Source organism: Papaver somniferum, chromosome 4 (assembly GCF_003573695.1).
Source record: "Papaver somniferum cultivar HN1 chromosome 4, ASM357369v1, whole genome shotgun sequence".
Lineage (NCBI taxonomy): Eukaryota > Viridiplantae > Streptophyta > Magnoliopsida > Ranunculales > Papaveraceae > Papaver > Papaver somniferum.
In genome coordinates this window covers 27,410,208-27,482,296 of record NC_039361.1, presented here as the reverse complement: position 1 = coordinate 27,482,296, position 72,089 = coordinate 27,410,208, and the positions used below count along the sequence as shown (strand labels likewise).

The following is a 72,089-nucleotide window of genomic DNA, read 5'->3' as shown; positions in this document are numbered from 1 at the left end:
TAACATAACAGAATATGCACTCTGGTTAGGATGGACCATAACCGAACCGTGTATAATGACATGTTCATGTAGGTTTGCCGAAACTATCTAATTGAACTATATACTTAATCATTTTCATATAGCACTTTAAGACTTTACATGAATCACACATATGATCAAAAATATCTAGATAGTGTTTTCAAAGAGTTGTTCAAATGCTGATTATCTCATAGAAATAATTTTGATGCATCTGAAAATATTCGACAGGGTAAGTACGTGTACCTGGTACGTGTATTGTACCTATTCGTGAATGTCTTTGTCATGGTACGTGTACCATGGATACCCTTAAGACAAAAGCGCGTTCAGGAACTTACATATCTTTTATGGTTTGCATACCGGGTATGCATACCGTATTCAGTATTAAAACCAACAAATCTTTTTCGGTTTGCATGTTCGGTAAGCATATCGTTCCTGGCCACGAGTCACATACTTTTTGTGGTATGGATATCGGGTATGCGTACCACAAAGTTTCTGCCGAACTATAGCTCCGCCGGTACGCGTACTAGGTACATATGTTGCGGCTCCTGACTTATAACAGTTCTCCCAGTATGTGAACTGGTATGCATACTGTCTTGTATCCAGATTAACACTAGTTTTATATCTCTTTAATAATCAATTCGAAACATTCCCGAATAACATCAATGACACATATCACTGTTCCAGGTTATTTTCAAAATGACTAAATCTTGAATCATAACTTAAGTCATGAACACAATTGTTCTTAACCAAATTCATCAAGTATGAACAAATGATCTTAAGCATAAATAGTCATATTTCAAGAAAAATATTTAAGATAGTTGACTCGAAATTTCTGTTATGCATGTGATGTCTAATTTAGTCATGCGACGATGTCTCATAGATAGAAAGGTGAAAAATTGAGAAACATGTGGTTCAGTCTTTACTTACCTTTTGATGTTGAAGTTCTCCAAAGCTCTTGTTGATCTTCGCCTTCAAACACTAAAACGCAGTGATATCCGATTCTGAACTACACACTTCTATCCTAATCCGAGACCTGACTAAATGTAGACTAGAAATCAATATATAGTTTTGACAACTAAATTTGACAACGTGCTTGAGATAACAACACTTGTGAGTTCGATCGAGCAATGCTCTAACAAATTTGTTTCACAAAAGCTAAACGTTTTTACTTTTGAAATTGTGTTTCCAAAATAACTTTTATTTTTTCAAATTTAATTAAAAAGTATTTCATGAAAGCATATAAAGCTTTCTCAGCCCATACATGCAGATTTACACTAAAAAACTACTGCTTCTAGTTGACGAATTATGGTAGGTTGTTTTTTGACTGTTGGTTGGTGATGAACTAAGATTCTCAATGCGTATCATAATTGTTGGTTGGTGATCTGTACCCACCTGCTTAAGACTCTCAATGTGTATCATCAAAACTTTTGCAAAGTAAAAACACCACATGGCATCAATAATTGAGGTCTGTAGATACCTCAAGATGAGATGAAATGCAAGGAAGATAAGGAGTGCCAGAAGGTGCGCTAGGGGAGGCACAAAAAAAGGATGGGAAAATGTCATGGGAAACCCAAAGAAGAGACAAGATTAGGAACATCGTCCAAAGGGAAACGGGGGCCGACTTCCAGAAAAGGATGGAGAGTGATGGTCTTCCTTTAGTAAAATGGCGTTTGTAAAATAGTATATCCAACTGTAAAATACACAAAACAAATAATATTAGTAATCTTGTAAGAGAGGGTACCAGGAATTTACGTGGAAGCCATCTTGGAAATAGCTCTTCCTATAAAAGGGAGCTATTTATTCAAAGAAAGACGGAACATATTTATGGTAGTACTTTACAATGTAGTCAACCTCCGCAGAGACGGACGGGACTCGCCGGGAAATTCCGGTTTCTGCAATTAAGGTAGCGAAATGTTTGATTTCTCCAAGTTTGAAAGTTGTATGGATTTTGGGTTCTCTACTATTTTGAATGAAGAATTGTTTTTTTTCCCCTTAAAATTAGCGGTATTTCATTGTATCATTACTCAACTTAACAGGTGCAACATATGAAAATTATTTGATATACATGTTATAGGTATAAAATTCGAAACGAAGTTTCGATAGTTACTCCGAAAATCTTCCGGAGATAAAATTTCCCCAGTATCTCGGTCCCAACCGAAATGAACCGAAATTCAAAATCCACTATGCTGGTACTATGTATGTATTGGGATCAGAGTCTGTACCTCTTACCATTTCTGGGCATTACAAGGCCCACATCCTGATGGGCCGAAATTAACTCATGTCGGCATATATTTGCGAGTCCAAATTTTTTCACACTCCTATAAAAAGTGTATATTTAACATATTCTTCTGATTGGTTGATTATTTAATTGATGGCCCCATTACCTTTCATGTTTAGAATCTCGATCCTTGTTATATAACTTCCCAAATTAAATCAATGTCGGAGATTGAAATGTTACATGCACACTCGTTAAGGAGTGTGCACAAATTCGGACTCATATATTTGCAGTTATCAGATAGGAAATGAGTGATTTTGATTTGTGATCGCCGAAATCCTCCAAACCAAAGAATCATAGTAGTTTACCCATTTTTTATTGTATATAATAAATAACTATAGTCTTAATTTTAAAAAGGGGAAGGATCCGATGACAGGGTTAAAATGACATTTGGTTGTCATTGCGGAGTCATTTTGCTTATGAAACTCAAATAGCAAATTTTTCTTATGAAACTCAAATAGCAATGATTTTGAAGCTAATTTTCTTATCACATATTCCTCTTATAAAGACAAGTAAGGTGCACGTGCTTTGCACATCTGACACAGAGATGGAGTCGAGGAAGAAGAAAAACTCGACAAAGAAAGAGGTTAATAAAGCGTGGGATTAACATAAGGGGCATTCTTTTTAAATAACTTACGGAAATAGGAAAATCCAACGGTTGAAAATGCGAAAATCCAATTGTCTGTAACAATAGTACAGACATAATTTTGTGTGTGACCGAATTTTGTGTGTGACGGGAATCTTCTGGGGAATCTTTCGAGATCTGATGGCTAAGCTTTAAAGTTGGGAGATTTAACGGCCCACATCAGTTAACTTGTTGACTTTCCATTAATCTTGCTATCATTAAAGATGGAGAGATATGGCTTCCTACAAAAAAAAAAAAAAAGAATGAGCGCTTTCCGAGACGCATAGGGCAATTGTCCGCGACTTCTAGTTTGAACCATTGAAAATTAACGATTGAAATTAAAGTTTATAGATGGTGAGGTTTCGTATATCAGGATGTACTCATTTTTGGAAGGAAGATAAATCTTTATAAGAGAAATATGTCATAAGAAAATTAGCTTCAAATGCCAATGAGTTTGAAGCTAATTTTCGTATCATATATTCCTCTTATAAAAATATGCCTCCCTATCAACAATGAGTGCTTTCTGAGATGTATAAGGCCACCATCCACGACTTCTAATTTCAACCGTTGAAGATTGACGATTGAAATTAAAATTTACAGATGATAAGATTTCGTATATCAGAATACACTATTTTGAAAAGAAGGTATATCTTTATAAAACAAATATACCAATAAAAAATTAGTTTCAAATGCATTTTCATTTGAGTTTTATATGAAAAAATGGTACGATAATATCAACCAAATGGCATTCTAATCATATCACTGGATTCTCCCAACTAAAAAAACATAGCCTTAATTTTAAATAAGGATGCATCATTTTGCATAATTGAAAACTTTGGTACAAAATCTTCTAGGTAGTAGGACCAGTGGTGCTCTATCACACAATTCACAAGAATACCTCGTGTTGAGACCAAGTTCTATTCCAAGTGTCACACTTCTTTGTCTTTCCTCAAATGACTTGGCATATTTGCCATTCAAACGATGAGCAAGAAATAACAATCAAAATTTCCCTCCACACATTTCTTCATTACCTTATCTTTCAAAAACAAAGAATCCCTCTGCCGTAATTTTCCTTGCTCTTTCTTTCATGTCTACTACCTTAAACAATAAATTAACAACCTTCAATACAAGCCTCCGATAAAATTGGAACCTTACTAATAATCATCTGACCAACAAAAATGGTAACCCAATTGGGTTTTGCAATCAATTCTCCCCGTCTTTCATTTTCCCCTCCACTTCTTCACAAACCTTTCAACTCACTTTCTTCTTCTTCATCATCATCCAAGCTTCACTTCAACTCTTCAGCTAAGTTTATCGATCACAAATCACTTGCCCGGCGAAGAGTTTTCATTATTTCAGCTAAAGCTGCTGATCAACAACAAGGTTAGTTATTGTACTAGTATTGGTTTATTGCGTTCAACTTCACAAAAATCACTTAATTGTAAGGCCATTAAACGATTCTCCGAAATCAACTTAACGGCCACGACCGCCTTTTGGATGGCATATTTTGTGACTTGAATTCTTATTTTCAGGCCAGGCTTCCGAAGACGAGGTTATTGACAGTAATGTCTTGCAATATTGTAGCATAGACAAGAAGGAGAAGAAGACAGTAGGGGAACTTGAGCAAGATTTTCTCCAAGCACTCCAAGTACTTATTATACTTGATACTACTGCTCTTTCATTTTATACACTAGACTAGAATTAATGAACATGAGAGAATCCCAACACTGTTGTTACAATTCCTGACATATTGAATTCTGTATTGACATAACTGACACTTGTGAAATCTTGTCGATTGTTGATGCGTTTCGTTATTTTGATGCCTTTTAGTCGTTCTACTATGAGGGAAAGGCTACCATGTCAAATGAAGAATTTGATAATCTCAAGGAAGAACTGATGTGGGAAGGAAGCAGCGTTGTGATGCTAAGTAAGCATTTCTTCTCTTGTTTAATACTCGCAGTATAAAATTCGTTGTGCATTTTATACAAGCCGTATGACCAAAGTTTTATAAAGATGGCCTTCATATGACATTGTCACTTTCATCTTAATGCAGGTTCGAGTGAACAAAAGTTTCTGGAAGCTGCAATGGCCTATGTATCTGGCAAACCTATAATGACAGACAAAGAGTATGATGAATTGAAATTACAACTCAAGGTTGGTCTATAACCATAACATACGACTCGGTGGTCTAAGGAAAATTTGTATTGAGTTAATTTACTTAGTTTGTATCTTTCTTGTGTAATTTTTATAGATTGACGGAAGCGAAATCGTTGTAGAGGGTCCAAGATGCAGTCTTCGTAGTAAAAGGGTATGTAAAGGTTAACCACCTAACTGATAAATGCAACTCTACTCAAACTATGGTTAATACAACTGTTCTTGGATTACGAAAGTATTTTCTGCAATTTTGAGCTTTGGTGAACAATAAAATTTGTTACCAGAAGTACTTAGTAGTGTGTGCTTGTTATTCTCTTTACAGGTCTACAGCGATTTGACGGTTGACTATGTTAAGATGTTTCTACTGCAAGTCCCAGCAGCTGTCGTTGCACTTGGATTGTGAGTAGCAAGCTCTTGGGCTCTAATGATATGCACCTTTTTTCTTCATAATTTCAAATCTGTTTTGGTGATATCATGTGGTTGTTAATATATCTTCTTGTCAAATGCGTACGACTAAGCTTTGAAACAAATATGTATTGACCTTTGAGTTTATTTGTAATGTGTTGCTCTCACTTCAGTGAAAGCACGGTTTAATTGGTGTTTCAAAATGCGGTTAAACTTTTAGATTTATGTTCTTGCATTTGATATCAACAGGTTCTTCTTCCTGGATGACATTACTGGATTTGAAATCACATATCTTTTGGAGGTCTGTATGTTCCCCTTTTATGTGTAACAATTCGTTTCAGATATGAACAAGCTTCTTTACTCATTTATATCTCGTTCTATGTAAGTTTCAGTTCTGTGCTGAGTAACTTTTGTTTCAATGCAGCTTCCAGAGCCCTTCAGCTTCATTTTCACATGGTTTGCTGCTCTGCCCCTCATTTTCTATCTATCTCAAGCATTCACAAATGCTATCGTGAAAGATTTTCTGATCCTAAAGGTATCTTTTGAATCTTTATCCTCTTGGGCAATACAAGAAACTGTGATCAGCAAAGCATGTTCTTAGCAACATATGTTATATTCCAGGGCGCCTGTCCAAACTGTGGAACTGAAAATACATCCTTCTTCGGAACTATACTATCAATAGCTAGCGGTGGTGTTACAAATACAGTTAAATGCACAAAGTAAGCTCACAAACTGTATGATCATGCATTAGCCAGTATTTTTTGTTCGCTGATATGAAACGTGTTCTCTTGTTTTTGGTTACTTGAGAATGTTTCTAGCCTTGACTAAAATCGCATGATCTGTGTTTTCAGCTGTGGCACTCCATTAGTATATGATTCCAAAACTCGTTTGATTACATTGCCAGAACAAGCTTGATAAGAGGTAATGCCCTTATGCATTTTAAATTATAATATCAATGGCCGTTTGAAGATTGTTCTGACAATCAAGAGTCCGGTCTGGAGACTCTGCACCACCATTTTTCACATTTGTCATGCTTTAGAGAACTGTTTTCACAGTATGACGTCTGTGCTCTATTAGCTAACTATTTCATGATGGCTTCATACACGCAGGGATGACATCTATCTGAAAGACTCCCAACCTTCTCTACTGTTAACCTGTGGTGATAAGCTGGTTCCGAGTACATTAAGTAATTTTGGTACCGTCAGAAGAATGATGACCTGAGAGGAGACCCACCTTGTGCTATCTGTACCTTTTTAAGTCTTGTTAATATGTATATTGTTATACCTGGATACCAACAGAATGGAAAGAAGTATGTAATGATTGATTATATGCTGTTTGCAACTATTAAGGGAAGCGTCTTATAGGTAGAATCACTATGCTGAAACTTAATGCTAATGGAACTAAAATGGCCAATTTGCAGTGCTCATGTTTATGATTCAGTTGTTTGTTGGAAAATTGATTGATAAATAAAAACACACTTTAATACGGTGCCTGAATCTTTCTGAATTTGTACCCACGCAAAATATGTCCACGGAGAGGACTTGAAAGTACACAAGCTGCCATATAACCAGCTCAACAATTCTTACATCTGTCATCCGAGAATTCATAAATTTTCTTTTTAAAAATGCTGCCTGTCTTGTGTTGTGCATTCAAAACCATGTTATGTTTAGGGATATGGGTATATCCAAGCTAAGTAAAGTTGAGCACTTGCAACTACAGTTATACTAATGATATTATGTTAGTATTAACTTTCAGTAGCTCAGTCAATGACATAATGCAGGAAACTGAAACCTCCGTTTGGGCCTAAAGCCTGATATACAATTCAGTGCCTTTCCTTAAAAGCATACTCATAATATTTGTACAATGTGATGAGAGGAAGAAAACATTCATTATGACACATAATAAAACCTGAAAGCTAAAACCCATGAGAATACGATTCCAAATAAGCTTCCAGCATAGACAAAATCCCTACGGTTCACTTTTGCATCAGCAAGTTTCTTCTCTACAATATCGCCACGTCCAGGTAGTCTCCAATCTTCATAATTGAAAACCAAAAAAAATGAGTGAATAACTTAAGTATGTGGTGGAGGATCAGAAATGAAATACCAACTTGTTTCCTAAAGGTTTACCTGGAAGCTGAGGTCAGACAATGCCTTATGGTCGTCCTGTCTTCTCGCATTTCCCATCCCTTGTGAATGGGTTGTTCCAACCTTCAAACACAACAAAATATTAAACTTACAACTTTTCTATCATCGATTTCCTAGTGAACATCTTTACATCAGTAACATTTTGCTGACCAGGAGATGGAAAATTAGATCCCACGATGTGAAAGTTGGGGAATTGAGCAGTCAATTCCACAATCCTACCATCTTACTACGGAAACAATAAAAGTCCGCACTATCAAGAAAATTGCACTTATATATGTAATATGTAACTGACCCTTACACAACAAGAACCGCATCACTTACTGAACCTGCATACTACTAGTTAACATCTAAAATTCTTAAACTTGAAGGAAACCTGACATTCTTGAAAAAATTTATAAGCATTAGAGGTCCATTTGGACCTTGAAACAAATCTAAGTAAAGAATCAACAACACAAATTCTTCAATTCATGAGTCATTTGTGGTTAGGCGAAAGGCAACCAGGCAATGTACATGTCATTAGTTTTATCCCATTTCTCTGTTGCTGTTAAAATAAACGCTGACCAGATTGTAAAGTTTCAACATCAAAAGAAACGGTGAAGAACTGCTTACCTGTCTTACTATAAAACGACCATTCTTGTCGGGATATACAAATGCAAATGATAGTTTTGCATCTCTTCGTCTTGCCTCAGGAGCGACTTCTTTGACCTAGTGAAAAGATGAAACTTCGATTAGTAGACATACTGCAACAAATTTGAAAAAGAAGATGAGGGTAAGAAACCTTCACATACCAAATCAGTTAACTCCCGAAGAGTAGCATCCTTCCATGTATAAATTTGGACCTCCTTCTTGGGTTCCTTGCCTCTCGTTGCAAAGTCTTCCTTAGTATGATGGCCTCCAACCTGCGGAAAAAAAAGTTACTCATATGTGAATAATGGTAACACATGCTTACTACAGACAAACTGGCAACTAATAATACAATGTATCCAATTGTGCATCGAAACACCATATCTGAAAAGAAATAATGACAAGATGGCACTCGTTGGGTGAGGCTAGCATTCACATAAAGATCCCTTACTCTACAGTCTACAACATTCACATAAAGCAAAAGTACAGTTATGAGGCTGGAAAAGGAAAAATATGTTACATAGATATCTTTCTAATCATAAGAAAGTTAAACTTAAGCGCATAATATCCTGCCCAGTTTAAGCTAGCGTTAAGGTAGACCAAAGTCTTTATCAGGTCTGGCAAAGTTTGGAATCCCCGTAAAGTGATTGATTTATATACCAACACAGTATATAATGACAACAACTAGCAATCCCTCTCGCATATTTAAGTAATAAACTAGTATTATTTCATGATGCAACACGATTTCATTTCAACCAAACCCTGATAACCTTTCACTTGCATGCATAACGACAGAATTATCCTGCATCTGTTCTGAAACAGTGTTTCTTTACAAACCCATGAGCAAGATTTAAGCTTCATCAAAATAGAGCTATTAAAATAAAACATGAGCCAATCTACATATGAGCTAATCAGATTCCTACCATACAGCAAGGTTAACTAATTAACCTAACCTAACGAAAACCTCAAGAATGATGAAACTTTTGTTCATCAAATCGAAGATAAAGAAAGCCCTTTTCATCAAATTAACCTAATTATTCGACATTACAACACAATAATTAAAGTAAAAGGGGGATTAGTCACATACCTTAGTGAAAACTCGAAGTAGTAAAGGACAAGTCTGGCACCCCAAACAAACAGCAAAGAAGAAATTCTAAATCAGTATTTGAAATCACAAAAGATAATTTAACAACTGGAAGCATAAATAAAAGAGTTCGCTTTTATGAAAACCCTAAACCCTAGAAATTGACCTTTTCACGATCGATTAAAGCACGAGGAGGTGGTGGTGGTGGTGGTCCTCTAGCTTGAAGATGATGAGGTCTTCCTCCTCCTTGTCTGTTTTGTGGTTCTGCAACTCCCGCCATTCTCTTCTTCTCTCTCTCTCAAGACTCTCTCTGAATAGATAGTTTTCTGAAGGTTTTAGCGAAATAATGTTTTTCTTTGTTACCACTGTCTGTATGTACAACTTATACCCGAATATTTCAGTTTAATGATACGCGAACTATGCTTTATGGGACGAGGAGCGGTTGGAACCCGTGGGTAGGGGTGTGCAACGGACGGGGTTGCAGATTAGGGATCACCCGCGTCCAAACCGTTAAAATTGCGGATTTGGAAAATCCAACCGTGTCCGACCCAATCACCCGCAGATTTGACATCTACGGATCCGCGGATAATACGGATCGGATGCGGCTTAACCGCGGATTTAATCAAAAAAAAGAAAAAAACTTCTGAAGCCTAAAATCTTATGGGCCAGTTATCTTTAATTGATCAAAGTAACATGTTGCCTTGTACGTGCATAAATATTTATTTGCGTTAGCCTGTACGAATGATGTTTTGGCTCTTTGAATCATTAGTTGTTGTTTCGCCTAGGTTTTGCAGAGCTGACACGCGCAATTTTGGGACGTCGAAATCCAAAGCAAAATAGAAGAGTTATATACATGTACTTTCGTCCTTTTCCCATTATATTTAGCATGGTTTTGGTCACCTCATGCGAAAGTGTGACTGACTGAGATTTTGATGCACTCCCGTTTAGCTAAGGAGGAGTACTAAACTAAACTTTGTTGTCATATTACAAGAGTAATTTGTGCTTTAACGTTCTGATTATAGCGTGAGATCTATAAATTCCTTTATTGCCATGCGGTGCGGATTAATCCGCGGATTACAAAGTCCAACCGTAACCAAACCGTTAAAAGCGCGAATTTGAGAATTCCACCCGTGTCAGGCCCATAGATCTTGCGGATTGGGCTTCACCCGCAATTTTACGGACGGATACGGGTGAAATCCGCGGTTCCGGATTTTTTGCTCACCCCTACACATGGGATTTAGCTAATCCACATCCACATCCAATACAAGATGGGCTTTTAATTAGAAACCTATTATAAGGGCTTCAAGAAAAGGAACGATTTTTTGGGGACCATGGTTTTTTTTTGGGGGACCACGGTTTTATTTTGGGTAAAGACATTAGAAGTAAATCTAGATCACCCCTTATCTAGATATTTATATTAATACCTAAATTACCCTCCTGATTAATTTTGGGTGATGATTAGTTAGTGTTAATAATAGTTAGTGTAATGATTAGTGAGATGATTAAGTTAAAGATAATTAGTGAGATTAAATAATCAGATGGTTTTTTTTTAAAGAAGTAGAATTATTGAGAGAGTAAAGTTAAAGAAGATGAAGAAGGAAAACATGAAAAACGATGGATTTTACCAACCACAACCGGAGGAAGGGTATTTGGGTACCCAGGTATGCTTCAAACTTAGATAATGTTGGTTGAATTGCTCCAAACTTTCAAAAAAAATGAAATTTTTTATGTAGATTTGGGCCAGTTCGGATACCATATGTCAAGAACATGTAACCGAACACACCTGAAAATGTAGTTCGGTTACGTTTTCCAAACACGCAGGTTACCGAACTCGCTCGTTAATGGAGGTTTTGGTCGTACAGCGTAATGTTCGGCTACCTAGGATAAAATGGTAGGTTACCGAACTTTGAACTTAACAATTTATTTGGGTACATCCTGTGTTTTCGGTTAGTTCGCAAACTTCAACGCAACCAAGTTCCCAATCGAACTGCAGGTTAAAAGTAACCTAGTGTTAGAAGTTCGGTTGGTTCGCAAACTTCAACATATTTTGCGAATCAACCGAACTGGGCTTATATATGCATATATGCAATTAGGCAAACGTTCGATTACTACGAAATTTATTTCTTGGCGAATTAGGTAGAGTTCGGTTACGAAGTTTCGAAGGTAGAGTTCGGTTACAAAGAAAACTTAACATTTTTGCGAACGAACCGAACTTGTGGACTTCTCATTATTTTGCGAAGGAACCGAACTTATGGACTTGTGTTGTTCTAATACAACGAGTTCGGTTAAAAGTATTTTTTTGCGAATCAACCGAACTCTGAGTTCGGTTAAGAAAAAATTAATTCGTGATAATCGAACTTTTCTTTGAAAAAAAAAACATCCATTAAACCTCTCTGCAACTTCCATTTTCAACTCATTTTAATGATTACTTCTCATTTATTCAACCAAAAACGAATGACAAGTAATGGGTTTGTGAGAATATCTTTGTTAATGTTTTAAATTAAGCTATATATATATATATATATAGTGGTGGTGGTGGTTGGTGGTGGTGGTAATCGGTGGTTGGTGGTGGTGATAATCGGATGAGGTGGTGGTGGTAATCGGCAGTGGTGGGCGGTGGTGGTGGTGGTGATAATCGGAGGTGGTGGTGGTGGTAATCGGCGATGGTGGGAGGTGGTGGTGGTAATCGGTGGTTGCTAGTGGTGATAATCGGAGGTGGTGGTGATGGTAATCGGTGGTGGTGGGCGGTGGTGGTGGTGGTAATCGGTGGTGGTGGTGGTAACCGGTGGTGGTGGTGGTGGTAATCGGCGATGGTGGGAGGTGGTGGTGGGAGGAGGTGGTGGTTATATATATATATATATATGTGGTTATTGGGTTGGTTTTAAATTAAATTAGGTTAACGGTAGGTTAGTCATTTCAATGCTTTAGGACACCCCTTATAACTATACGGAAGGTGGCCTAATAAAACCATGGTCCCCTCAAAAAAACCATGGTCCCTAAAAAATCGTTCAAGAAAAGAGTCTTGAGGGCTCCTAAGGATTCAAATGAACCATTTTTTGGGGACTACTCAAAAATGGTGGGGGACTACTTTGTGATAGGAATGTCTACCCTATACTTATAAGGGGTGTCCTAAAGTGTGGAAATGACTAACCTACCCTTCACCTATATATATAATCACCTCCTCCCAACACTACCACCACCTATATATATAACCACCTCTACCCATCACCACCGCCGCTCACACCACCAACCACCACCGACCACCTCAAATCACCACCACCGCCACCTCTATATATAGCTTATTTTAAATCATTAACAAAACAAAATCAAAATTATAACAAACTCATTATTTTTCATTCATTTTCCTTTGAAAAAATGAGAAGTTATCATCAAAATGAGTTGAAAATGGAAGTTGCAGATAAAAGTTCGGCTAGGAATTATCTGAAAAACTTTGTCGAACTAGCCGAAATCAACTTTAATGGAGGTTTTTTCTTTCAGAGAAAAGTTCGGTTACGTCGCAATTTTTTTCTCCTATCCGAACTTTTCTCTGAAAACCTATATATTGAGTTCGGTTACGTCGCAAATTTTTTCATTTTATTTTCCCAGCCGAACTTTTAGTTCGGTTACGTCGCAATTTTTTTCTCCTAACCGAACTTTTCTCTGAAAGAAAAAACTCCATTAAAGCTGAGTTCGGCTACCTGTGTTTTTAGAAACATTAACCGAACTACACTTGCAGAATGAGTTCGGCTACCTGTTCTTCAAATGTTGTAGCCGAACTTTGTTAACGAAACCGAAATCAATTTGTAAATTGTTCATTTTTAGGAATGTTTTGGCCAATTCAAGCACCGTTAACTAAATTTGAAGTATCCGTGAGTACCCAAAACATCATACTCTTGTTGTTCCTCTTAAAGAAAAAGATCTAAATTTTTTTTCTTCCAAAACCCTCATCTTCATTATCATCTTCATCTTCTTCTTCTCCCTCTCTATAATTCTTTTTTTGAAAAAAATCAAATTATTAATTTAATCTCACTAATCATTAGTTAACTCACTAATCATTACACTAATTTAATTATCAAGAGAAAGTTTGGTATTAGAATAAAAGTTAGATAAGGGGTGACTCATTATTACTTCTAATATCCACCCAAAAAAATGGAGAGTAGTCCCCCACCATTTTTGAGTAGTCCCCAAAAAACGGTTCATTCAAATATCCTACAAGATAAGGGGATCTAATTCATACGGAAAATACTAAAATACCCTTAATCTATTAAATATTGAAACCTACAACTAAAATGTTTTCATTCCTCTCCTTTTAACTCTTCCATTATCTTCGTCCCCATCACCTCCATCGCCTATTTCTTCGATTAATTGTCAATTCTCAAAATAATTCATTATCTATTAACACCACTTAATCCACTCGCAATGACTTTAATAAGGTAAAAATCAAAAAACCCATCTTACTTCATTGGTTTTAATGCATGGACAAGCAGAATCGATCGAATTAGGTTTTTGAAAAAACAATTTCAGAATTGTCTATGGTTTGGAAGTATGAATTTTCCTAACCGTAGATAATGCTTACGGTTTGGTTTCCCAACTGAAGACAATGCATACGGTTTGGTTTCCCAACCGTAGACAATGCCTACGCTTTGGTTTCCCAACCGTAAGTCATCTACGGTTGGGAATATTCATACTTCCAAACCGTAGACAGTTCTGAAACTGTTTTTTGCTGGTTTTCAAAAGAAAAAATAAGTGATGGGTTTTCTTAGTTTTTTCTTTCTGTGATCGTCATCTTCATTGCGACGGAAAAGAAGAAGAGAAAAAGAAGAAGAATATGGTTTTTTTATGATCATCATCCTCATCATGATTTTTAAATGAAAAGAGAAGGAGAAGATAATAAATTTAGTTTTTTTTGTATATGATCATCATCTTCATCATGATTTATGAATGAAAAGAGAAAGAGAAGATGATAAATTTAATTTTATAATTAATAGAGGGTATTTTAGTTATTACAAAAATAGTTGGACGTGGGGTTTTGTCGATTACTATTTCATGACCGATTTTGTCATCTTGTGAGCCCTCGGAACCCAATGTTTGGATCCTATAATAGGTTTCTTAAATTAAGTGGAAATTGACATCTCCACTACCACAGTAATCTCAAAAATCGGAGGCAGGCAGGACTAACAGCGCGTTTGAATACAAAAAGCAGAAGTCATGAGCAGAAGTCATTTTACTATACAAAAATTTGATTTTTTTGCTTCTAGATGTCATTTTGAAATTGTGTAGACTTTTTTGCTTCCAGAAGTCAAAAAACAACTTTTATGTGTGTATCAAAAAACCTATAAGAAAAAACAGAAAAGTTCAAAATCATTTCTGCTTAATATTGTTGTTACTGTTTCACTGAACAAAAATCCTAATAAACCAAATTTTCTGTAAACGATCGTCCTTTTTGTTTTTTTGACAAATCAAACTTTTGAGGTGAGAGTTTAACTTCGGTCGGGAGATTTTTACCAACAGTTGAGGTTTTTTATTTCCTCATTTTTTCGGGTTTTTTCTTTCAATTTCAATTTTGCTGGCATTAGTTAAGGTGATTTTCAATTTCAAACACCGAATCTTGGTAATCTTCGATAATTGGCATTTAATTAAAGTAGGTGTCTTTTAAGCGTTAATTTCTTAAGAAAAAATAAAAAAAATGGTTGATCTGGTGTTTTGAAAAATGGTGTTTCAGACAAATCTAGGATTTCATTTATACAGATTATTTCAGGAAGATCAAATTCATTTACGTCAATTAGTTAATATATCGTTCATACATCTCAAACGACTAGTAAAATTATTCATCGGTGATACTTTCCTAATGATTTATTAATGATTGTTTGAATGAATGGAAGTTTGGTTTGATCGGTCGTCTTGATTTTTAGAAATTAAAATTCAGTGGTGCTAATAAATGCTAAGAGATCAATGGAAAAGATTACTCTATCAATAAGCTTGATAATGATGTTGATAAGGTTCATATATAGAAAAGTAAATCGTAGATAATGGGATTATAATTTGTCCGAATTCATGATTGATAAGCTAATTTCAAGCCTGAGAGCCTAAAAATTTCAACAACGGTAGTTTGGGCGAAGCTACCAGATTTGAGTATAGAATACTGGAGGAGAAAATTGTTCTCTCTCTTGGAAAGCTTTAGGAAAACCTGTTAGGGTTGGTGATACCACTTCAAACAAAGAATTTGGATCTATGCTAGTGTTTTACTAGTGATTGGTTATGCTAATGCTATTCCAGACAAGATACAATTGAAACAAAGTTTGGAGGGTTTTATCAGAGTCTGGAAAGTTCAAAGGGACCTAAAATTTGTAGTCATTGTAAAATTAGCAGACATGTAGTTTCTAAGTATCAATCTATAAGGAGAGAGATATATCAGAAAGAGATTGATGCTACAAACATCGACACTAAGAAAGAAAATAAGAGGATCAGAAATAATATAAGGCTAAGGAAGGTGTAGCTGTAAAATGTTTGATATTAGTTATTGTGGTATGGAGTTGAACAAGGGTTCTTTGAGTGCAAATTTGGTGGTGGATGATAAAGATGCTAGGATTTGTTGGATACTGAGTTCTTTTGTGCCTGGTAAAATTATGAAGGTAACTGATACTATGTTGTCTAAATTTGCTGGGAACAAATTTTAGTTTCTTCAAGAAATTTAAAATGATGTTGTTGTTTTAATATGAACTCTAATAGTTTGAATATTCTAGATACTAGTAAGTTGCTTAAGATAGTTAAATATAACTTATTTATTAGTAATTATGTTTTTGTAGTTCATGATAATGGTAATATTTTTCTAAGAAAATGGTGAGTTATGGAGAAAAAAAATGTTGGCAAAGTGAAAATGTCAACGGACAAAGATGTTATTGCTTTTCAGGAATTCTAATTTGTTTCACTAGAAAACAACTTTAGAAAAGATTATTAAAACCAAAGAAAAATTAAAATCCTTAGTCAATTAGAATAATATTGTTCTGGTTCAGATTGATGAGCATAAGATTCAAGTTAATTCTGGTTCAAGTAATAATAAAAATAGACGTTCAAGTATGAATCATATAGTTATTCATAATTCTTGTGATGATATAAGAGAAAATATATTGTTGCTTTGGCATTGATCAATAGATACTCCTTCGTTAATCTATAAGTACTAGTCAATGCACCACAGTTGATGTTGGTGAAGTGCTGGTGATTAGTGTCTCATGCAGAGATTTCAACTGCAAATAAAAAAACTTTAAGGGATGAGCAAATTTATATAAATACTCTGAATAAATCCTGGTTAGTTATTAGGGATATTAATACTTATTTGGCGATTAGAACACAAGATAAAATAATAGATATTGAGACCGAAACAGAAAAGGAAATGATCGTGGAAGAAAAACATAGATAATAAGGAAGGAGACCGCCACTCGATTTCAAGAGTATAAGTGGTTAGGGATTAATATTGAGGATAGGTAATTAAGCCATTTTTTTTTCTTTTGACTTGTTCAACGGATACTGGCAGCACAATTTTTTCCTAAGTGTCGGCCTATATTTTCAAAGTTCAAAAAATAAGGTTACTTTGAAATATGGGCCTCAATACTAGGGCATTTAGGATAACCCTGTATTAATAAAACAATATTGATGAGGTTATTTTAGCATAATCTTGTGTTAATAAATTTCCTTGGAGATTTTAAAATTCTAATGAGGAATGCGTCAAGTTTATCGTGGCTAAATTATAAAGATAAAAAGGAGAATTGGATTCAGTATTATATTAAAAAAGTCTCCAATATGTCCTACATTGAGACTGGGTAATGCATGATTTGGATGTTGATACTAGTTGGCTAGTGGTATATAACTCTTAATTATTTGTCTAGAATGGTATCCGGACTGAAGACCGTGCTCGTATAGATTCACTTGATTCTGATGATTTTGTTAGTTGTCATTTGGATAAGAGTAAATAATTTGAGTATAGACAACCAGTGACAGATTCCTTCTGAATTGCTAGGATCTTTATCTATTAGCGAGGATGAAATGATTTAGAGTAGTAACCATTTTGTTGTATTCGTTGTTTCTCATATTGTGAGCAGAACTAAACAAAACGCATACGCTGATCAAATGTATAGTCTAATTTGGAAAAAACTACATTCAGCCATTAACTGAATTTAGAGAATTATAAGGGGAGACACTATGAAAAGCTACAATTTAGGAATTTCAAGCTTGCTTCTAGATGTTATCTTTCCAAGAATAAGTTTAAGTGAGATAAACTTTATTGATGGGGGTACGGGGGACAAATGAGATTCTTTCCTATTAATTGATTCTAATAAATTATGTTTCCATAAATATAAAATAAGGAACAAATGTTGTGGTATTTTACTTATGGGAATTTATTTCTTGCAGTCCCTTAGAGGTTTATTATTGTTCATTGATCCTCAAACTTTGCCAAGAAGAAGAGTCGGATGGTACCTGGGATTTTGATAAAATATATTTGTTTGATAATCTCTTTATAAAGATACACTTTTTTTTTTCTTCATAATTACTAAAATACACCCAATTTCACTTTTCCATCCCATCTTTTTCAATAAAACGTTTACCAATCGTTACATATTCATTTGTCGTTAAATCACGTCGAGTTTACTGAGTTTACTTGGCTACAAATTGCATGCAAAACACCCTACTGGTTGAAATCAAGCCGAGTTGAACTGCGTGATCTACTTGGTTAAATCATTAAACCGTACAACAAAAAAATTGTAAATAATAAAAAAAGAATCAGAGAAAAAAGAGAATATGAATATACAAATTGAAATTGTTAAACATAATTGCAAAGCAACATAAATTTCCTATGTTGTATTGTTCTTCGTTATCTTTCCCACAAAACATAATAATCGAGTGAATATTAGTTCTTAGTTTTGAAGAAATTAAAAAAAAAGAATGAATGATAAGATTAATATGTTGTTGATTTTTGACCAACACTTCACTAAATCTTCCAACATTAATGATTCTTTCAGAGAGTCTTCCACCTGTTGCGTATTCTCATTATTATAGCGAGATAAGTTAGAGTTTATATAACCTATAGGGACATGAAAAATCAAAATCTGATTCGAATATACAAAATTTTCAAAATCGAAATAATCAAATGTTAAATTAAATTTACCTCCTTGAATATGATAGTGTTTAAATTCCGAAGAGATCTATGATTAACAGTATCTCTTGCTACATTTCATCAGTCTGAAATCCAGAAAACCTCAAATTCTATCTATAAAGGAAAAATACTCAAAATCCTTAACTTTCTTCAAAATTAGGGTTTACAAATCTTACCTCCATTTTATATTTCCTTTCATATTTTGCTTCTTTACTTTTGTCTTCATCGCGTCTTTATTTCGTCTTATTATCAGTAATAAATGCTAAAAATGTTTCCCTAAACGATTTTTAGAAAGACAGATAGAAAGAGAGGAAGAAAATAAACAAAACGAAACCATACTTTCTTCCAACACTTTTGTTTTCCACCTAAGGGTACATCGGTAATTCTAATTTTTAGGATGAACCTTAACCGTTCATTAAAAAAAACATAATATACAGTTAGATCGAGTGATGGTGGGCCTTAACGGCATGGTGGATAGGGGGCGTATTTTTGTGAATTATGAAAAAATAAACAAATGTTTATTTGTAAACATATTATCTGTATATTAGGTGTATTTTATCAAAACTCCCTTTGGGCAGTAACTATTTCTCGTACTATTTAGTGTATTTTGTTTATAATAATAAGGTTTGCTTTGAAAAGATCATTCCAAGGTTTGAAAAATCTAAGTTGAGAATTATGAATATGACTCGTGAGTGTGAGGTCAGACTGAAAGGTGATATGTTGAATAATTTTTTTTGATTTGAATATTTTAAAACATTTCAATACATCTAGTAGAATGGTGAAGTTTGTGAGAACGAATAAATGGTTTTTTAGTCTGCCTTGTAAAATATTTTGTTCTGTTTTTTTGTGATGGGGCCTCTAAAGGCAATTCTGATTCATTTGATTATGGGTTTGTTGCGAGAGATCATACTGGTAACTCATAGCTGAAGCTAGTTACTTGATGTCGGATCTTAAGTACATCATAGAATTGATTGCAGTTATTGTATACAAGGTGATTATTCAGTTAGACTCTAAATCACAAGCTTTTATGGCTAGTCGAATTCTTTGGATTCTCTGGGCTAGATGAATTATTGTTTGAAATAGGCTTCAACAAATTCATTTCAGATATTGTTATAGAGAAACTAACTTTTTCGGTGACAGATTACCTAAGAAGTGTTTGTCTTTAAGGAGTGGCCAAATTATTCTTTTTAATTCAGACCTAGTTTTATTACTCGTATGGAGATCCTCACTATTTTCACTTTCGATTCGTTTGAGCTTGTATAGTTTCTTGGCCGTTTTGGTTGTAAAGTGGAATAGTTTTGGTATTTAATAAGATTGTTTGCTTAAAAATAAATACATACTAATAAATGCATATCCTAGTATATTTATATACAAGTTGTTAACGATGTAAAGTGAAACAAATTTGACTTAAATCACGTTGTACTTCACCTATCATGATAAACAATTCGTCTCGTCGTGACTCATATCTTCCCAAATTCCCCATTTTAGGTATCCAATTAAATTTAATTCATCATCCGGATTAAATTCAAAATTTATTATACTTTAAACGGAAATTCCTAAGAAACAAAACAATCGTCAAATTTGTGATGGTCCATAAGATATGGACCAAAAAGTTCCACTATGGTGGTATAAGCCTCCACAGACCAATCAAGTCCATAGAAAACTCCTCAAATTTGAAGGGGCCTCGGGAAACTAACCCATATTATCGTTTGATGTCCGAATATGGATATAGATATGATATATAAATTTTATTTAAAAAGTCCATTTTCATTTTCAATTGCACGTAAGATGAATTCATATTTTAGTGCATAATAACAATGTTAAAAATGCATAAAAGGAATCTCTCTCGTCTTTATCGCTCTGCTAACATGAGAAAAAAACCTAACACCGACAAATCTTCCTGCTCAGATCTGGTCCGTTTAGGGCTGGATCTGAGCAGGCTCTTTCAATCTTTACTGCTTTTTTAGATTGATTTAGGTTTTGTGTTAGTTTTATTATGTTTTCTTATCTACACCATGTTGGTGGTTTTATCTTCTCTCTTATAGAGGTTTATCTTGGCTTTAATGGTTGTTCTTGGTTATTTTATTGGGTTTATAGATCACTAGCAAAGCTTTCCAACGACGAAATCATCATCTTTTTGTCTCCAGTGACAAAATCTTCACCGGAATCTTCATCCTTGAATTATCCGGCGACGAAAACTTCATCAACATTTTTTTTTTTGACGACGAAAGCTTCATGACTAGGCTTAAGAGATCTGAGCAAATCACTCCTACTTTGGGAGCACATCTTTCTACAATTTCGATGGTTGGAATTTAATTTCCGAGAAAAACCATCACTCCTTCGATTTATTCGGTTCTCATTCATACTTTTATTTGGTCTACACCGGTAATCCCTCTCTTTCTCTTGTCGGATTTCTCGGAATTGTACTTTTACGGTATGCTTTTTTGTATTTTCTTACTTTCGATCTTAAACCCATTGTATCCTTGAATTTCTATTAATGAAAAGGTACTTTGTTATCAAAAGAAAAAAAAAATGTTAAAAAGGAGTACAGTAGAAACTCTTTTAATTAATACTCGATTATTTAATAAACTCTCTTAAATAATATTTTTGGTCGGTCCTGAGTCGGGGATAACATGCCAAATTAATAACTCGCTAAAATTATAAGATAATATTTTTTTGATTACCTATATAGACCCCACATGAAATATAAATTAATAATGCATTATATATATATATTCAATACATTAATGATTTACGAACACTTTTTGAGAAATGATTTCATTGTCTTCTGTTTTTTGCTAAAATCAATATCACATTGAATTTCATCTTTAGTTTTTCTTATCATTGCAAGAATTTTTGGTGTTGTTGGATTATCCTTCTTGTGCTTGAATGATGCTCTACGAATTTCATTGGTCATTGTTGATTTTTTAACACCTTTAAGATGAGAAGCCATATTTGTGTGTATGATTTGTTTGTGTTATAATTAGTAGTATGATTTCATATTGTATTTCTATATGAAATATATTTTTTTTGATAAAAAATTATTTAGAAAATATGATTTGATATTGTGTTTATAAAAATATATGATTTGATATTGATATTGTGTTTATATAAGAAATTAAAAATATGATTGGATATTATGTTTATAAAAATATGATTTGATATTGATATTGTATTTATATAGGAAATATAAAAAATATGATATGATATCTTGTTTATATAGAAACTACTTATTTGACATGAAATTTATCTATAAATTAATAAGTATTAATTTGTTGGTTAATTAATATCTCACTTAATTAATAAATTTTGATGGTCCCAACAACATTAATTTATAGAGTTTCTACTGTATATGCAGGGTCTATCAATTTGGGATGTTAACTTGCGAACCCCATGATAGAAAAAGTGTTTCATAAAAAAAAAATTAATAATAGAAAAAAGTGTACAAACACCTACATATATGGGATTATCGGATGTTTAAACATCCAAAATGACTGTGCCATAGAAGTTGCCCTAAGATTGCACCCACACTCATCCCCTCGGGTTAGCCAAATTGAGTCAGCGGATTGGAAAACAAACGCTCAGTCCTAAAACAAAAACATTCTCGCTAGGAAAAATGTAAGGAAACAAATATCATTTCCACACATGGTCAAACACTTACTCGAACTTATTTGACGGAGAATCTAAAGAAAACCCAATCGGTTGAATAATTCTTAACAGTAATCAGTTACTTGGACAAATATTATCTTTCGGAAAAAGAAAAGAGGCAAAATGTCCCAAAATGAACTATCACCTTGTGAAAATGCGCCGGACGTTAGAAAATAAGTCAAAATGCCCCAATCTTTTGGTTTTTCTTTGTTATATACAGTTAAATGGTCAAACTCGCACACATGTGTACTCTCACGTGGGAAAAATTTACACTTCTATCCTTCAGAACTGGATTGAACCAATGTTTGCCACGTGTACTTTGATCCAATGGGTATCCTTCACTTTACACGCACGTGTTACAAGCAATTTTACTGACTCTAACATTGACTTCTTCGGAAATGACCACTGTGTCCTAAAAGGTTAGATAACAAGACGATTTAAAATGGACAGCCACAGATCATTTAGAAAATCCACTGATGTTTCTATATTACTCAGAAGGACATGAGTTCAAATTAATTTCTCCATTCAATAGCTCATTGAATTCACTAGTCATTATACCAATGATCAATCGTTTACACTAAACTATACTAATAAATATAGATTGAATATACTGTAGAAAACAGACTAACACAATTAAGAATAATTCAGTTGTATTCTCCATTACTTTATCACGAAGCCAAAAGCCTTTTGGCTGGGGCAAGTAAAGCAGCGACACTACGTTTAGGACTGGCGTATTTGTGGAACACCACCCTCGGCTTATCTTCAGCTACCCAGCATGGAAGCTCACCAATAACTTGCAAAATTACTGTGTAAAGTCAAATAAGAAAAAAAACGGATGAGTTTGTCTTTTTGGCAAAAAACGTCAAACATGTCTGTCCACAGCGCAGTTATGTTGATCTAGTAAGACTAGTATGGAAAATGTAAATACAGAGAAAAAGCTTACATTAACTGAGATCCAGTGACCCATATGAATCTAAAGAGTTTTGTCCCAGAGTGGGGTCTTGTTCAGTCTATATATGCATTGTGCTGCATAGACTGCAGAGACGGCCAACATCGATGGACGGAACATTACCACCGCGTACTGCGTCAAACCCCATTCTCCCAAGAAAAAAGCCATGTTCTCCATCTGAATTCAAAGAAAATTAAGAATCAGAAACTAAGATGCACAAAACTTCCAACAATCAAAAACGGTAAGAGACTGAGCGTACCCAATCTGAAAGAAAATGCAAGTCCCTAAACTAGCCACTCATATCACTTGCACAGAAATCTCTATTCTCAGTATCCATTCCGAAATATTTAACAAAAATAAACCAATTCAATAAGTAATAAATTATAGTTCTTTAGACAGAATTCATTCTATTGCAGCATTGGGTCACCATAAACAGAATGCAACAATCAATCATAACGGTATGTACTCTTTGCACAATTATCAAAAGTATGAGTGGCCATATTTTTGACAATTGAAAACTGGGCATAGCCCATTAGATTTAGCAGCTAATTTAAGGTCATATGCGTTCAATTTTAATCCTCAATGTCATCTCTCTCCATAATTCACTTGATAACATTTCAAAAAATATCCAGTCCACTGTAAGGTGCATGCCTCTAGAATCATTGTACTAGCTACTCACTCCAGAGTTGCAAATTTGTGTCTTACGAGTGATTTCAGTGGCTTATTAATGTCTCTAAGATGAAAAACAGGACCACATGTTGTATATACGAATGGACCGATCAACTAAGAAAAATAAGCTAACCAAAAAAATTCATTCTATTGCAGCAATGTGCCACCATAAACGTAATGCAATAATCAATTTATAACCTTCTTCACTTTTCAATAATCAATTTATGTTTCAAAATTATCATTTAAATTCACATTTAAATTATCAATAATCAATTTATGTTTCACATTTCAATAATCTGATAGTTTCATACTGCAAACCTAGAATCAAATTTCTAGAAACTTGACTCAAATCTCATAAAAACCATGAATTGTAAAACCAAAATGACAACATTAGTAGTGTAAAAAGATACACTTACACAAAAAATTTCAAATCAAATAAATAAGCACACAGACAAGAGAAAAATAGGGCAGAAAACAATTTCACAGCAGAAGCATGATACTTGATTGCAATTACAAATGATATAAATCGATTTCATCACCTAAAAATTGAAAAATCCCAAAATTATGAACCCTAATTCATCTATATAAACCCCAATACAATTTGCATGATATGATATTTTCTGAAACCCTAATTAAGTTTACCTGATTCGTTAAACGTTCAATTTAAACGACTATTGAATAACAAAAAATCATTCATTCGAAAATCACAAACACTGAAACAAAATCAGGTTTTCAAGAGCTACCTGTTCTTCCCTCTATTCACAACTCAACAGCAGTATCAATTTAAGAAAAGCCTCATCTTCAGTTATCAACTATCTTCTCTTCTCGATCTAACTCTCCCATCAGCTACTTCTCTTCTCGATCTAACTATTTCTCTCTGTCTCTCGATCTCTCTCACTCTCTCTGACTTTCTTTTTTTTTCTGAAAATTTTTGTGACTGAAACTCGATTACGGAGAAGATAAAGAGAAGATGAGATTTTCCCCGCACATGTTATTCACTTGTGTGGTAAATCGACACGCGGCGGTGACACTTCTCCAAGATTTTAACACGTGGCCAACATTACATCATTACCGTTCATTTCTATTGAAGGTATAATCGGAATTTCCGTACACCGTAGACCAGTCGACATGCCCCATCTTGACTAATTAACTCTAAACTAATAGATTGGGGTATTTTGACTTATTTCCTAACTTCCGGGACATTTCCACAAGGTGGCAGTCCATTTTGGGGCATTTTGTCTCTCTGCCCAAAAAGAAAACACGAAATCAATGATTCATTCAATATTCTTGGCCTTTAAGGTTGGTTGGTTAATCATGAATTCAGTGTTTCCCCTATATAAGCAGCGTGTCAATGCAAATGATTGTTGAACACTCTACAATAAAGCTCTGAGCCTTGGTTTCTATAAAGAAAAAGCAAAAAGATCTAAGAGGAGAAGAGCTTGCTAGTCATCTGCAATGGGGCATTTTGATATGACGTCAAAGCAGCCAAGGCCGCTTGGAATATTTCGAACACTTGCAATAATTTTTGGATTTACGACAGCTTACTGATTTTTTTGGTAAATAAAATTTTCTCATTTTTTTTTTATTTTTGGGAAATTTTCAGAAATACCGTAATGAGCAAGAGTTAAAAATGCTTAGAGCACTTTTAAGGCACCAGAAAGTACCAATGGAGTGGTATTGTGATGAGAAAGAGAAGAAAAAAGAAAGTGAAAAATACTAGAACCCCCTACTATATGGGTTCAATATATAGAAGCCCCATTAAATGGATCCTCCCTATCAACTCCATACTTTCACTTTTAATATTTCTAGGCTCAGAACTTTAGATTTCAGGGCTTGGTAATAAAGTTTAGGGTTTGGAGAAAATTCGTAATACCAAAAATGCCCTTTACTATATATACCTAATGAAATAGGCTATAGGTTTCATTTCCAGATTCATTTTCATTTTCACTTTCTCTCACTTCTCTCTCGTCTCTGCTCTGAAGAAAATTAGGGTTCTTTCATCAAACCGAAGAAAACGATTGCAGAGAGCAAGAAAACGATTCTCGCTCCATCGATCTCCGCTGATGACGTTTACTTATTACAGAAGAACGAAATCAATCAATCATTTTTGGTTTTAGATTGAATCTCAGATCAGAGCTGCAACGATTCTCTTAGGGTTTTCTTTCTTCCCTGTAAGTTACAATATATTATCTGTATTCTATAACTAGTTATCGTTTCATCCCATCAATTTCTTCTTTCATCTTCTTCACGGTTCTTTTAATTTCATTAGATTTCATTTTCATTCGGTTTCGTTTCTCCCTGCAGCTCTGCCGAAACGAAGAAGAAATATGAATCAAAGAAAAAACGAAGAAAATCAAATCAGAGAAGAAAATTGGAAGATTAATATCGAATCTCAACAATTTCAGATTAATTTCATCAACAAATCTAATAAATCAGATAAGTTTTCCTCATAAACTATATTTGTCTTTTGATTCAGTTTTAATTTTTTTTTGAAAAATCAATTTATGGTTTCAAAAATCTATAAGAACAATTGTTTCTGGTCAAGTTTTTAATTCGATTTGTAATTGGAATCTGGATTTGTAACCATCTCATCTTTATCTTCGATTTGAGATAAAAAAAATCACAAATAATTTGTAGAGTTCGTGATTCAGATTTGATTGATCTTTCAATTCGTTTTCCTGATTGTAAATCTAAATTCAAATTAGTAATCGGTGCATCTTATTCTTTATTACCCTTCTAAATTTTTCGAGTTTGAGTTACTTTCATGTTTCGCTCTAATCTGGAACTTCCATTATTCCAAAATGATTGTTATAGCTTTATTGGAATTATTGAATCTTGTTTGTTCTTGTAATTTCTATGAAGAAATAAGGTTTTAGCCTATGATTTTTGATAACTGATAAAGTAAAAACTTGCTTGGCTTTTTCAGAATGAGTCCTCAAATTTCCTGTACCAGAACTTCAATTGATGATTATGGAATGTTTCTGAAGCAAATGTTGTGACAAAGAATATCAATTGTAATTCTTTGTGTGTGATGAAGCTGCACAAATTTTGATGAAGATGATTGGGAACATTGACTTCCTGCAGGTGGAGAAGATGCTGCTCATTATTTTGTGTTTTTATGTACTGATTCGTTTAGAATAATTACTGAAGGGTATTCTGTTGGACTAGTCTTTTCTTCTTGACAAAACAAGTCTAACATTATCTTGAATTATTCGAATTGCAGAACCTAAAGTTACACCCAAGGAGCTTTCGGATGTCAGCAACAGGGGGAGCGTGAGAACAAATGATGGAGTATGTTTACAGATCGATTTGGAACTCTGAGCAATTTTTGAAACCTCTGCAGCTGCTTTTACAGACGTGGGCGTTCTAGAACTGGGAAGCGAGTCTTGCCATCATAGATGTTGATACATAATGCTCATTTCATAATGAAACTTATTAAGTCTTTGCTTAATATGGTGAAGGAGGAGCAGATGTTTCTGAAGCTAGGTTTCACAGTTACAAGTGAAAACAACTCTAATTTGGAGAAACAATTGAATTTCAATGATTTTAACTCTGCTACGGAGATAAAGGTAAGTGTACAACTTCCTAAATATGTTTGTGTTATGGTAATTGGATAATATATCATCTTTGTGGTTAGGCTAGTTCAACTTGACTTCAGAGCCTAATGTTGTTATTATGTGATACAGTGGACTTTTCTTCTTGGATCTGTAGCAAAATTAGGAGCTTCTGCGGTGACTTATCCTCTTCTAGTTTTGAAGATAATTATTCATACGAAGAGCTTGTTTTAAAGTGTGGTATACTGAACTTACAGTGTTTTCATAGTATACTGAACTTACAGTGTGGTAGTTAAGAGTCAGGATATTACAGGATATGAAACTTGTTATACAGTGTGAGAGTCAAGATATTACAGGTGTGGCTTCATAGTATACTGAAATATACATAGTTCAGGTTATATGGATGTGTAACTAGTAGTTACACAAGCTATATGGATCTGTAACCACTAGTTACACAAGCTATATGGATGTGTAACTGCTAGTTACACATGCTGGTAAAACCACAGATACTATCCAAGAAAACTTGCAAGATGGAGTAGAAGCCATGGAGAATTGTTACAGTTTGGTGGCTGCAGAGAAGAGAAGATTGAGATGTTTGTTGTTGACTATGCTGAATTCCATGCAGTGAAACATATAGTGGTTGCAATTGAAGCTGCAGAATGGACTTGGTGGTGAGCTTAGATATATGCTTAGGTTTCAGATTGCAGGAATTATGAGGTTAAGTTTAAGTGACTGAATTCTTTAAGTGACTGAATGCTTTCTAGCATGTGTATCTAATACTGAACTTACAATGTTTTCTTTCATTGATATAGGATTACCATTCTGCCAGAGTGCTCCCGATTATTTATTTTCATGTTCTAACAACTACTGCTATATTAGCATACTATGAAGCAAAATTGAACACAAGAAAACAAATTATATCTGCCTTTTTACTTCTCTTTATGAGTAACGCTGCAATTTTCATTGTAAGTTATCACCTCCTCCCTTATGTTATTGATTTATCAAGCGGTTTCATCGCTCATTTTACACATTCATGGAAATTTCAACTTTAGATTCATACCTTTCTTTGTTTTTCTGTTGGCGACATAGTTGGACCTAGCAACATCTGGAGGTGGGAGGTCTTGCAAGGTTCATTAAAAAATTTCTTGAATATCATTTTCTGAGTCAGTTGAGTCATAATCTTCATAATATTATCTTATTTTGGGTGATCGTCCAGTTAATGTAAGCTATGAGTTGTTATAATGAGCCTAATAAATAGTGATACCTATTAGTGGTCATCATGGAGAGATGATTTGCATAAGTTTGGAGATTTTCTGAATGGACAGTTTTTGCATGAATACCTTCGCGCTGTTCTATAATTGTAGATCTTTGGTGGATATGATTTGTTTACTTACAAACCACTGTTTGTCTATGTTTTAGGTACATGGCAGCAAGTCTTCTGAATGTTGCTAGTGAACATACTTCTGTAGTTGCTATTGTTGGGAAAGGGCACCTTCGAGGAGTTAGGAAGCACTGACAGCAACCAATTGAGGTGAACTTGATTGAAGTTGACATTTCAGTTTTTGTTCTAATTGAAACTCGTCTGCTGATCTACTGGTTTTGTGACTTGAACAAGTTCTACCTTCTGTTGGGGGTGACAAGTCCATACTAGACGTTTTACCTAGAAGTTGGGGACTTGCCGGAGTTTAATCAGGTTGGCTACTGATTTGTTGTAAGTTATTTGACCTTTTTTGGATGTGTAACTATTAGTTACACATGCTAATTAGATGGGTAACTTTTAGGTACACAAGCTAAATGGATGTGTAGCTACTAGTTACACATGCTAATTAGATGTGTAACTTATAAATACACATGCCAATTGTATTGAATAGGATACAAGCAAATTATTTTCTTGTACAATGATTAGAGTAATTTCTTTGGAAATGATTCTCAATTCAGATTATTAGTAGGTTTAATCCAATATTTGTGTTGCTTAAACTAGAACTTTATACTGTGTTATCGTGTTTATTAGCTAAGAATCTGACTGATTTTGTGGTTTGTGTGCCTGCTGTTTGATATAGATTACTAAGCTATATGTGAATAATATATTGAATTCCTTCCTTTGCTTAATGATTTGAGTCCTTCAATTCCAGTATTCTTATTTGTCTTGTAAGTTTTCTGCTTAGAAATATATGACTGGGTGTAATAGAAGTTAAGGGTAACTGTTCATGAATCATGACATCCTTGAAAGCGTGGTTTGAGGATATCTACTTTTCCAAATTGGAAAGTGATTGCAGGGTTTGTTGTAGTTGTTTCATTTCGATTTCTATAGCTAACATAATATACGTGCCAAGTATACAAGCCATAATACTGATGTGTAACTGCGGCTTACACATTTCATATGCATGTGTAACTGCCTATTACATATGCCTATGACATATGTAACTACGACTTACACATGATATATGCATGTGTAACTGCCGATTACATGTAGAACTGTTTGCTTGTGTATGAACCTTTTCTAGGTCTTTTTAGTTGTTTTTACTTCTTTTAACTGCTGTAGCATTCAAAATATTCTTTTACATTTATTTCATGAAAATATCCAACTGAGGAAAGTAACTAGATTTTTGATGAAGGATGTGGCATCTCGCTTGGCTGAGAGGGAAATTTGCACTAGTTATTCAAGATGGAGCTGAACTTACTTATCGAGTTGAAAAGAATGGTGGATTGGTGAATGCCATCACTGAAATTGCGCTTGGTACTACTGCAAGGTTAGTCCAGCATGCCTCAGTCTATATTTTGTTTTTTATTCTTCATTTTCCCGGAAATGTTGAACCTTTAACTCATAGCTTTACCGCAGAAATCAGTGGTTTGAACATTATACACTTGGTAATCATGCTTATGTTCTTGCCTTTATTGGTTCGTATGCTGAATTCCAATAAGGATGTATAACTCCTAGTTACACTAGTCAGTTGCATGGGTAACTGCGTTACACTAGTCAATTGCATGGGTAACTGCTAGTTTCACTACTCAGATGTATGTGAAATTGAATATACATTGTTTTTCATTTAATCTTATAAAAACTAATTGCTTGTCGTTATATTTTAGGTACCGCTGGAACTGGAGTTGACACTGAACACACAAGTCAGACACATGTGTAACTCTCAATTACACTAGATAGATGCATATGTAACTCTCAATTACATGCTAAGAAATTATTATAAATGAATATTAAAGTAATACGTGTATTTTTTATGCGTTCTTTTTTATGTCTATTTTTTTATATGTAACTTTGCATTACACATGTCATAAGGATGTGTAACTTCTGGATACACATGACATATACATGTGTAACTTCTGTTTACACATTCACACTATACTTTAATAATTTTGGGCCTAGATTTAATAATTTTGGGCTTAAATTTAAATTTTATTTAATTTGGGGCTTGACAATATATAAAAGGTTATGGATGTCTTTTAATAATTCGGGACCTAGATTTGAACTTCTTTTAATTAAGGGCCTCGTATTATGGGTTATCCATGGGTTGGGCCTTAGCCTAATTTTCCCTTAGGAAATACTCTGGCTTATAGTTTAAGCAAAGTCTGTGTATATATACCGTAAGGTTCACGGTTTCTCTGTACACAAAAACATTAATAAAAAAGGATAATTAGAGTTTAGTACTCAGATTTGGACCAACACTAGGATTTGGTCTAACATTTGTCCAACGTTAGTGTTGGTATCTGGACTGGACGTTTACCCGCATTGACTAGGTTAAGTCCTAACTTCTGTTTAGTAATTATTAATAAATTGATATAAAATGTAATTATTTATTGAAATTACAATTATACCCTTTCACTCTTCAAATATTTACAGAATAACCATTTAATATTAACCCTAATTCTCCCACCTTCTCATCTTTCTCCAAAGTCCAAACCGTCGCCGCCAAAACTATCAAATCGGTTCCTTCCCCTGTCACAAAATTCATATTCAATAGAACCCATATTTCTCAAATCTCTAGTGCAACATCAACACCGACGTAACTACATCACCACTCATTCATACCCATTACAACTCCATCAACCCTTAGCAAATCATTCAATTTCCATATCTAGCAGCAACATCATCTCAAACCACTCCACCATTCTGCCATTAACAACATTAGAACTTGTTTTTTTCAGTCTTAATATCTTCGATGAACTCAAATCCATCTAACCCATCATTCCTCCGTCTGCATCTGACTGGTACTCTTGACTGAAACCCATATCAAATCAGTTATCAAAAACCCATAACTCAGCTTCACTATGGCAACAACAGCAAACCCTTACTACATCAAAATTCATATCAGATAATTGAGTTCAACCTAATAGTCAAAATTCAAACCCATTCTTCTATCTCAGTCACAAAATCAGTTAAAGCCCTTACTTTTAGATTCAATTATCAACTGAATTTCTTGCTTGATTCCATTCTTAAAACACACTTCATTGTTGCAAGTCGTGTATGAATTTCGTACGGAATAAAAATAATTCGATAATTAGTATGCTGTTGTTGGGTTTTTAACTTGTTGTAAAGGGTTTTGATTTGATTCAAGTCATTTGCTTTGTGATTCTCGTACACATACAGGGGAAGAAGAAGATGGATTGGAAGAAGAAGATGTCACACTAGTGGAAAACGGGTTTTTAACCACTTCTTGGGCTTCACTGAAACGACTGTTGCTGGGCTGTAATAATTTTTGGTGCTGTGGCGAACAATTGTTTTATTTAAACTTGTTTCGTTCACAGTAGTTTTAGAGATAAGTTTTTTTCTAAAAACACGAGCTCCCTAATAGGTTTTTGTAGAGTTATAAAACCACTATGAGAGAAAGAACTTTCTATAACAAACCTTTTTAAAATTCTATTTGTCCTCCTTTCTCTTATCGTTTTAACCTGCTCAATTCCTAGATGCGCCCCTCTCTTCTCCATTATTCATATCCTCATTGAATCCAGAAACTAAAAAAGAATCAGAAGTAATCACTTCAATCTTTGCTACTAAACCCAAACCCCTTTCTCATCTTCTTAATCTTCTCCAAAAAGCCCAAATTTAAACTGAAAGATAACAACAACGATTTGTTTGTAATTAAACAAATCCCTTACATCGCGTATGATTCTTCTTCTACTTCTTCTTCTTCTTTTTCTCTTGTTTAATTTGGATTTGGTTAGATTTAATTCTCTTGTAAGATTCTAGGATTTTCACCAAAAAAAAATCTGTTTCGATTAGACTTTAGGGTTTTATGTGTAATTAGGGATTTTTCTTTGAATCTGGAATTTGTTAGGGTTTTTGATTTGTACATGTTTGTTAATGATGTTGTTTTACCTGTTTTATTAGGGATTGTTATTTGAATATGGAATTTGTTGGGGATATTGATTTTTTTCATGTTTGTTAAGGCAGCTTGTACCAAGAAATAAAACTGGTCGATCTAAATCGATTGGGTATGTCGAGGGTCTTACCAAGGTAAAATCTATTTTGGTTTCTATTTAAGTTACATATATCTTCGTATAGTTTGAAATCTTTAACAGTAACTGCTATTCATTTTTTTTATCTGGTCAAGGTTGATGAAAAACTGATCACATGGATAAACAGTCAAAGAAAAAACAGAAGGGGTATGATATTTATGGTTCTTGTATCTTTTTATTAAGTGTATAATATGTGGCTAATAGATTCTGTTTGTGATTGTAGGGTCTGGACTATATGGGTGATATTCAATTGGAACGACCTAAAGTCTGCAGGGGTGAATCAAGAGTTGGAATGGCTAAAGAAATTAAAATCAGGAGAAAAAGCTCCATCTGTACAATTAAAACCGGGTTCCTTACTTCTCTTAGCATTTCTAGAATCTTAAATGAGTACTTTATCGTTCAGAGTGAAGTCTGTGTTGTTTCTGTTGTATAGATAATTAGTGATGAGATACTTTTGCTATGTAGAAGAGGAAGCTAGCTGGCAGGTTAGGATCTTGGTGGAGCAAGGAAGAGCTTACATGCTTTTATGAAGACTATGGGAAAGACTAAAAAAAGGTTCGTTTAGTTTACAATATTGTATCCTAGGTAGCCTTTCTTTTTTGCTAACCATGGTTGACATAGAAACTCAAGGATGGTGTATTGTTAACTCGATTTGGTGTCCGAATATGAACTCACTTTACATTGTTGGGTATGTTTTGATTCATGTATAGCGTTCCTATTTGATAGATTAATGTTTTTGTCTTCCAGGCATAATTATCTCTTCCAAAAGTGACGGCATCAGTAAATGGGTTAACAACAAGGATGACAGACCATTACAATATTATGGTGAGACAAAAACTGGTTCCTGGTGCTGAGAAATTTTGATCCTAGATGCTTTTATCCTGCACCTCCATTAAATATGAACATCTTTTGTTTTGATTGCATGGGATGAACATCATCCAATAATACTGTGATTTTGTTATTGTCATGTTCAAACTCATGTGTTCTTGTTGGTGTTATAGGGAAAAGAGTCTAATATTATTGTCGAGTGATGAAATGCCTATGCATTACGGATGGAATAAGGATCATTCTTTATGTTTCTTTCTTTTATCGAGTTCTCTATTTTTCCCCTGTCCTAAGTATCGAATTGTTTAACTCAATGGTTGGGTTCCTTAATTGCTCTTCTGTAATGTCTCATCTCTGTCGATGTCAAATATTAATTCCTTACTTGGGATGCAGAACATGTGGAAAATTAGTTCATATGTCATTCTTTGAATTTCAGTTTGAGTGCATATTCGTGTATGTGTTGGTAGTGAAGGTGTCAAGTATATTCCTCATCCATTTTTCTTTTTGTGGTTGTTAGTTGATATAGTCTTGATTTTATTTGCATCTTAAGGATGGAATGATGGATCTGCGATTGGGTCAGGGTCGAAGGCCTAATGTTAGTGCTTATGAAGATCCATATGTGTTCACTGCATCTGCGAACCAAGCTCCACTAATTTCAAAATCTGTAGAAAACAACCAGTATTGGGATGGAGATCGGGTAATAGCTTTCAGCTGAATGCTTGAATTTTTCTTTTTTTTATCTTCTCTATGTAAAAGGAGAGCTGAACACATGGTCGCCTCTTCATGTTATCAGGAAATAAGCTAAAACCAAGGATTTCAGAACTGTCATCGAGGTATATATCTTCTTTACAACTTAACGAACACCACCGTTAACAGACTCTAACTGCATTACCTACAGAACTTTATTGACCTTGCTGGTAGGGGAAGAGCTACTCAGACACATGCATACTGGGCTAGGCTAAGGGAACGTTTCCACATTAACCATATTAATTATAATGACTCTGACTAATGTAATCATAAAGCTCAGGTTAGAATTTATACGCGAAGGCTACATCAACAACTGAATTGTGGCCTTCGATATTTTTAACAAGGAGATGGCTTGCTACTAATGCTAGTCTTTCTGCGAACATTTTACTTACTCAGTTTGGTAAAGTAGAAACAAATATTTTTTTAGGACATCCTCTGTTTGACAACTGTTACTTTTTCGTTTTGTTTTTTTCCCCTTCTAGATTCATTAAAATGGTTGATTAATTAATTTTCTTGTTGGACCATTTCTTATCAGTGCTGGAAAAAGAAGTGGCGATATTCCTTACAAGGATTCAAATGTCACACGCATATTACAACACTCACTTGTTGGGAATGCTCGTAGGGCCATCATATGTACGCCCAGTTCAGCAATGAGTCACTTTGAACAATCTCCCAACACTTTCTCTTTTTCCACCCGTGCAAAGGAAGTCACTGACAATGCCGAAGTGAATATGGTGTGCCTTCCGTATGTCGTATGTTTTTCGTAGATATTCATGTATTCTCTCTCTGTATTAGTTTCTCAGTGCTCATTCAAGTTTAGTTGCATTTTCAATTTGATTTTTGAGAACAAGTAAAAGGTTTTCTTTTGTCATCTTCCTAGTCCTCCGCAAAGTGATAAACTTATTTAGCTCCATATTTACATGCTTATTTACAGGTTGTATCAGAAAAACAATTAGTTAAACACTTGCAGAAAGAAGTAGCTAGACTTGAAGCGGAGATGAGAACTCCATATACATCTGCGCGTTCAGATACAAATGCTTTATCTAGGGAAAATGATTTTGATGATTTCTACTTGAATTATTATTAGCAAGTCAGATTTCTACTCCATTTTCCTACCCCTTATGACCAATTTTAGAGTTCTGTAGAAGTTTGTTTGCTTTGTCATTTTATACTTTGTTTTGGATAGAAGTACTTGATAGCATTTGTTAGGCCACTTACTAGAATAAAAACTTGAAGAAAAATTGTGCGCAATTTATGCTTTTATGAAAATATAAAAGGGTTGGTTACTGTTTTGTTCTTTGGATATGTTATATCTTAATTATCAGTAGGTGTAATTGCTCTTGTTCTCCTCCGACAACTATTTACCTTAAGAACTTGCAGAGATATGTAATGTTTGTGGTGTTAAAGAAAAATGTATATGGTCGATAATTGTATGATATCAATCTTTATGTTTTAACTGCAGGAGAGATCTTCCTGTAGACTTAGCAGAAGGGGCGCTCTATGTATTTCGCTTGCAAGCATTAGACCAGGTACTAAATTGCGCATCAAAGCTATTTGGTTATATATGCGCATGTGTTTGTTTATAATTTTGTGCCATCCTTTATGCTTGCGTATAAGATTTTCTTTAATCTCAATGGATAGGATATTCAGTTTGATATCAATAGTAAATGACTTATCTGTTTCTTTTAACGTAATACGTTAGTTAAATAGTGTTGCTGCGAAATTGTAGTTCCTTCAACAAACACTTGTCTATAAGAGTTCAAGAATTTTTTATTTAGATCAACAAGCACTTGGATGTTCCCGTTACCTTCAATTCTTAACAAATCTTGACCTCTTATGGACCAGTAAGAATTGGAGTACTTAGTGCTTGTATCTTCTAGCAACACAGATGTCGTGGTGTTGATATTGAAGGGGTCAAAAACTTTTTTAGGACATACTCTATTATTAGAACTTTATTTCCTTTTTTTAAAGCAGTTAGAACTTTATTATTAAACTTCTAACGACGAACTTATTTTTGCTGCAGTGTACTTTGCTGATCAGTTGGGCTACTCAGTTCAACCTTTTGCCATTTTTTTCTTTTTTTTTTGTGTGCCTTTAGGTCTAGTTACCACAGATTGCATAAGAAAATCTTTCAGAATGCTAATGATAATAGTCATAATTATAACTTAGAACGGTGGATTCACTATTCAGTACTCGTGTAGAGTTTGTTGGGAGTTTTTGACTGAAGTGTCATCTTGGTTCAAATGTAAATTGAGTTACTGTTGTAAACAAATTTCAAATTTGAATTGAATGATATCAAATGAGCTCCTATTAAAATTTTAGTTTAATGGATTTCAAATTTTATGTCATTCATAATAAGTCAGAAGAATCATACTTTTCTAAATTTAGGTGCAATCAGAAATACCAGTAAGACTGCCATTCAGACGAATCAGATTCTCTGAAAATATTCAACCCAGTTAAACGAGCGATTAGCTTTTATTCTTTCTAATTTAAAACTTATTAAACCACTGTGTTTGGCAGTGTTATTGATCCACTGCTAAAGGAAGTCGTTTCTCTAAAGATTTCAACGTGTGTGTGACACAGTCGTTTTGGGAAAAACCACTACGATATTACAACTAATGAAAACAGTCGTTTTTGGTGATATTACCTCTTTTCCTGGCAGTGGTTTAACTTTCATTTTCCACTAGTGTCAGCTGTGAAAATTGGGGTTTGATACTTTGATTTGATTCGGAAATTGGGGTTTTGATATGATGGCAGGGAAGGAGCAGCTGCAGATGATGTTGTTGGACGAGATGAGAAATTGAGATAGAAATTAGGGTTTCTGAACTTTTGTGGAAGAATTAAAGGGAGTGATTCATGATGAGATACAAGAAACTGATGGTGGAATTGAGATGAGTTTTAACTGAATTTGATGGGGATGACTTTGGTTGTTACACATGCATTTGAAGATTGAGTTGTTGGTATAGTGAAGATGGAGGAATTGGTCGGTGTTGTGCAGAAGAAGAAGATTGAGGTGATAATGGAGGCGGAGGAAAAAATGTTAGAATTAGGTTTAATTGGTCTATATATATCTGATCCGTAAAGTTTCTTTTTGTTTTCCAACGATTGGATCTTAGATCCAGGAATAAACCTGTAATCTCAGTATTTTTACAGTGTTTTATTTTACCAAATTAATTAAAATCAGGTCATACACGGTCAACAATAGTTAACATCCAATCCAGGTACCAAAACCTAATGTTGGACAAATGTTAGACCAAAACCTAGAATTGGTCTTAACCTGAGTATCAAACTCCAATTATCCCTAATAAAAATATAGTTCAGTTTATCTTGTTCTTCTTCTAAAGTTAACTTAAACCCCAAGCCCTAGTTAGTTCTATCTCTCTCCAAACGAAAACCCTCACTCTAAACCCTCAATTTACGATCTTCTTCTTCAATGGAGGAAGCGACGAGTCTAAATCACGATGAAAACGAAAGTGAAGGTATTAAAGAGCAACTAATGGAAGAAGAAGCCTACATTGATTATGATTGTCAAGGTATTGAAGAAGAAGTAATGGATGATGAAGATTACCAAGGTTTGTTTAATGTTCTCAGTTTACTACTTTCAATCAAATTGAGGATTCGCTGTTTTTTATCTTATAAACCCTAGACTGGTCATAGATTATTCTACTTTCCAGCTCTGGTATTCAGCAATTAGTAGTGTAATCAAAGGTTGTTTGTAGCTTATGTTAATATTGATTGTGCTTTAGCATTGGCCAACTAACAACTTGTGTGCCTTAATTTGTTTGCTTGATTTTACAGAGGCATATGCAGATGAGGGAATTAGAGCTCAAAGAGACGAAATTGTGCTAAATGTATCATATGAAGTAAAATTGAGAGAATTATTGTGTAAATTATCGTCGAACGAAGTTGTTATATATACGGAAGCTTCAGAAGAGTTTATTAAGATCTTAAGAGGAGAGTCAGGAGGTGAATTGCTCCGCCAATATGTCCAAGCTTCTCCCAAATTACTGGAGCTTATGAAAATTTGGAAAGTTGGAAAAGAGAAAACTAACAGCAACTTGTACATTTTATCGTTGGTTACATCAGTTTTGGATCAACCTGATGGAAAGTATGAATCCTGTGATACTGGGAGATTAACTTTGAGTAGGAGGCTTGACGAATTAGGTAAGTTGATTGTTTTAGATAAGCTGGAAGATGTTTATGACGAACTGAAAAGTGGAGAAACAAAGCGTAGAAATGCGGCTTTGCTGCTTATGGCTGCAATTGTTAGGCGTGGCGTAGGTCTGGCTTCTTTGGTTGTTGAGAAGTTTGATTTTAAAATTCTTGTTTCTCCTAAACAAGCACAAAATCAAAAGAAAAGAGTTGTTAACAAGGGAGATTATTCAGTGAGAAAATCTGAAATTGAGTTTGGCATGTCATTTTTGGAATGTGGGAATCCAAGATTATTGAGGTGGATACTACAGCAAAAGGAGTTGTATTATGGTATCTTACGTGACCTTGGAAATGAGGATGAAGAGACAATCATATATGTTTTATCTGTTCTTAGGGATAAAGTTCTGACCCCAGACTCCTTGGTGCCTCCAAGTCTTCGGAGTGTTCTTTTTGGAAGTGGTACACTGGAACAGTTAGCCCTTATTTCTGGTAATCCAATAGGTGGGTCTTCTGCTGATATTGCACATGAGGTTCTACTTATGGTTTGCACTGATCCTCTGAATGGGTTGATGCCGGATCTAAATGCTAAATATCCACTAAAGGGTAATCGTAAGCGACTCTTGGATTTCATGAAAAAGCTAAAGGCAAAAGATATTGACCATCACAGGGAACTTCTTTTGACTATTGTTAACGGCAGGCCCTCTTTAGGTTCCGCCTACATGGATGAATTCTCCTTCAGTTTAGAGCCTTGTTCATCTCCGAACTGGTAAGCTTTTTAAAACAAAATTTCCCTTTATTCTAGTGTAGTTACTAACTTCAGAAGCATGGGTGTGTGCTTTGTGGATATGCTTGTCAGTGATCCCTTGTTCTTTTATTTGTTTCTTTGACGTGGTTACTGAACTGCTTACAGGTTAGCTGCGGTTTCTTTGGTGACAGACTTGGTTTCCTCGACAAATACCAGTTTATATTTAAGTTATCCTGCTCCGTGGAAGCATGACCCACCTACTGTAGACAGTCCTGCGGTGCAGTGCATGTTGAACTGCATCGTTCCTCGTGCATTTAGTAGGATGGTCATCAATAGGGGATTACAACATGATAATATTTTTGTGAAGCATGGTTGCGCAAGATTTCTTTTGGAAGCATTAAAGTCTCTAGACAATTTTATTAGGGTAATTGAGTGTGCTTCTCACGATAATGGTTTAGTGGCTCAGAAATGGTTGTCTCTAAAGCAAGGCATTCAAGAATGCTGCTAGAGCCATGTTACCTGATCCTCAAGTCTTACTCAAGTTACTAACCGAGATGAGAAAAAGTGATTTAAAAAGTTGCGACAGAAAATTTAAGAGGGCAAGGAGTTCGGAAAATTCCTCTGAACTAAACTTTCGAGACAGTGTTAAGAAATCTAAGATTGATCTTGTTGACAATGAGATCGATATTGTTATAAGTGGGTTAAGCACTAACTCTGATGATAGAGGCAACAGCAGTGATAAGGATGTGCAGGAAAATGGAAAAGATCCTACCAAGATTATGGACAGAATCTGGGGTTCACAAGAATGCAATGTGATAAGAGATGAACCAAGGGATGCAGAAATCCATTTACACTCCAAGATTATGGAAATATTTACTATTTATCTTGTAAGTTTTCCTTCCTTAATCTGGTTTCTTTACTTTTAAAATTTGGCTGACACTATTGGAACTTGGGATTATGAGCTCCACTAAGTTGACCTATTTTTGTGTTGAATCACATGACAGTTGTTCCCCTTTCTGTTATGTATATCTGATCTGGGTATCCTCTTGCAGCGTACAGTGCCAAATTCTCTGGAGGGTTCATATGATTTCTTTAAAGAGCTTCCGAGCAACCCTTTTGTTTTGTCGATTACTCAGCAGCAATCCTTATTGCCTTTATTGGTAGAATACATTGGATGGTGTCCTGAGAGTAGGATCCCCTTCAGACCTTCTGAAACAATGTACAAGCATCTGCGCCCGTTGATCAACCTGTTGATATGTTCTCCCATCAAAGGCATATGAGATCAAGCATATACCTTAGCTCGAGCAGCTATGTTAAGTACTGGGGCCTTCGACTCAGACCCAAGGGAAATAGATGCGTGGTTCATGTTTTTACCTGGTTGCAGACGAGAAGATTCACCTGCAGAAGATCAAGGGCTTAAAGTTTCAGAGGATTTGTTTGAAGTTGTTGTTTTGTTCTTGTGTAATGCTGTTTCTTCTGTGGGAACGAATTTATACAAGTATCACAACATTGTAAGGTGTCAGCTGTCAAAGTTGAATGACTTTGGAGGTAAGTTCCAATTTCGCTTGCATTATGAGTTTCGGTTTCTACTTTAGTTTATTACCATGGATGTTGTTGCAGTTTTAGTTTATAGTTTGCTAACTTATGCTTTGCTGCCCAGTTCCTAGAGTATAGTAAGGATCAGGTCCCACAAGTACTGATTGACCAACTTTTATAGCATAATGTTTTAATGCATCTGAAAATAGATTTGCGCTTCGCCGCTTCCAGGTTTCTTAATTCAGTTGTAAGAAGTGTTCTGATTTTTGTCAAAAGAAAAGGTAGAGTTCCTTCTTCTGTTTTTCAGCTATGGGCTTTTAAATAAAAATAACAAACCTTTTTTTTAGTAACTCAACCTAAAAACTTGTCGTCAACGCCATTCTATCACTTTTCTCTTCTAAAAGTTGGTTCCCCATTTGTGTTCTCTAGTTGTTTCATCGTTTTTTGTTTTTCTTGGTTGTCTGTTAGAGTGACCATATTCAAGTCACACCTCTATTTTTTGTCTGTTAGAGTGACCATATATCATCTCTCTTCAAAACTATGTGAATTTTAGGAATGTAGGCTGATCTTTACCATTTTCTGCAGATGTTAAACCTGATTTCAGTCCTTTTGTCTCTTGTATCCTGGATAAGTGCATAAGGTTGCTGAGCTCCGACTCCAAGAAGAAGTTATGCGAAAAGTCAATGATTTCAATTTATGTGTGCAATACATTATGTTTTCTCTTGCAGACTCAGGTAAATATATTATGTATATACTAGATTATATCTTTCAACTCCTTGCACGTTTTCTCCTGTTTGTTAGTGTTATTATATCCCAAGTAAAAATTGGCAGGTACAAGGAGGATTACTACCTGGATTTATTGATACCATGTTGACTGCAAGACTCGACAATTTATCTTTGGTTGATGATGATTCAGGAGAGTTTGATTATGAATGGGGGCCGCTGAAGTATCTGTGTTTTTTTTCACAAAATCTGTCTAATAAACAACCTTGTACTAGCTTGAGTTCTATCTGGTCAGAAACCCAAACATCAAGAGATCATCCTTTTGTCAAAACTCTTGATAAAATAGAAGAGATGATGAATCACTGTGATGGTGCTTTAGATGAAGTAGATGCAATCTATTCCTCTTCAATAGTTTGCACAAGTCCTAGTAATATATTATCGAATTTTCCCAAGGTTATTACTGCTTCCCAGCTCCTTCTAAGAAGACCTTTCCCATTCTTATCAAATCTATTTTTCCTTCACTATGATTTTCTCCCCAGTGTTGCTAAAGTATGGCCTGATATATTCTTCTCTGCTCTGGAATTGGCAAACTCTGTGACCAGACCAGATGCCAGAACAGATTCATATTCTGACAAAGAATTTGCTTCTGTTGCACTTGGTTACTATCTGAAGGAGGCACCTTTCTTTGTGATATTTCCTTTGATTTTTAGACTTGCAAGTTCTGATTTATTGAATGCCCCCAAGCTAGTAGACATCCTGAAGGTCAAGTTATCACAGGGTTCATTTGATGATTCTGTTGTATCTCTCCGCCTCATTCTTTTCTGGGTCCATCAGATGCAATTACCATGTCAGGATAACCAGCCAGGTGAGCTGGAACTGCGGTTGGAAATTTGCTTCATTTGTATCAAGCATTTTTTGGTGCAAGTTTTACCTATCGTGGCTGATTTCGATAGTTCAGCTACCATTAAATCACCTATTTTAGTATCATACATTCAAGAAGTTGCAAAGATCATATTCCACCATCCTGTAGTAACTTTGTCCTTACAAAGTCCTTCGTGTTGTAGTACGGCACCTGCACATGGAAGCTTGGGTGATGATTTTGAGGATTTTATAAGTTCGTCGAAGTGGACCATTTGTCCAATGGAACGTAATATTTTAGATATGTTGAAAACAGTTGCAGACTACTTGTTAGCTTTGTGCAATGGTCAGCCCTTGCTGCCCAAGTTCCAGGCTGCTGCGAATAAACAGCTTTTGAAGGATTTCAATGGCATCGTTCAGCTAGTAGTTTCATCATTCAAGGAGAAGTTTGCTTTTTGCATTAGGAACAACGGTTTGATTTCCCTTCTTCCTAGTTATTACGTACTTAATACATTGATTCATTATGTGTCCCCATTCGAGTTACTGGAGCTTGTGCGTTGGATATTTGGGGAAGTAGACCAGACATACAAGGTAGGTGAGAAATCTTTAACGGTGAATGGTCTCTCAATTGGTTGCTATGTTGCTGATAATGCTTTGGATTTGATATCCAGCTATCTGCATCATGTGAATGGGAAAACATTAGCTTCTTCCGTGCTTTGGGATGTTAACTGGGCAAGTGGTGATGTTTCCCTTATAGAAGAAGTACTTTATAAGGTAATTGAGCTCTCAACTACTTTCAAGCTAGAGTGTGCTGATAAATGCTTGATAAAGGCTGTAAATACTATGCATGTGCAATCCCAATCTAATGTGCTCCCGCTGGTTGTGTCCATGTCAAGGGTAATAATGAGCATCCCTACTAAAATTCTTTCTCACTGCATCAATGCAACCAGCCCAGCCAAGGTGAAATTGTTGTTTTTACTTACAGAGCTTAGTCCGCTGCACTTGACCCTTTTCGGAAAGATATTTCTGTCCACCACAAGCAGCGATTTTACTTCAAGACGCCGAGCTAGTGAAGACAACCATATGTGTGCTCCTTCAGATAAGGAACTTATTATTTTGTTACCTGTCGTTTTGTCTTACCTGAATTTCAGCATCACAAAATTTGGTGTTCAGAATCTCAAGTGTTTAGAGGCTATCACGTCTATTTATTCGAAAATTTTGCTGGTTGGGTTCTTAAATTGGAAGAGTTTCGTGTCCAGGAAGATATTTTTAGAAGAACATGGTGAAGTTCTTCCATCCTCTACACCGGAACTTGTTAATCTTTTCAATCGTTCTCTACTCGGGAAAGTGATTTACATGTTGAGATACTACTTTGCTTTCAATGGACAGTCAATCGACAAGGAGAAAAGGATGGAGCTCTTTGATTCTGTTTATCCACTTCCATCAGCACCTGATGAGTTGCTGGAGTGTAATGTTAGTGAGATAAATAACTTTTCAATCAGCGAGTCATTAAAAAGCATAATACGAGTCATTGCTAAGATTTCTTTTTCCAGGTTGTTGCTGTTTCCAGACGACAGTTTTGTTAAGTCTTTTAAAACAGAAGCGGGTGGAGGTTTACAAGAGATGGGATCTTCAAAACTGAGTTTTTTGAAAATCTTGGTCAGAAATTGGAAAAGTATCGTGAAAAGATTCCCTCTGGTAGCCGGGAAGTCCAAAGATTCAATGAGCACACCGTGTTCTCTGTTATTCAGACACCTGGAAGTTTTTATTTTGAGAAATATTGCCGAGTTATCCATGGAGATGCAAGCGCAGCTTGTCCAATTAGATTCGTTTTCTTTTCCAGAATCATTTTTTAAATCATCTCTTCGCTATAGGTTTGCAGATCCCACAACACTGAAACTGCTTCGAGGTGTTCTTACTTCACTACATGAAGGGAAATGTTCTTATCATGTACTTCTGGAGCTGCTCCAAAGCCACTCTCAGTTTATCCCTTCTATTCTTCATAGTGACTCAATCTCTGACTCCGGTAGTGCCTTCCAATGTGGGACATTATTGAAACCGTTGTCGTCCATTCTGAGTTCTCATGTTTTATCTACTAATCCAGCTGCTTCGGATGACAAGCATAGTCTTCAAGTATCTCTTTCACACAGTAGAAAGTTGGAATTGATTAAATTATTAAGAGTTCTTTACCATCTTAGCTCTTGTCAGAACAAATGTATTGCTGTTGGTGAAGGTATCAGCATAAATTCTAGAGAATTGCTTTCTTTGATCTTATCCTGTTATGGTGCGACAATGTCTGAAATTGACTTGGAGATATTCAAACTAATGAATGAGATTGTCTCCACTGAAGGGTCTCATTGTCTAAGCATTGCTGAAATGGATTACCTGTGGGGAGATGCTGCTTCAAAAGTTAGACTGGAAAAAAAACTGAAGTCGTTCAGTGACATAGTTGATGGTGAAACATCAAAAGAATACCGTAAAAGGCAGTTCAGAGAAAATTTACGGATTGACCCTAATTTAATTTTAGCAACAGTTGTAAATTTTCCATATGATCGGGTTGCATCTGATAGACCTATAACTCCAAAAAAGCTTCTGGAGGATAACATCATGGATTCACCAGAGGTATTTCTTCATTGCTGACTAATATAAGCATATTATCTATTTGTTTCTAGTTGTAATTCTCAATGTCTATTGCTTTAGGAACTATATGCAAGGACTGATGGGCTACACCGGTATGATCCTGTTTTCCTATTGCGCTTCTCAATTCATGGTCTCTCAATGGGTTACTATGAAAGTTTAGAGTTTGCGGGTCTTGGATTACTTGCACTTTCAATTATGAGCACGTCTTCACCTGACCAAGGGATAAGGAAGCTGGGTTATGAGGTCCTTGAAAGATTCAAGGTGTTCCTCGAAGAACTCAGGAAAACCTTGAAGGTGGGGCTTTAAACTATCACAAATAGTGTAAACATTCCTTTTAGTTTGCTTGATATGTCTGTTTCCTTTGATATTAATTTTTCTCTTGGTGCTGGAATATTCCTAGCAGTTAATTATATTCCTACAAGTTTCTGCCATGCATGGATTTGTCTATGAGGTCCTTGTGGTTCTCGAAGAGAGAGTGTAGGGCCAATTTGGGTGGCAAAAGCCAGCAGCCTCTGACCAATTTGATACATGATTGCATTTTATTTTCCCATTTGTTCTTCTTTCTTTGTATCATAATTTTCGTTTTTGCTTGTTTGCTCAGGTCACGATCAGCTCTTCTTAGAAACGGGCCATGGTTTACCTTATCGCTCTCCTATTTACACCTCTATTGTTTTTAATTTTGTTTGTCCTTCACAGGATCACGCAAATTCAAAATTTAAGGCTGTGTCGCTGCTTCTACTTCTTTTATTGTATTTGCAAAATGGTGTAACTAAAGAAGGGCAGAGAATTCCTTCTGTAACAGCCATGTTAGCAGCTGAAGCTTCTTTAGTATTGTTGAATCCATCAAATAAATCTAACGTTGCCATTAAGGAAGTATTATGCAAAAGAGAAAGCAAACAATTGATTTCCGATCCTGAAGGAAAATGTGAAGCATTGACGAGTTTGGAGGTATCTTACTAATAAAGTTTTCCTTAACTTTCTCTGTTTAGCTTCGTTAATTGATAGTCGAATAAATTGTTGTTGCTGCTGCTAGTGTAGTAGCTGTCGTTGTTATGATCATTCCTGTTATGTTATTGTATGGGATAGAACCAAATGCTGCCATCCATTTAAGTCACTATTGGTGGTTTTCTAGAAGGATTAACTACGGTTACGCTTCATGTGCAGAGGATACCATTGTTTCACCTTTTGTATGGAAGAAACTCTATCAAACTGAATGAACAGAGTCTATCAAAAGAGAAAGAGAATGTCAAGACAGACAGGTTATGGATCCTTCGCCTATGCTATGCAGGGTTGGTTTTGGAGGAGGATGCTGAAATATACGAAAACAAGTATTCTCAAATCCTGAGCTTTTATTCTTCTTCCTTTTCAGACAACGAGTCGAAAAAGCTGATTCTTCAGGTGAAGTCTTTATCACAGTTATGGTGGTATTTATTATGTAATTTGGTATCTCTTTAAGAGGAGAGTTTAATGGACGTAATCTTGTTTACTATGTCTTTTAGTACCCACAAGGTTATGAAGTGCCTTCCTTTCATATAGATCATCTCTAGATAATCATTCACTATTTATAAACCTTGCGACTATATCTTCGGTTGGTGCATTTGGTTGTATTAGTAGCTCATTTGCCATTGATTTTGAAAGCCATAGATGACAGGATGACATGCTCCAAAACTACATTAATATTTTTTTGGTGAAGATGTGGTACATAATTCGAGAACCATCATCACCACCAAAATTAGTTGCTAGTTCACCACTTCACCTCACGTAGTCGACAAGCAGTGGCGGAGCCAGCCCAAGTTATGGGTTGGCAGTTGCTTACACACGCCAGCTAGCTGCCAAGCCTATTTTTAGTTTTAATTTTTTTTTGCCTTCTGTCCATTGGTTGTCCCACCCATAGCATTTTTTGCCTACCTATAGCATTAGTCCTAGCTCAGCTCCTCTAAGGTCAACAAAGCCAAAATCTTATTACTGTTTCTATTTTGAATCATCTTAATCTTACATGAAAACGAATACGTGGTTCAGTTTATGATGTTTAACACTAAAGCTTTCATCTGTTAACTAGTGCATTGGCTGCCTTGCAGATAGTGAAGAAGTCTGTCAGATTGCCCAACCTGGCTTTTTGTTTCATTAAGCGCAATGGCCTGCTTTCATGGTTATCATCTGTATTCTGTTCTTTGCATGGGAATCTTTGTGCTGATGGCAACAACCAGATGATAACCTGTTTAGAGGTATTTCTGATTCTAAGCTGATAAATTATCTTGTTAGAAGATGCTTTAGCATAAGTTGACTAGATCACTTTGTCAAATCGTTTTGACCCACTTAAGAATTCATTGTGATGAATAGCGACAAACTTGACTACCCTTTGATTCTCTCTCTCTCTTACACGCACGCACGCACCCACACACCCACACACACGATAATATCCTCTCGTTTTTTTTTTTTTTTGGAAATAAGAATGCTTTCAGCCTCCTACAACTGACTATGATTCTTTTTCTGGATCCAGATTGTCAGTGATATTATTTCGCAGAGAAATATTATGGAGCTTCTCCTGAAATTACCTAAAAATCCAGTAAAGGGAGCAGATTCTCTGGAAGGTGTCCTTGAACAACTATCGGAGCTTGTTGCTCATATATACAAATTTCTTCTCAGCAGTTTGAAGACTATTATACGAAACGTACCGTTGGTTAATATAATCTTACAAATTCTGGTGACATCTTTGAGTATATTTCAGAAGCAAGAAATATCCAAACCACATTTTAACGTATCGCACAAGAGCCTCTTCCAACTGTGCGAAGTCATTGTTGACGAATTTGGCAGTGCACTATCTTGTCATAGTGCTGAGCTTGTAATCAGAGCCATGCTTACGCCTCCACCTCCTATTGTCAGAGCTCAAATGGTATCATCACTTTTCTCTTTCTATGTATCATAAGTACTAATATGAAATCTTCCTATAATTTTTACTGTTAGATATTTAACATTGTGTAGTACTAGAAATCTTTTCAGGGAAAACAATTAAGTGCCCTCATCTGATCTTTGCACTTGTGGTTGTAATCTGTATGCTTCACTAGTTATGGATTTCTTGTGGCATCTATTGTTGCCTGAGAAGGACGAACTATAACCTGTTATTGTGCCTGTATTTTGATTGTATAAGGATAGGGTATAATGATAACTTATATTCTAGTGTTACTCTATCAGAAATCTTTTTATTATAAGATAATTACCATAGTGTTGTATCACAAATCTTTACAGGAAAAAGAATTAAGTTGTCACCTGATCTTTACCCTCCTTGTGCCCGGCTTCTCGTTTCTTCGTTGATTATTGATTTCTTGTGTCATCTTACTTTTGGGCTGTTCAAAACTATTATGCGCCGTTGTAGCTTGAGAAGGATGGACTTGTGACCTGTATATCTGAATTGTACTGTATGTTTTAATTCCAGGATATGGTAGAATTTACAAGATTTCTCATGTTGGCCATTCCTGTGGCATCAAAATCTCATATTGAAGCCAAATCTACCATCCAACCTTCAAAGCAGTCATCTATAGAAGGCACTTTAATTTCTACACTTCTGCGGTGGGTGTCATCTTCAGTCGTTCTAGGAAGGAAAATCTGCAAGACAAATACCTCTTCTCCAGTAACTGTTGCATCAGAAAACCTACAATGGCTGTTGGGAAATTTAATGGTAAGTGAAGAACATGATAATGGTGAATTGAAAGAAGATGGCCGTAGGAACAATGTGGCATTAGCTGCAATGATCTTATACCTTCAACAGCTCCTCCACGGGATAAACTGCAATCAGCTCCTCCGATCAGTTGTTTCTTCATTGTGTCTATTACTTCTCTCTGGTGATGGTGACTCCATCAGTACAGGTATACTGTTGGTTGAAATATTTATAAATATCAATATTGAAACTTAAGCAAACAAGTATGTCCTTGTTTAGTTAGGTTTTGGATGCACTTGTCTGCTAGTGACACTTATTCATTGGAAATTGGTATTCTGATGAGTTCAGTGAGATTTCACTTCACCCAAATTTGACCATTTAGTTTGCGATTAAAAGAGAAATATATAACTTGATTAACCTGTAACTATTTGTTTATTGGTGGATCAGGAGTAATCTCTTTGATCAGCGATCAAGGAAAGGCTGTGTTGTCATTGTGTTCGAAGATACGCTGTCTTATTGAAGCTAATCCTGATTGGAGATGGTAACGATCTTTTCGAATTCTTCAAAACCTTCTTCTTAATCACAGTAATAACAATTATCTCCACCTGCGTATGTTCTAAATGTTCTCATGTCATGGACAGGTCATTTGATCATGAATTGGAGGATTTCTCATCAGCAGAGCAAACAGACTCACAGAAGGTGGACGAGTATAATGCTTGCCAAAGTCTACTTCTCATATTCCAAAATGCTCTCAGGTCAAATTCCTTAGACTTGCCTTTTATGTCGTATCAAGATTTGGTAGAATCTGATGTTTTCGAGTGGGAAAGAAACACATTTACAGCTGAATAGTAGTTTTAAGGTGTTCTAGTCATTGCAATACTGCTAGCTAGTACTGTCCAGTGTAAAAGGGCAGTGACTAAATACAACCCCATTTGGGGTTAAATACATTTTGCAATTTGTTCTTTTTTTGGTGACTGAATACAGCCCAAAAAGGTGAGTCAACCAAACTTAAAGAGGCCTCGAACTTTAATACAACTGAAAAAATGTCTTAAGTTAGGGTTTAATTTAGGGATTTAGATTGTGTACCAGAACTTAATCGCAAGATATCTTATGTAAATGGAATGAGGAATCCGTAAGATTCAGTATATATTTCTCTGTAATTCTTTCTTACATTCAAGATCTCCTGTATAATGGTTTCTATTGGCAGTGGTGATTGGTTTTATGTATCAAGGGAATTTTATTATAAGAAAAAGAAGAATTGATTGCATAATTCACCAAAGCTGCAGTAAATATAATGTTTAAATATAATGGATCCTATGTAATAAAATAGCTAGCCACTGCAATAAAGACATCATATTCTCACTAGTTAAACTTTTGTGCCTTTAAAAGCTTAAAACAGATTGACAGACAATATGGCATTTGCCAAATTTCATTGGCTCAAATTAATAAACAAAGTATTGCTAGTTTTTTTGTTGGCCTTATCAATGTGAAGTTTACGGGTTAAGGCTGGTCTGCCTGTCCTACACCCAAATTTCATCCTGTACTCAAATTCTCAGATCTATCATTTCCTCTGTAGTACTTGCACTGCTTTACAGAGAATTGATTTAACACTCCAGATTCTAGAAGTCTGTGGGGAATATAACAAGGCTAAGCGCGTGTACTGTGTACGAACTTATCGTTTTGCCAAACAATATCTATTAAAAAACAACAAGAAGATTTAGGGGGTACATAAGTCAATTATTTGATTCCATAAATCATGCACTTCAGGGTACTATGTAACCTGCATTGTTGGAAATTTTAAGTTTCAAGAGAGAGCAAAAGAAATGGAGTACTTGAATCTTCTTCTGTTAATTCTACTTCCTTTAATACTTCTCAAAATATTTTCATGGGTTACGAAATTTTCACCACAGATCTCCCACCTGGTCCAATTCCATTGCCCATCTTTGGAAATCTTTTTAAACTCGGCAAGAAACCTCACCAGTCACTAAGTCAATTTGCTGGAGTTTACGGTCCATTAATGTCACTAAAACTCGGTTCCTTAACAACAATAGTCATTCCTTCTTCAGCAATAGCCAAAGAAATCCTACAAAACCATGATCAATCGTTTTCTAGCAGGACAGTCATAGACGCTGTTACCGTATCCAATTACCATAAATTTTCAATGGCATGGTTACCTCCTACTGCTCAGTGGAGAACACTTAGAAAGTTGACAAATTCACATATTTTCACTACTCAAAAACTTGATTCAAACCAAAGCCAAAGGCAACAAAAGTTAGAGGAACTTGTTTCTTACATACGGCGAAGCGCCAACACTGGTTCTGCGGTTGATGTTGGTCAAGTTGCTTTTACTACTGTTCTTAATTTGATATCGAATATTTTCTTTTCAATCGATTTAGCTAATGATTTTGGTTCAGCATCTGTTTGTGCTTTTAAAGATGCTGTTAGAGGAGTAATGGTGGAAGCAGGAAGACCAAATTTGTCTGATTATTTTCCGATGATTAGATTCATGGATCTGCAAGGTGTGAGACGTGGTATGAGTAAGCATTTTGGAGTATTGGATGAGATATTTGAGAAGATTATAGAGCAGAAACTGTTATCGTTGCCTTCTAGAGAGGGGAAAGGTGACTTGCTAGATATGTGTAGGATCAGAATTTCGCAATGACAATGTTTGAGCGAAGTTATCAATGACGCAGCATAACAGCGTCGCAGAACAGTTTCAAAAATGATAGAATAAATGACGTCATCTAAGGTCACGAGAAAGATGTAATAGTCTTGCGAAGATTAAAGAGTTTGCGAAATTAACATATGTAAGATTGCGAGAATGTCGCAAACCATATCCGAAAATAAAGGACAGATTAGCTGTCATCCACTATGTATTTCCTTATAAATAGTCATTCGAGTTGTAAAGAAGAGAGAGATCTTTTTTGAGTAGGAAACAAGTAAATAGGAGAGAGAAAGTTCAGAGCAGAGATCATTCTTGACTTCTTTATCTTTCTTGTAAGAACATTCAAAAATTAATCAATAAACTTAAGAGTAAAAAACCTAAAAATGAGTTGATCAACAATGAAATCATATGAGGGGTGTAGTGTAGGATTTCCTGCAACTACATAATGGCGCTAGAAACAGGGAGGAGTTGAAGATTATTTTAGAAAAAGCTAAAAATTGATATTGAGATTTGTGAAAATTTAAAGTGGTTGATCGAGAATTTTTCATAATTTCTTGCAATACTGTTAGCATTGAAGAAATGGCTAGAAGAAGAAATACATCCGAACAACCGACTACTATAAGAAGAAGCAAAAGAATTGCCGGAAGAGAAAGAAGTGAAATGGGAGAATCTACTAGAATGAGAAATAATAGAAAAAATCAAATTCAACCGCCAATTCAACAAACACTAGTTCAAGAGAGGAATACAGATTATGACAGGGTGAGCATACACACTTGGCGATCAAATTCAGCAGAAGAAATAGAAGAAGAGCAACAAAACAGAAATTATAGACAGGAAGAGAGAAATCAAGAAGCAGATGAAGGAATACTTCATGGAGGTGAGGAAATTGGAGCGTTAGAAACATTGAGACGAAGAATACATGAAGAAAGAAGAGCTGAAGCAGAAGAGCGTGCAAATTTAACAAGGAAAAATCACGAATTAAAGATGGAGAATATAAGACTACAGAATAGAAGATCGAGAAGTATTACAAAATCATATTCAAGATCGACTAGAAGAGAAATGAGGCGAAATTCACCCACAATCAATGCTGGAAATAGTATTCAAGAAGAAATATCAAATCCTAATGAAGAATATTATGAAAATAGAGAAAGAATTGATGATCGTTACGTTCCAAAAAATGAAACTTTTGATAATGGGCAAATTGGAGGAAATCAAGAGAACGGGCAAAATCAGAGACAAAATAACCAAGATGGCGAAGGAAATCAAGAGGAAGGAAGAAGAATTTTACATGTGAGAGAAACTCAAAGAAATCAACAGACAATTGAAGAAGAAATTGAAAGACATAATGCTGAACAAGCACGTTTAATTTGTGAACGTTAAAGATTGAGAGCGGAAATGGAAGAACAAGAGCTTCAGGAGACAATTCGCCAGAACAATCATGACAATCGAGAAAGAAGGCGTATACAAAACCGGAATAACGATAATCTCAATGAGGAGTATGATAGAGTAAAGAGAATGGCTGAAAGACAGCGAATTGAACTGATAAGAAATGAACAAAATTACGGAGGGGAAAATGAACGACATCATCATTTGCGAATTCAAGATAGGGATGAGGAAGAGAATCGCAGAAGAAGACGAGATGAGGATAATGAAGAAGAGATACAAAATTTCGCAAGAGAAGATAGACATGAACGCAGAAGAAGAGAAGCAAAATTAAAGAGACCAATGGGTCAAGATTCAGGTGTAAATAAACAAATCTTGAAAGAATTAGAAGAAATGAGAGGAATGATGTGATTTTAATTGTTGTAGAAAAAGTGGTAATAAGATTCGTTCAACTCGGACTTGATAAGATTGGGTTCTAAACTTAAAATAAAAATAGAAAATATATATACAAAAGGTTTGTCACAATGTCGAGAGATACTGAGACTCAGGATTCCACCAAATTCCATTCATGCGACTTCCAATCAATTATAGTTCAAATAATAAAAACATGGACTCTTGTTCTTTGCCAAAAATAGATTTTTGAAAAGCAATGACTGTAAATCAAAAGCATGATGTATCAAAAATACATAGACCAAGCATACACCATCATACGAAATCACACCCATTCAATAAAAATCATAAGTCAATTAAAAATCAATGCAAATAGTCATAAAAGAATTATTAGAATTACCACATGTGTGAAATAGGGCTTCATCCGTCATCCCAGTGTTAGGGTTTAGCTCCTCATATTAATCACTTGCTCAAAATACATGTTTATAGCCCAAAAGTTGATTAAAAGAGTGAAAAGAATAAAATCAGTGAATCTGCGACCCACAGAAGGCGTCCAGAAAAGAACGATAAAACTAAAGTCTTCTGTTGCTGTTGTTTTAAGACTGTGTAGCGTCTGTCCTTGTCACAGTTGAAGAACGATTGTCTGTGGAAGTCTGTTCTTCGTGTTCTTCAAGATCTTCGTGTAGCAGCAGCAGCAGCAGAGACGGGCCTCCTGTAATCTCTGATTCTCGCCTCCTGCGCTCTCCTCTCGACCCCAAGCTCTCCGTTATTTCTTCTAGGGGTACCTAAGCATCCTATTTATACACAAAAGGGTCATTGAATCTTTCCCAAATCGCATCAAAATTCTTCTTTCCTTCCTTGGCAGTCACGACAATAATTCCTTCCATAAATTGTTTCACGCGTTTCTGACCCTTCCCACTTATCTCAAACTCTTCCTTAGATATAATATGTATCTTTGGAAAGAGTTTCTTGCATTTAATCTCTCTGAATGTTCAAAAACAAACTCAACAGGGACCGTGTTTCCTTTTTTACTATGTTTCCTTTTTCCGGCAATTCCAGCCCAAATTGATCGGTCCAATTGCTTCTAATGAACTTGTTAAGTCATATCAAGTCCAGCCCAATCAATTTCCGGTGTTGAATCTCTTTAAAACTGCCCAAAGCTTCACGTCCAAAATCTGCAGACGTGAGGTATCTTTTACCGCCAATTCTTTTTGATTCAAATCGTGAAGAAGGTGGGTGTCCTCCTATCCTGTGTTGTTCTCCCTTTAGCAGCTGCCTGGAAATAGGTTACCCCTTATCCAAAATCGAGGGTCCGTATAGTAATTTTCTCCCATGAGCGCAAAAACCACTTTTTTAGCCAATTTCGCCGCAAAAGCTTATTTCTCCAAAAATACCTACAGGGACATAAAAAGCCATAATAAATATAAAATCGAGCACTAATAATATATACAATTGAGATTATATAAGACACAAAAATGTGCCTATCAAATACCCCCAAACTTATTATTTGCTAGTCCTCGAGCAAATCAAATAGAAAATAAAATCCTAACTCACTGTCGCAGGCATCGTCGATTGCATTTAGCGTATGCAATAAGCCTTTAAACCCCTAGGTGTCCCTAGTGGCGGAGTGTTGTCTCCGGAGGGCTTACAAGAGATATACCCACAAAACCTTTACTCGAGACCTTATCTATCTACGCAGAACCTTGGAAGGCACTAAAGAATCTCCTTGGTTGGCATACTTATTGAATACAGGAAGAAGTACCGTGATGCGAAATTCCAATTGCTGTACACGAGTTTGCACTCAAGCATACTAAAATTCATATATAAGTAACAGAGCTCTACTCAGATAGTCGCACTATGGACATCAATATCCGGAGTCAAAACTAATCACATGGATAGATCAAGAAGATGGATATAAAAAAACATAGATGGTTTTGATGTTTACTAAGTGAACGACGTTTCCCATATCTGTCTGAAGGCCTCCGCCAAAATGAACCTATCCTAATGGATTGAGATATTAGTCTGACTAATATCAACACACTGGCATATACAAGGGAACCAGTGGTCGATAACCTAACTCTAGGTCAACACAACTGGCATATACAAGGGTACCAGTGGTCGACTTTATTGAATTTATTCCTTTTGGTCAAATGGTCTGGTCTCAATTCAATTTTTTTTTTCATAATAATTTTTTTTTTCAACTTTTTGGTAACTACCATTTTTTTTTCAACTTTTTGGTAACTACCATTTTTTTTCATGGTATCTCAATCACTCTAATTCACCCTAACATTGGTAACAACTTGAATCGTGAGCCCCACCTAATCACTTAGAGAAACATAGTTTAAAAACAAAATAAAATAAAAATTGAAGTGAAAAGGACTCAACGAGATATGGTGAAACTATAATGTTATTTCTAACACCTGAGCTCTGTGCTTTTATGAATAGACTCTTCTAGATGTTTCCATCTATTCAGATTGGTTCCTCAACTCCTACAACCAAAATGCTTCCATCCACTTAGATTGGTTAGTGCCATCCTAAATACGCATAAATTTCTAGGCTCTGGAGTTTATTAATGCAACTAAAAAGTTTCTCCCCTACCCCCAAACTTAAATCTAACATTGTCCTCAATGTTCTAAAGATGAATTAAAAGCACGAACAAGGAGAAACTGTTATCATTTGAAGCAAAAGAGATAAGGAAAGATATTACCGTGTCGCATGAATGTTGGGTTACCTCCCAAGAAGTGCTAAGTTTAAAGTCTTCAGCCAGACTAAGAAAGGATTAGTCACCTCATAGAATCAAAAAGTAGTAGCCGAAATTTCTGTGGGTCATCAAAACCAAATAGAGCTATCACAAATAAAAGGAATCTGCAACCTGTCAAGAAAATAAGCAAATAAAGCACACCCTTGTATAGTTTCATGTTTAAGACAACTACATCGAGCTGTGGTTCAGGTTCAGGCTCTATGAAAGGGTCTAGATAAAATATTTTCATGGGTTGGAATTCCTCAAAGCTAAGATCCGGTTCAGGTATTAGAGTCTGAAGAAACTCAAGTAAAAATTTAAAAGCACATAATAATAATCTGAATAATTGAGGATCCTTAAAGTCAATCAGTTTTGACTCACACAATCAACCACGATGAAACTGGTGGTCTTCCTTAAACAAATGTGTCGACCCTAATCTCCTAAAGTAATTAGGTTTAGTCTCAAAACTTAATAATTGACACATCTGAAATTTATACGTTCCCATAATTGGTTCAAAAATATTTGGTGGGAAAACAAAGTCGATCTTGGTATCATAGCCTGGTCTAACCTCATCAACCAGAGGATGGGTTTCTAACAATTGAACTTCCTTATGGACATCACTAGGTTTAGGAAAACGTGTGTGAAGATAATCTTGTAAAATGGTTGAGGCACATATGTCAAGTCCCAAGTGAGGGACCTTTCTAATAGTTAAAGCACATGGAGAATGATAATCACCCCCAAACTTAGAGTTTTCTGTGTCTCTAGAAAGACTAATCACAACTTCCCTAATTTCTAGGTCATCATATTCCTGGAAATGGTCAATTGATTCTTCTAAGTCAGGTTCATCCTCACTCATCTCTACGAGTTCATCTTCTTCGTCTAAGACTATTGTTTCTAAATCGCTAGACTCTAAAACATTATTCTCAGAATAAACTCGTTCCTCTAAATCATTATCGGCTTTGTAAACAGGAAATACTACATCGTCTAAAACGAGGGTATCTCTAGTCAAATCCTCGTCCTTTTGAATAGGTGAATAATTATTCAAATTATCGGGATCTGAACCAGAAATAACACTATCATCATAAAGTTCATTTGGAGTAACAAATTCCTGATCACTATGCATACATATTTCAAATTCTTCATCAACACTATCCTCGTCATAATCATCATAATATCATGAAAATGGTTGAACCTCATATAAACAAGTAGTGTTACCAATTTTATCCTCGTCATCTTGATTATGCAAATAACTATCCTCATTTTCAAGGGTACTATTGGAATCACTGTATTTGAAAGTAAGATTATTTCGAGCAAGTCTTTCGTTCGTCTCAGCCATCAGCTTGAGGGATTCCTCTATAGAAAGTTCACTCATTATTGTAGTTCTTTCGTCTATAATTACACTATTCATCTCAGCTAACTTACGCGTCGACTCAGCTAACTCCCTGAGGGACTCTTCTAAAGGAGGAATAGGAACAGAGGGATCATAAAAAGGACTACTTTTCAATAGTTTGATTGTATCCTCTAGAGACGAAGAACTAGTACTATAATCTTCTTGCTCGTAAGACTGATGTATGTGTGGATAGTAATTGGGCTCACCAGGGTATGACCCATATCCTTCCAAAGGATGGCGTTCCCAACCACTATTCCCAACATGGTCATAAAAAGGATGATGTCCATATTCAAATTCAGGTCGATAATCATTGTATTTGCTTCTATTATACCAGTTCGACATTCTTAATTGCAAGGGAATTCTACACAATCACAAACAAGGCTGACTCGACCAAAACAAACCTAAATTTCTAGCAAATAAAAAGCATGATGGCTCCACTTAGATTGTCACTAGACCAGCTTCTATTCTTTCGAAAAGGAACTCGTTACAATATGAGAAAACCCCTCTGGAATCAATCCGAGTCAAAGTAAATTGAATCAAGGCGAGGGAATCTCAGTGGAGCTTTGATACCCAAGGCCTCACCGGTTACAAGGCGGCGCAGTCACGCATTCAACTCACAGAAACCATCAAGAACTTCGAAGTATGCTCAAAAGAGTAACCAATATTCTTCAAACTACTTTCCTATTAAGCTCGTTACCCTATAGGTCTAGTTCTAGTCAAAATTTTAGGCTTAGGTTCGCGTTTGGTTTCGTATTCCTAAGGCGGGCAAGAAGAGAACGGTGATGAAATCCGAACCCTTATCTTGTATGGACAGTCCTTGCCCTTTACTAGGAATTAAAAGCAACCGTATTCAAGTCCTCAGCATATATTCACCTTAAGGAATACAGTAAACCCGCTGACAGGGGATTCGCGGGTGTTTCGAAAACTTACCTCCCGTACCAGACGGGCGAAGAACCGCTGAAGTCGACTCGGGCCACAATTCCTATGTTATGTACGAACCCGAGGGGCCGAGGTGATATCGTAATCACCGTCCTTCCCTGCACACAGTTTGTATTTAAACCAACCCTTCCTTAGGGTTTAAAAATAATAATGTCCAAAGTCCAATGTCCAAGTGTCCAAAAAGAAAAGAAAAAATTACAAAAATAGCAAACCCTAATACAGTTCTCTCTCTCTCTCTCTCTCTCTCTCTCTCTCTTTTTTTTTAATAAAAATAAATAAACAAACCCTAAAAAAAATATCTAAAATGAAATTGTCTTCTTTTCCGTTCTTTTCGCTTTAATCTTTTGCTTCAAGTCTTTATGCTTTAAGTTCCAGTCTTTACGAAATCACCAAACTCCTTGGCTCAATTCGCTTTATGATCCAAAACCTGTAGACAAAAGACAAATGCCCAAAAACGTAAAAAAGAACAAAAATAATAAAAACCTAAAAAAAAAAAAAAAAACTAAGTCTAAAAACCCTAAAAGCAAATCCGCGTCGGCGGCACCAAAAATTGATGTGATTTTAATTGTTGTAGAAAAAGTGGTAATAAGATTCGTTTAACTCGGACTTGATAAGATTGGGTTCTAAACTTAAAATAAAAATATAAAATATATATACAAAAGGTTTGTCACAATTTCGAGAGATACTGAGACTCAGGATTCCACCAAATTCCATTCATGCGACTCAAATAATAATTCCAATCAATTATAGTTCAAATAATAAAAACATGGACTCTTGTTCTTTGCCAAAAATAGATTTTTGAAAAGAAATGACTGTAAATCAAAAGCATGATGTATCAAAAATACATAGACCAAGCATACACCATCAAACGAAATCACACCCATTCAATAAAAATCATAAGTCAATTAAAAATCAATGCAAATAGTCATAAAAGAATTATTAGAATTTTCACATGCGTGAAATAGGGCTTCCTCCGTCATCCCAGTGTTAGGGTTTATCTCCTCATATTAATCATTTGCTCAAAATACATGTTTATAGCCCAAAAGTTGATTAAAAGAGTGAAAAGAATAAAATCAGTAAATCTGCGACCCACAGAAGGCGTCCAGAAAAGAACGATAAAACTGAAGTGCTTCTGTTGCTGTTGTTTTAAGACTGTTTAGCGTCTTTCCTTGTCACAGTTGAAGAACGACTGTCTGTGGAAGTCTGTTCTTCGTGTTCTTCAGGATCTTCGTGTAGCAGTAGCAGCAGCAGAGACGGGCCTCCTGTAATCTCTGATTCTCGCCTCCTGAGCTCTCCTCTCGACCCCAAACTCTCCGTTATTTCTTCTAGGGTACCTAAGCATCCTATTTATACACAAAAGGGTCATTGAATCTTTCCCAAATCGCATCAAAATTCTTCTTTCCTTCCTTGGCAGTCACGACAATAATTCCTTCCATAAATTGTTTCACGCGTTTCTGAGCCTTCCCACTTATCTCAAACTCTTCCTTAGATATAATATGTATCTTTGGAAAGAGTTTCTTGCATTTAATCTCTCTGAATGTCCAAAAACAAACTCGACAGGGACCGTGTTTCCTTTTTTACTCTGTTTCCTTTTTCCGGCAATTCCAGCCCAAGTTGATCGGTCCAATTGCTTCTAATGAACTTGTTAAGTCATATCAAGTCCATCCCAATCAATTTCCGGTGTTGAATCTCTTTAAAACTGCCCAAAGCTTCACGTCCAAAATCTACAGACGTGAGGTATCTTTTCCCGCCAATTCTTTTTGATTCAAATCGTGAAGAAGGTGGGTGTCCCCCTATCCTGTGTTGTTCTCCCTTTAGCAGCTGCCTGGAAATAGGTTACCCCTTATACAAAATCGAGGGTCCGTATAGTAATTTTCTCCCATGAGCGCAAAAACCACTTTTTTAGCCAATTTCGCCGCAAAAGCTTATTTCTCCAAAAATACCTACAGGGACATAAAAAGCCATAATAAATATAAAATCAAGCACTAATAATATATACAATTGAGATTATATAAGACACAAAAATGTGTCTATCAAGGAATTCTGAATAACAGAGGAGAAGTAGGTAAAAGACAATTGGATGAAGCAATAGAAGAAGCTGCGAAAACTCCATTTACAAGGGAAGTACAATTAGGAGGAATACCACTGAAATGCAATTTTCAACCAGCATTTTTGATGGAACAACTTGTGCAATTCAGCACATTAAAGCTTATGTGAGGTGCATGTTACAATGGGAAAATAATGATGCGGTATTGTGCAAATATTTCGCATCCAGCTTAACAGGAGAAGCGTTAAAATGGTTTGAAGGTTTACCAAAGAATACAATAACCTTTTTCAATCATCTGCAGACCACATTCTTGGGAGCATATATAAGTAATAATTCCTCACGACCTGGTATAGAAGATGTGTTTGGATTAAAACAAAGGATTGGCGAAAGTTTGAAACACTTGACTAAAAGATGGAGAACTATGTGTAGCGAAATGGCTGGCCGTGTAGATGAGAGATATCTCATATTATCATTTATCAATGCTATGTTTGCAACAAACCTGTTGTATGTCCAGATTTTCACAGTCAAGAATACGATTACAATGACTGAATTGCGAGAACTTCAAGAAGAATACATTGCTCTAGAGGAAAGACAAAATGAAATGGAATCATATCCAGTTGCGAACACCAGTTCACAAACAGCGAATGCAAGCTTGTTACCCAAGCTAATAAACATAGTGGCGAATACTTCGCAAGTACAACAAGAAAAGATGACAAGTAACAATCAGCAGAAATTGGTAGCTATGGGGAGCCGAGATCAAGAAGAGTATGAAAGAGAAAGAAATTTCTACAATCGTGGAGGAAATAACAAGAATCAAATACTCGATCAACCGCAAGAAACTTATGGAGGTAAAAGACCAAACTTTAATAGAGGACAAGGAGGTCACAAATTAATATGGGAAGAAATCAAGATGCCACCTCTAAATGCAAGTGTGGAGAAGATATGGGAAGCTATAATTTTGATGGAGAATATACCAACACCATGGAACATGGAAACGGAACCACCTCCAAACCACAGAAGTCATGAATTTTGTTTTTATCATCATTTTCATGGACATACCACAAACGATTGCAGAAATGTAAAGATAATTATTTTGAGAATGATAGATCAAGGAAAACTAAATGACTTTCTGGTAGGGCATCCGCAATCTCAACCATTACCACCACTGCCAGAACATCACAAAGTGAATACGATGAAAAAGAAAGAAACATTCTTCATAGAAGTTGGTGCAAAAGCAAAAAATCTATTCTGTCACTCTATCGTACATTCATATAAGACAATTGAAGATTTTCATGATAATGTTTTGAGTAGAGTGTTCGCAAGAGATAATAATGGACGAGAAATTGTGAATATTGCGAAAATCTCGCCACTAGAGGAATGGCAGAAACAGATCATTTATTTTATTGTAGAAGAAATTCCCGAAGGAGAAGAGGTGCATGACAATCCATTGGTAATAAAATTAGAAATTAATCCAAAACCAAAAGAAGATGAGGATGATGAAGCTGAAGATTCATGGGCAATCAATAGAATTCTAGTCGATAATGGAAGCTCTGTGAACATCTTATTTTATCATACTTATAAAACCATGGGTGGAAGAGATGATGATCTTATACCATCAACGTATAAGATATATGGTTTTAATGGTACTGCTAACAAGCCTAAACGGGAGGTTACTACGCGAATTCCATTGAAGGGAATATCTTCTGAAATCTCATTATATGTCGTTGATGTAGAATCACCTTACAATGCGTTAATTGGTCGACCTTGGCTACCTGGGATTCTAGGTGTAGCTTCAACTTTCCACCAGTGCATCAAATTCCCTCACTCCAATGGTGTAGGAATCATAAAGGGAGATTGGGTCGAAGGAAAGAGATGAAACTGAGATAGAAACTTGCGAAGGAAGAGCAAACAAGAAGGAAAACTGGCGACACAAAATCAAAGATGTACAAAGAAGTGAGAGGTTGATGGTGGATACAATCGAAAGGAAAGAAGAAGAGGTGTTGCGAAATTAATGCTAGCTCCGAATAAAAATGATGAACATACCACTGCCAAAGAAGCAGTAGCAGAAAATAATAAAGAAGCAGAGGATGGCAAAGGTAATAAAAACAAGAAATGTATGACTGATTAAGTTGTTGCGATATTCTCGCAATAAGTAAAATTCTCAAAAATACATTTGATTGAACACCAAAATTGAGATTGTGAAATTCAGATATAATATAATGATTTGCGAGACTCTCGCAGAGATAATGAATTTTACAGAAAATAATCAGAGAAGAATGACAAAAGAGAAAGAGGCGAACCTTTATGGCGTACACCCTAGTTCGCGAATACAATTTCGTAAGAGGCAAATGTAAGACCTAAAGTACGTCATATAAGGGGGTACCTGTAGCATGGCTCAGGGAAAGGCTACACCACCCCCGGAACCTGAGTCATGGATATTTGGGGTCAATAAAGCCCATCCGGGAGAGGCACCTTGGATTCTCAGCTTAAGCATATGATTTAGGTTGGGCGACTAAGGTAATAAGGACTCTCCCAAGGAGTGCAGAATCTGATCAAGGCGCCGAGGTACACGGTTGAGTCAAGAGTGCCGGGGGCGTTTGAAGCGTCCTTGCCATTCTTGACAAGTCCTAGCTTATACTCACTCGGCCTGAAGAAAACCCCACTTAGGGTGCAGTCTCGTAACCATAAGCCCTATAGGTAAAAGGGATAAGAAGATGCGAAAACAACTGGTTGTTGTTAAGACTGGATGGGAGAAGCTAACCTTGTATGGTAGAAGTACGCCTCCTTGAAGGGGCAACCAGGGGGAAGATAAGGGCGGCACCTTCCATTAGGGAGCTGATAAGTGTCTTAAGACGTAAATGTCATGAGGATTTTTATGCGCAAGGATATTAAGGCTTGTCATATTTGTGCAACAATCCTGAAGAGGCAATAATACAAAAGAAAAGGATAAGACGAGATCAATGGGTTTTCGCATGAAAGTGCGAAGACATCCTGCGATTTCGTCGCAAGACGACAATGTCATAGGGATTTATTTTCGCAAGAATATTTAGGCCTGTCATATTGTCGCAACATTCCTGAAGAGGCCATAATACAAAAGAAAAAGTTAAGTCAAGATCAATCGGTTTTTGCATGAAAGTGCAAGGACGTCCTGCGATTTTGTCGCAATGACAAGAGGTGGCATAATAAGACCTTTAATTAGGAAGGCAAAATAAGACCACACAGGAATGAGATTTTGAAAAGAAACAAAATTCACTTCGCAAAAGGTTGCGAAATTATACAAAAAGAATTTTTTTATGAAATCTCTCATTTGGATTCAAATAACAGAGGCAAGTATGGGAATGTATGAAATTAGAAAATGTTATTTGTCTCCATATGAGAGATTTACTCAAAAATTCAAGACTTAATGATTATATTGATTAACTGTATTGCAAAGAAGAATTTTTTTAATTTATGCAGGTCAAAATGAAAGAAACACAAATATACAGAAAGAAGAAATAAATGTACAAGTATTACAAAGAATCAAAGAAAGAAGTAAAGACTATTTCTTGGTTAATCCTTCATTATCTTCATCAGACTTGTTTCCTTCTTCATCTGCGTCAGAATCTTCATCACCATCAGAACTTCCATCACTATCAGATTCTTCATCGTCAGCTTCGCTATCAGAGATAATCAAACTGGGAGTATTCTGTGGGATTTCTTCTAAAAGACAAGGATAATCAGAATGTGGGATATTATGATCATCACAAACCATTTGGATGGTTTGATTGCGAAAATGCATAGCGTCATTCTTAAAATTCGCAAGTGATTGATTTGATTCTTAATCTAGAATACTTGTCGTTGCGAGAAGAAAGATTCTTTGCGAGTTCCTCCTTTTCAGCTTCAAGTTCTTCAATCTTTTCACGATATTTATTTTCAGAATCTGCGAAAAAGACAATCAATTATTAACTTGATGAAAATTCATAAGAAGCAAAAGATTAGTAAAGAAGAGCAATTAGCAACCTTCTCTGTCAGAAATCATCTCTAATCAAGGCTGTATGTTCAACTTGGAGACTAACATTTACGCCTAAATCTTTTCTAGCATCATCTAAAATTTTCGCAGCCCAGAAAATTCATCCTCACTACTTATGAGAAGACGAGAACGAATTTGATTTTCCCTTTCGCAGAGTTCAATATTCTTGCGGTTAGCTTCATCTCGCTCAAGTTGAACTTCAAGGAGAGCCTCTTGGAATTTCGCCAAAGCCTTGGCACCTTGATCAGAGATACGATCCTTATCATCTATGAGACCGCTAATTTTGGTTCTTAACTCATTGGTTTTCTCTTTGGAATCAATAAGGAGACGCTTAAATCTGTTGGCTAAGCCTAAACTGGATCTATGATCAATTTCTAAGAGGCGAAATTTCGATCTAAGTTCATTTAGAGAAAGAGATGAAATTCTATCATTTGAGAAGCTATTTAAGGAATTGTTAAGACGTTCAAGAAGGGTATCATTATCCAAGGAATTAGGAAATGAGTGAAGAAGGTTAGCTTCATCAGAAAGACCATAAATGTCTGCAAAAAGGATCATTTAAATAAGATAAAACAACAGGATGAATGAATAAAGAGAAAAGAGAAAAGTAACATACCGTAAAGCTGATTATTAGCTTGTTGAAGACTAGAAATTTTGTTCTTATACGAGGAAGAATCAATTTCCAATTGTCTATTTTTCTCGTGAAGACCTTTAACTTCAACTTCTAATTCTTCATTCTTTTTGCGAAATTGAAGATTATTCTTTTCAAGATTTTCGCGTCTTCTCTCTAGATCTGAGGCAACAGCAAAAGAAGCTTTTCTAGCCTGCGAAAAGATATAAAAAATATTAATATAAAAAGAGATTTTGAGTTATAACAATGAAGAAGTAAAAGGATAAAAGTATACTAGACTATTGAGAGAATGCAAGAAGTCGGGAGTCACTGATCTAGAAACTCCACGAAGAGAGCTATCACCATATAGTAAAGGGACATCACAAAGGGTAGCGAGAGCTTTGCAGGTATTTGCGAATTGGCTATCTCCCATTCCTTGTAGAGAATCAGAAAAGAGGCCAGTAAGCTTAGCCATAGAAGATTCGGGTGGAGAATCTTCAGTTGCAGCAAGATCATCGTTATCCTCATCACCCTTATCACTTTCGGAATTTTCGTTAGGAGGAACATTTGAAGGAGAAGAAGAACAAACTTTTCTTTTCTTTGGAGGAGGACCAGTTGATTTTTCCCTGCGAAGAGCACCTTTACCTTTATCACCAATCTTCGCAGCATCAACAGATTCGTCTACTTCAGCAACAATCTTCACAAACAAATAGAAATAAGAAATGGAAGCATGGAAGTAACATTACTATTTAAATTCATAAGAGAAAATTTCTTACCTCATCTGTGTATGAGCGAAGAGCTAACATAGTACTAGATTTCCCAGTCCTGTTATAACTATCCTTCAGTTTTTGGATCTGCGGAATGTCGCAAGAGTTAGCAAACAGAATAGTAAAAATCAATAAAGAAATATAAAATGAGTTAAAGGGGAGAAACATACCTCTTTCTCCTTCTTGGGCCAAGAGAAAACCCAAGGTTGATATGCAGCGAGATTCGCAGGAAGAACGTTTGATCCAGCAATGTAGGGTCCCTTTAGCATTAAAGGAAAAACACATCATTTATCATCTTTGGATTGGCGAGGGGTTGTGTTTTTACCAGAATGCCAGTCAATATCTTGCATAAGAATTTTGGCTTCATCAATGTTATCTTTCTTTTTTAATCGAATACCCCAGCGAGTATTCTCTTTCTTCATGGAGATAAGTTCGTAGTTCTCAAAGAAATTCACCACTGTATACTTCTCAGCAACTATCTCTAGGTTTGCAAATTTTGGATCCCTAAGTTATTTGGAGTAAAGAGATCCTCTACCAGCACCACGATTAGTGAATTCCAGCATCAGACGGATGCAATCCCCACTTAGTTGAAAGATAGCTCGCGAGAAGTTTGGATGAGCGAGAATCTCATAAAATAAAGGAATGTCAGGGTCATAAAGAGGAATGGGGAGACCTGCGAGAATTTGACCTAGAGAAATTATGATTGATTGATCATCACAATATTGATTAGAGAAAAGCTTGACAGAAAGAATTGATTTGGCATTCTCACCAGGAATGGTGGAGAGTGTGAAACCTTTATCAGCAAGATATTTTTGGACATCTTGTAAATTCTTCTCATATCTATGACCACTTGGAGCCATGTTTGAATATAGAGTATGGGAATGTATAGAAAGTAAAAGGATTGAAGGAAGAAAAAATTACAGCAGCAGAATTTGCAGAAGAATAACAGAGTTGCAGAGATGAGAGAATAAAAATAGAAGAGAAAGTAAAAAGAAAAGTGGAAAAAGGGGGTAAGAAGAGTATATAAAGAAGATTTTTTACTCGAAGAAATAAACACCATTAAGACGAAGAGACGTGAGCGGTTGAAAAGTAGCGGTTACATAAGATGTGTCAAGAAATAAATGGAAGAGAGAGTACGTGTGATAAATGTGGAATATGAAAAGATAAGCAGCTGCGGCATTTCTCACATCATTCTCTACTTTGCAGAGAAGATATGAGAAGAGGCAAGATGTAGGATCAGAATTTCGCAATGACAATGTTTCAGCGAAGTTATCAATGACGCAGCATAACAACGTCGCAGAACAGTTTCAGAAATGATAGAATAAATGACGTCATCTAAGGTCACGAGAAAGATGTAATAGTCTTGCGAAGATTAGAGAGTTTGCGAAATTAACATCTGTAAGGTTGCGAGAATGTCGCAAACCATATCCAAAAATAAAGGACAAATTAGCTGTCATCCACTATGTATTTCCTTATAAATAGTCATTCGAGTTGTAAAGAAGAGAGAGATCTTTTTTGAGTAAGAAACAAGTAAATAGGAGAGAGAAAGTTCAGAGCAGAGATCATTCTTGACTTCTTTATCTTTCTTGTAAGAACATTCAAAAATTAATCAATAAAATTAAGAGTAAAAAACCTAAAAATGAGTTGATCAACAATGAAATCATATGAAGGGTGTAGTGTAGGATTTCCTGCAACTACAATATGATTCTTGATCCATCCCATGAAAATGGAAATTCAGCTTCAACGTCATGAAATCAAAGATTTACTTAAGGTTAGTACTATAATACTCCCTACGTTTTAAAAAAATAGGTGATTTTGCACAAAACATAAGAAAACAATCATTTAAGCCATTTTTTTTATTTTTTCCCAAAGTTGTTCTAGAAGAAAAAGTTAAAGAGAAAAACAGGAGATAGAAATGGTCCACAAATTTGTTAACAGATAGAGATGTGGTCCATAATATGGACTTTCCATAGTTTGTAAAGTCACAATATTTGACTTTCCATTAAAGGGGATCAGCCTATCCTTTTGACAAATTGACATACCCAAAAAAGAAAACCAAGCCTATATTTTTGAAACGAATGGATTATATATTCTTTGTGTGTTATGTTATAACGTGTATACATTTCTTTGACCCTTTTTGACTGAAGCAGTAGTGTTTAGTGTTTGGAATGTATTCAATTAAAAATATGGTTCATGTGAATTAAACAGGATTTTTTTGCTGCTGGTATGGATACTACCTCGTCCACGGTAGAATGGGTAGTGGCGGAATTACTTCATAACCCGACTAAGATGAAAAAAGCTCAGCAAGAGATTTCAGACATTTTAGGGAAAGGACGAACAATTGAGGAATCAGATATTGTTCGACTACCTTATTTGCAAGCAATTGTGAAAGAAACATTACGACTTCACCCACCAGTTCCGTTTTTAGTTCCTCATAAAGCAGAGATCGATGTTAAAATTAATGATTTTGTTGTCCCCAAAGGTGCTCAGGTACTAGTCAATGTATGGGCTATCGGACGAGATCCTACCATGTGGAAGGACCCAACAGATTTTTGCCCCGAAATATTTTTAGACTCAAACACTGATTATAAAAGCCAAGATTTTGAGTTGATTCCATTTGGGTCTGGTCGACGAATTTGTCCTGGTTTACCGTTAGCGCATAGAATAATACATTTAATGGTGTGTTTTCTTCTACAATCATTTGACTGGAAAATGGAAAATGGGTTGAAACCAGAGGATTTGGATATGGAAGAAGAATTTGGATTTACATTAGCAAAGGCTACTCGTCTTCGAGCTATTCCAACTATTAGGTTATAAATGATGAAAGGTACTAGATGATTATAGTTTGTTATCTTGTATTTGTATTATAATTTGTACCAGGTCTTTATGCTCGTGCTAGTCTCATTAAATTGCTTCGCGTTATGTATCATATATAAGAAGGAGATTCAATTTCTATGATATACCATCGACTCATATAATGTGAGTTGTTAATAACATGTTTTGTATCATATAGAATGTCAATTCAAATTATACATAAATAATATATCATATAATTGTAGATGACAAAATATAACATCTATCAAAATACTGACAACTGAAGAATTCTATAGCTGAGAGCTGAGACTGGATTGAAGGTCATATGTCAAAGATTCATTCACACGTAGCCAACTGGAGAAGAAACACGAAAGTAAACATGGAAGAACTGAGCTCAACCTCAAAAGCTGAGAAGAAACTTGAAGTTGTCTGCTGAGTTAAGACCTGGAATCCCACATGGTTAAAAAGGAAAGTTGTCTCGGGTCCAAATACGCACAAGTCAGAAAAACTAATTGAATCCCCGACGTCACATGCTCGCGAGCGAACACTTGAGATAAAAGTTATTCACATGTAAATATTTGTATTAGATATATATAGCCAGAAAGGCTCATAATGTAAACAAGATTGTTCATTAATAGAAATTTTATTTTGAATATTATTTCTCTCTCTTCTGATTCTCTCAAAGTTATTGTTCATCAACCGACTTGGAAGATAATCGGGAAACTCTAACTTTACAAGACAGATTACTGATTCAAAATCAGAACTAGAGTAGTCAAATTAAGATTGTGATTCCGATTAGAGAACTACTATATAATCAGAAAATTGTGAAGATACGCTTCTGAATGAGACAATTTCATCTCCAATACTCCTATATTATAGGTTGCTAATAATCAGTTCCAATTTTATCTTATCAAAAGAATAAGTTTTATGGTAGAAGATCTCCAATAGGGATGTCAATAACCATCCGAGATTCGTTTCTGAAAATTCAACATCCTATAGGATTTAATCTGATATGTGATTTGGGATTTCGGAACCAAAATCGTTATCGGACTTTACCTCCTTATCATAATGAAATCGGATTAGGTAATATCCGGTTTCTTAAGTTCCGACATCCGATAAGCCTAGGGCTGTACTAGTAATTTCCAACCCTTTGTATTATCAGATGTCGAGAAAGAAGAGTTTCTTCAGTTCTTCCACATTTTTTCTCTTCTCATATCCTCTGCACTTCTACTTCTCCTCTGAACTTCGACAGAATCAGTGAAACAACGCAAAATTTCTCTTCTTTTATGCTTCATCTCCTAAGACATCAACACAATTACACAAATCAATGACATGTATGAATCAAATTCAATCACTCAGATGCAAAATTAGGGGAAAAATTTGGGTTTAGTTTTGAGTTCTTAAGATTGGATATGTCATACGTGTTGTGATTAGAAATTTGAGGTTATGATTGAAGTCTCTGATTGTTCGATTTTGATTAATGCAAAATCAATTGGGGTTAGTTAGTTTCTTCTTCTTTGATTTTGAGTTTTTATTTCTCTGAAATTGGTTTACTAGTGTGCTGAAATATGATGAATTTGGTAGTTTTATGATGTGGTTTTGATTGAGTTTAGTGTTTTGTTATGATAAATATCATCTCAGAGAAAACCCTAACTTCAAGGTACATGTAATCATTGTAACTATGAATAGTATTGAGGAAGGATTAATATACTGAACACTAACTTGTTGTAATTCGTATTGAGATTTTTTTGGGATCATTTAGATGGTTTAATATAAAATTGATGCTTGAAAGTACATGTAACCAATAACTACTAATGCTTCTGTCAAATATTAATATGAAATTAAATCAACTGATGTTATAATGGGTAGATGTAAATCGAATTTAGAGGTTCGAGTGTTTGAAATTTTGAATGTTGTTTTCAAGATTATAATATATGATTCAAGTACATAACTATTATTTATCGATGTTTTGCTCTTTGAGTTACAGCTGGAAAGATGTTTTGACTAGACTGTTATGTGTATTAGAATGAATGTAATTTGGTTATGAGCATTAGAGTGGCTTTAGATCTAAAACCAACACCTTGTTCGTTCAGGAGCAGCCTGCCTTTGACATTGTATTTCTTTTCCTGTTTTACATTTGTTTGTGGGTTGTGTCTTCATACTTTCTTTTCATGTTTGAGACTGAGAGTAAAACAGTATTTTAGAACTTGTTTGAATGTGTTTGAAGAAATTTTGGAACCAAATAAAACATTTTCTTTCTTCAGTTTTTTCATATTATTTAGAGGTATGGAATTTATTGGATTTCCATTATCTTAACATACCGGATTCAGATTAGATTTTTCAATTTACGTCGGATGTAATCAGAATTTGGAAATCCGACCAGTTAGCCTATCGGAATCGTCCGTTGACAGCCCTAATCTCCAAGTTCTGGGTCTAATGCCATCTATTTACATTTGAAATAGAAGATTGACGCTTGACCAGTCTATGCGCAGAAGGTCTGAAATGGCAAGGACACCAAATACACCACAATCGTTTTATATCAACCTACTAGAGATACACCTTGTGTAATTTTACAGAAACAATAAGTGCCAAAAGATTACTTCGACAAGATGTTAGCTCGGTATATAGTTATATGTTCAGAAGAGAACTAACTATGTTGATCGTATACCAAGTGGATTGACATACAAGTGTCTTTACTTTAATTATAACTATAACTATTTTAATGTGGAAGTACGTAAATAACACAACATACAAGATTTTGTTAACGAGCAAAACTGCAAGCCATAAAAACCCTAGGATTGTCCAGTTTTAGATACTCTCAAATTAAGCGGATATCAAATTGACTACCACAACTTCGTACAGTTGAGACCAAGTAAACTAATCCTAGTTAGTCAGTTCCATCAGTATCCTTGTGCCCACAACCCTTCTGGTATACGCACATATATCCCAATATAGAGTCGGTTAGAGCACTGCTCGGTCGAACTCGCAAGCGTTGATATCTCAAGCTTGTTTGTCAAGTTTAGTGATCAAAATTATAAGTCTTGATTTCTAGTCTACTTATAACGATGTCGGACTAGGATAGATTGCGTAGTTGAGCTTTAGACTTCACGGCGTTCATCAATTGAAGACGAAGAACTACTAAGCAGAGCTTGTGGAACTTCATCAACAAAAGGTATGTGGAAACTGAAACTCATCTACCGCTCGGAAAGTCTATTTCTACTCTATCTCCTACTTGAGATAAAAGTCGTATAACTATATAGTTTTCGATTTATACACATTTGATATTTCGAGCTAAGTTTAACTCACTTACATATTTCTCGAAATATGTTTTGGTAAGCTTTCGCTTTAACCAAGTTCATCTTATATTCTTGACGAAAGTCAAAAGATGATCATGTGAAAATCGCCTGGTAACATCTTACATGATTTGGGTGAGACAGTCATTTGATGTAGACTCGGAATGTTTCGTATTGATCATTCGATCACTTGAAAATTGCTTTGAAGCTAATAGTTTGTGTGAGACAGCTATTGTCGTCTTCTAAGAATGTTTCAAAGATTGAAATGGAGTTTAGAACACTTAACCTTAATTGGATTATAGACATAGTATGCGTACTTGCATATATGTTGATCCAAGACCGGTATAATATGCATACCCGTATACATACTGGCGAACTCAGTTGAAGTCCGGGAA

General features: G+C 35.4%; 3 protein-coding genes, 3 long non-coding RNA genes and 1 pseudogene across 8 annotated transcripts; 5 read left to right on the top strand and 2 right to left on the bottom strand.

Annotated features, from left to right (window-relative positions):
* The first annotated feature begins 3,950 nt into the window (after window positions 1–3,950).
* Window positions 3,951–6,962, top strand: LOC113275016 (PGR5-like protein 1A, chloroplastic). The gene is made up of 11 exons (XM_026524443.1): window positions 3,951–4,301; window positions 4,451–4,566; window positions 4,749–4,845; window positions 4,972–5,072; window positions 5,170–5,226; window positions 5,395–5,471; window positions 5,727–5,778; window positions 5,902–6,012; window positions 6,099–6,196; window positions 6,329–6,398; window positions 6,587–6,962. The coding sequence occupies exons 1-10, from the start codon at window positions 4,097–4,099 to the stop codon at window positions 6,390–6,392; spliced, it is 978 nt and encodes a 325-aa protein (XP_026380228.1). The 5' UTR covers window positions 3,951–4,096; the 3' UTR covers window positions 6,393–6,398; window positions 6,587–6,962.
* Window positions 6,963–7,196: 234 nt separating this feature from the next.
* LOC113273652 (histone deacetylase complex subunit SAP18-like) lies at window positions 7,197–9,705 on the bottom strand. The gene is made up of 6 exons (XM_026523298.1): window positions 9,499–9,705; window positions 9,336–9,368; window positions 8,413–8,523; window positions 8,234–8,329; window positions 7,607–7,687; window positions 7,197–7,512 (listed from the first exon to the last, which is right to left on the bottom strand). The coding sequence occupies exons 1-6, from the start codon at window positions 9,610–9,612 to the stop codon at window positions 7,480–7,482; spliced, it is 468 nt and encodes a 155-aa protein (XP_026379083.1). The 5' UTR covers window positions 9,613–9,705; the 3' UTR covers window positions 7,197–7,479.
* Window positions 9,706–22,588: 12,883 nt separating this feature from the next.
* Window positions 22,589–24,687, bottom strand: LOC113273651. Its single transcript, XR_003322536.1, has 3 exons — window positions 24,490–24,687; window positions 23,072–23,254; window positions 22,589–22,933 (listed from the first exon to the last, which is right to left on the bottom strand). It is a non-coding gene; the product is annotated as an uncharacterized LOC113273651 (long non-coding RNA).
* A 7,051-nt stretch (window positions 24,688–31,738) lies between these two features.
* LOC113273650 lies at window positions 31,739–34,188 on the top strand. 3 transcript variants are annotated; one of them, XR_003322535.1, is made up of 7 exons: window positions 31,739–32,414; window positions 32,705–32,767; window positions 32,865–32,916; window positions 32,993–33,117; window positions 33,235–33,324; window positions 33,517–33,594; window positions 34,145–34,188. It is a non-coding gene; the product is annotated as an uncharacterized LOC113273650 (long non-coding RNA). The 3 variants fall into 3 exon arrangements; XR_003322533.1 differs by having other exon boundaries at window positions 32,993–33,324; XR_003322534.1 differs by having other exon boundaries at window positions 32,701–32,767; window positions 32,993–33,324.
* An 8-nt stretch (window positions 34,189–34,196) lies between these two features.
* LOC113273649 lies at window positions 34,197–36,643 on the top strand. The gene is made up of 5 exons (XR_003322532.1): window positions 34,197–34,291; window positions 34,388–34,427; window positions 34,877–35,075; window positions 35,804–35,870; window positions 36,365–36,643. It is a non-coding gene; the product is annotated as an uncharacterized LOC113273649 (long non-coding RNA).
* Window positions 36,644–37,713: 1,070 nt separating this feature from the next.
* On the top strand, window positions 37,714–49,925 carry LOC113272234 (annotated as a pseudogene).
* Window positions 49,926–50,535: 610 nt separating this feature from the next.
* LOC113272233 (geraniol 8-hydroxylase-like) lies at window positions 50,536–68,404 on the top strand. The gene is made up of 3 exons (XM_026522105.1): window positions 50,536–51,271; window positions 67,348–67,358; window positions 67,796–68,404. Exons 1-3 carry the CDS (start codon window positions 50,536–50,538, stop codon window positions 68,402–68,404), a joined length of 1,356 nt encoding a protein of 451 aa, XP_026377890.1.
* Window positions 68,405–72,089: the final 3,685 nt, after the last annotated feature.

What these genes read in the sequence shown, in the direction of transcription:
- LOC113272233 (XM_026522105.1), top strand. Translation starts at nt 50,536, where the DNA reads ATGGGTTACGAAATTTTCACCACAGATCTCCCACCTGGTCCAATTCCA.
- LOC113273652 (XM_026523298.1), bottom strand. Translation starts at nt 9,612, where the DNA reads ATGGCGGGAGTTGCAGAACCACAAAACAGACAAGGAGGAGGAAGACCT. An exon ending in TTCGGGAGTTAACTGATTTG is followed by an intron (nt 8,330 to 8,412) that starts GTATGTGAAGGT and finishes TCTTTTCACTAG; the next exon opens with GTCAAAGAAGTCGCTCCTGA. An exon ending in GTCGTTTTATAGTAAGACAG is followed by an intron (nt 7,688 to 8,233) that starts GTAAGCAGTTCT and finishes TTGTGTTTGAAG; the next exon opens with GTTGGAACAACCCATTCACA.
- LOC113275016 (XM_026524443.1), top strand. Translation starts at nt 4,097, where the DNA reads ATGGTAACCCAATTGGGTTTTGCAATCAATTCTCCCCGTCTTTCATTT. An exon ending in ATTTTCTCCAAGCACTCCAA is followed by an intron (nt 4,567 to 4,748) that starts GTACTTATTATA and finishes GATGCCTTTTAG; the next exon opens with TCGTTCTACTATGAGGGAAA. An exon ending in GCAGTCTTCGTAGTAAAAGG is followed by an intron (nt 5,227 to 5,394) that starts GTATGTAAAGGT and finishes TTCTCTTTACAG; the next exon opens with GTCTACAGCGATTTGACGGT.